We start from the raw sequence: 72,089 nt of genomic DNA on the forward strand, positions 1-72,089 counted from the left end.
CTCTTTTGGGACGTAAACATAGAGCCCCTGTTAGACAGATTACAACAATGTAGAGATGTGCTAGACGTGATAGCCTACGCTGACGACCTCCTCCTGCTGGTAGGTGGCCGTAGCCGAGAAGACTTAGAGCCAAAAGTGGAAAGGTCAATGCAAGTTCTCCAGGAATGGTGCCGAGAGGCAAAAATGAAAATTGCACCCCACAAATCAACATATCTTCTACTAAAAGGCAGTCTGATAAGAAATCCAACTGTCAGGATTGCGGGAGCCCCAGTTCTTCGGCGACGCGAAGCTAGGTATCTTGGAGTAGTAATAGACGAAAAATGGAATTACGCAACGCACATAGAAACGATTGCACAGCGCGCGATAGAAATCCTTAATAACTTAACAAACATAGGACATAAAAGATTTCACTTACCCCCCCACCTTATAAAATTATATCACAATAGTATCTGACTTCCTTAGTAGGGTATGCCAGCGGGGTCTGGGCACACAGGCTCACGAGGGTGGCGCCTGCCATGGCCGTGAGGAGGGTGCAGCGAAGTATGTTACTAAGGTCTGCTGGGGCATATAGAACTACTCCTGGGGGGGCGTTGCTAGTTATTATGGGATTATGTCCCCTTGATATAAAAATTAGGGAGCAGGCAGCGTGGTATTGGGTAACAAAGGGGAAAATTGAAAAGACTAGGGAAATCATGGGTGTGCAAGTAGGGGACAAATATGCAATCAAGAGAAGGGGGGAGGAACTATGGCAAAGTCAGTGGGAAGGGGAAGGAACAGGGAGACGAGTTTTTGAGTTACTTCCAGATGTCGCAGAAAGGTTAAAAATGGGACACTTTCAGCCAAGTAGGGGTCTGCTGCACTTCCTGACAGGACATGGGCCATATCCGGCATACCTTTGCCGATTTGGTAAACAGGCGACACCAGCGTGTGACTGTGGTGCTCCGGAAGGAACACCCGAACACGTCATCTACAACTGCACGTTGTATGATGGCGTGGCAAGTGAACTTAGAGCGCAACTCCCTAGCCAAGATACATATACCTTGCTGCGGCGTGCCGACACATTCAAAGTCCTCAACAGTCTGGCAAATGAGATCTCGATGAAAGTCATGAGGGACTTTATTAGGGCAAGAAATTAATCAAGTACCAAACCGAACTTGACCAAGCTGCACCTGCACTACCGCCAGGCGCGGATCTGGCCAGCCATTCCGTGGCTGGAATCCGCCGCGTCTTTGGACAAGGACGGCAGGTGCATTACCCGGACCTGGAAATATCGCACAACTCTCTTTGATTAGAAAGTAGCTTTAGCAAGAACTAGAAATACTAACATACAAACAAGGTAGGGACTGCAGTGAAGTAAAAGTCGTAGCCAGCCCAGTGCCAGGGGCACGCCCACTGGGGTTAGCTCGGTGGGCAGGCTAAATAACAGTAGGTTTGTATGCATAACTTCTGGCACATACTGTAACACTGCAGATCACACTAGTTAGTCATGTAGGGTAGTCTAACAAGTAGCTTATTAATCATGCCCGTAGTTAGTGCCGTAAAAGTAATACACTGCCAAGTAGTAGTATGTATTAAGGACCCACTAATTACACTCCTGGAAATTGAAATAAGAACACCGTGAATTCAATGTCCCAGGAAGGGGAAACTTTATTGACACATTCCTGGGGTCAGATACATCACATGATCACACTGACAGAACCACAGGCACATAGACACAGGCAACACAGCATGCACAATGTCGGCACTAGTGCAGTGTGTATCCACCTTTCGCAGCAATGCAGGCTGCTATTCTCCCATGGAGACGATCGTAGAGATGCTGGATGTAGTCCTGTGGAACGCCTTGCCATGCCATTTCCACCTGGCGCCTCAGTTGCACCAGCGTTCGTGCTGGACGTGCAGACCGCGTGAGACGACGCTTCATTCAGTCCCAAACATGCTCAATGGGGGACAGATCCGGAGATCTTGCTGGCCAGGGTAGTTGACTTACACCTTCTAGAGCACGTTGGGTGGCACGGGATACATGCGGACGTGCATTGTCCTGTTGGAACAGCAAGTTCCCTTGCCGGTCTAGGAATGGTAGAACGATGGGTTCGATGACGGTTTGGATGTACCGTGCACTTTTCAGTGTCCCCTCGACGATCACCAGAGGTGTACGGCCAGTGTAGGAGATCGCTCCCCACACCATGATGCCGGGTGTTGGCCCTGTGTGCCTCGGTCGTATACAGTCCTGATTGTGGCGCTCACCTGCACGGCGCCAAACACGTATACGACCATCATTAGTACCAAGGCAGAAGCGACTCTCATCGCTGAAGACGACACGTCTCCATTTGTCCCTCCATTCACGCCTGTCGCGACACCACTGGAGGCGTGCTGCACGATGTTGGGGCGTGAGCGGAAGACGGCCTAACGGTGTGCGGGACCGTAGCCCAGCTTCCTGGAGACGGTTGCGAATGGTCCTCGCCGATACCCCAGGAGCAACACTGTCCCTAATTTGCTGGGAAGTGGCGCTGCGGTCCCCTACGGCACTGCGTAGGATCTTACGGTCTTGGCGTGCATTCGTGCGTCGCTGCGGTCCGGTCCCAGGTCGACGGGCACGTGCACCTTCCGCCGACCACTGGCGACAACATCAATGTACTGTGGAGACCTCACGTCCCACGTGTTGAGCAATTCGGCGGTACGTCCACCTGGCCTCCCGCATGCCCACTATACGCCCTGTCTCAAAGTCCGTCAACTGCACATACGGTTCACGTCCACGCTGTCGCGGCATGCTACCAGTGTTAAAGACTGCGATGGAGCTCCGTATGCCACGGCAAACTGGCTGACACAGACGGCGGCGGTGCACAAATGCTGCGCAGCTAGCGCCATTCGACGGCCAACACCGCGGTTCCTGGTGTGTCCGCTGTGCCGTGCGTGTGATCATTGCTTGTACAGCCCTCTCGCAGTGTCCGGAGCAAGTATGGTGGGTCTGACACACCGGTGTCAATGTGTTCTTTTTTCCATTTCCAGGAGTGTATTTGAGGTAGTGGGTTAATAGTATGGGAATAGTTTTTTTTTGTATTTGACTTTTGTATCTTTTTTATTTATATATATTAAGATGTTGTATAATTAAAATTAATGTTGTGTCGTATTATTAATAAAGGTTATTTTTTTTTTTTTTTAAAAAAAGTTCTAGGGGACTGATGACCACAGATGTTAAGTCCCGTAGTGCTCAGAGCCATTTGAACCATTTTTTTACACGATGACATTGGGTTGCGCCATTCGCTGCGAGGAATGAGTTGCACCCAAGTGGTTACATATATGACTGTGAATACGGCGACACCAGTATACACTTCAGTTCCCTCGTTTTGTGGGCCCCTGATTCGTATCTGAAATGAAAGTTTTGGCAGCTGCACGTTGCAGGAGCTGTGATGGTGTTAAAGCTTGTTGCGTGGAATCGCTGCATAAGAAAAAAATAAGAAACGTGTTTCGATTCATGACTGGATGAAGAAAAGACGTCAGCTCGGTTGCTCAGCATCACTGCTAAAATAATTTATAACGCAAGATCCAAGAAGTTATTTTAATTATCTGAGCATGTCACCAGGACTTTGCTTTTCTTCAAAATAGGGTCAATTATTCGATAAGGAATAAAGGACAGTAATGCATGAAGCACTGGCGCCAGAACTGAAATTTCATATCATGTTGCCTGCATTACAATCGAGAACACTCGTCATCCTGTAAGATACGGTTTTAGTTGGTAATGATGCTTTTTCATCAACACCACTAATTATTAACATTAACAGTAATAATTATTAACATTAGCAGCAATAATTATTCGAAGCAGGCCGCATTAAGAAGAGAATGGTTTATTAACTACTCTCTTGAAGACAGATCAGTACAGTGGCAATATTTCGAACTTCTAACATAAGTGAGTGGGGAGCACTGCAGCGACGTTTTAAATAGATGAATTTTGAATAAAGAATGCAGCTTCTTGAGTTTGTACAGCCTTCCCTCCTGTCAACAATACAGGGTGTTTATAAATGAATATCGGGGTTTTAACGCTTTATAATATTTGTTACATTAAACTTAAAGTTACGAATGATACGTCAAATGAAAGAGCAACTCAAACAGTTTTCCCAAGAACCTTATAAATGTTCAATGTGAGCACCATTTGTCACACGGCACACATCACGTCTTTCGGCATATACCAAGTCTATAACCGAGTTCTTCCCAAACGTTGATAAGTGTGTTTTCAGCGAGTGTAGCAACAGCTGCTTCAATCCGGTTTCTTAATTCAGGGAGGTCTGCTGGTAGCGGAGGAACGTACACACGATCCTTGATGAAGCCCCAAAGGAAAAAATCGCATGGCGTTAGGTCGGGTGAACGCGGAAGCCCTGTCATTGGGACCCTTGCGGTCTAGCCAGCGCTTGGGTTATAGACTTGATGTCTGCCGTGTGACAAATGGTGCTCACATTGAACATTTATAAGATTCTTAGTAAAACTGTTTGAAATGCTCTTTCATTTGACATATCATTTATACCTGTAAGTTTAATGTAATAAACATTATAAAGCGTTAAAACCCAAATATTCATTTACAAACACCCTGTATTCCTTAACAAAGAGTTGGCCAACTCGAACGATGGAATTTTAGTCTTGTAGACTTGCCACACTTGCTTGTATTATTCTTAATTCAGTTGAATATGTGTTCCTAATTCAATAAATTTTTCCATGAAGATCAGATATTGTCAAACCAACTATGTTATGACGGCACATGATGGTCTCAGTGGCAGTAGTATGTTGCTTATTTTTGTAATCAGTATCACTGACAAACAAACACCTATGCAAAGCATATATATCCAAAAAGCGAATATTATTCTCCGTTCCCAGCTACAGATTTCAGTTTGTCTACACTCTACGAACACACATAACCTCAAAACTCATGCAACTAGTGCCGCCAAAGTTGGTGTACGCTGAAAGTGTTTAGTTTCACCAGCGAGCCGTGCAAACGCGCGGCGCGCATGCTCAGTGGCCGGTAGCATATTTGCCTGGAACCTACTGTCGTCGTGTAAACTAGGCTTACGGACGGATCACCATGCACAGCGTCAAACACAGTCTATTTCCGTTAGGCAATGCACAAAGGTTTGGGATTTAATAGAACACTGAGGTGCAGTACGACTATCAGAAACTTGCCTTTTATCTTCTTTTTGAACAAATAGTCAAGCTGAATATTTTCGTACCACAGAGATTCCCTGATTAATTATTAATTAAATATATTTTCTCTTGTGTGACGGCTTCAATTCAATAAGCACAGAATACGATGTGTGCCACTTTCAGTAACTGAATACTTGTGCAAATGCATCGCCGTTATTTTATTTGCCTGGGTTATTTTCTTTAGACAACATCACAAATCCAGTTTCAGTACCTACATGATATTAAGAAGCCAATATTCTTAAGAAATTGCAGTTTAATACATTTATTTCCCATTCTCTTCATTATTTCTAGGTAGCTCTTACTAAGTTTCAAATCTTCGTGGCTCTAAGACAGACTTGGAGCACTGTGGGGCAAATTCCTATTTCTATGTGTTTCTGAGTTTCATTGTCAGTTTCGGGTGGAGGTTTCTTCGGTGCAGCTTTGACGAAAAACGGTCAGAATGCTAACAGCAGGAGGTGATGTTAAGAACACTTTTTACAACAGGGGATTATACGCTAAAAGTAGCTTACATCATGAGTTCATTGCAGAAAAATGGGTTTCTAACATCAACACACACTGAGAGGGATCCAGGACTTGGTTCATTAAAATTTTAGGACCTGTACCATTAACTTTGCTAAAGAAGGGTGGAGCACCTACTTTTCCCCATTTGTGTCTATTACCAAAATGTTCAGTGCTCTATATTGATACAAATGGACACTAAGCCCGCACTGAGCTTCAATATCTGATAAAATGTTATCAACCCTACATTATGAGTCTCTGTCATCTTATATGTCCACGAAACTAACATGTCAAATCCAATATCTACCATAGTAAAACAGTGAAACTATAACTTCTACTCTCCTTGCGTTGTCGTAAACGCCTTTATATTTGGGAAAACCCTCGCAAGTCTAAAATAGTGAGTAGATTGGTAAAATGTAAATGCCGTGTGGATAGCGCCTCCCGTCGGGTAGACCGTTCGCCCGGTGCACGTCTTTCAAACTACAGTCACGTCGGCGACTTGCATGTCGATGTGGATGACATGATGAGAATAAGGACAACACAACACCCAGTCCCTGAGCGGAGATCTCCGACCCAGCCGGAAATCGAACCTGGGCCGCTGGTATGGTATTCCGTCGCGCTGACCACTCAGCTACCAGGGGCGGACAGTAGATTTGTAAGATAAAGATGTTCGGTCAGTGCTGTAGAAAATATTTGGAAAGAAGTAAGCACATAAATTGTGTCCAAGAATGAAGGAAATATCGTTGTGAATAATTAATTGCCACATGAAAAACGCCTGTAAATGTATCTTGGTTCTTCGGCCAATGGTTGTTTGATTGCTTTTCAGATGTTTCGCGAGCACGAGGGTCTACATTCTCAATAATTCACATTCCACTACTGGTGGATGGGAATGACTGACATGAAATCGCACTCTCAGTGCGTCAGAAAAACAAACAACCTCCAGTGGACGAACCCGTAACAAACGCCGATAGGTAGCCCACAAATAGGCTAGAGTTACGCTACTAGTCGATCGTACTACTGGGGGAAATCAATGGACACAATAAATACCGTACAATGTCTACGAGTAACCATTCAGAGGAAATAAATATGGAATGCCCACACAAATAAATCGCAGAAAAAGCAGATGACAGGCTGAGCTTAAAAGAGGAAGTAACCTAGAGTAGAATGACGAGTTAAAACATACAGTAGGAAAAGCTGATGACAGGCAGAGGCTCTCTGGAAGAACTTCCAGGAAATGTAATTCATCGACAAATGAAGTGGCTTACAAGACACTGATTCTTCCGATTACGGAGTACTGGTGATCAGTCTGAGGTCTTATCAGATAGAATCAATGTAAGAGACCATCAAAAAGTTTACATATGGTGGGCATACAGGCCAGAATCGGTAAGCCAATGAGGCAAAGCTGCTTTGAGCAGTGAGGCACTCATCTCACCAACCCACCAGCTTGAAGATACTCATTGGGTAAAACAGTTTCTCCTGTCGCGTGAAGATGACCGTAAATGACCGTAACTACCTACTGCACATCCTCGTCCGACAGGAATCGTCGACCCTGCAAGGCGTTCCTTAAGGAATAGAAGGGGTCATCACCTGAGTTGGCGTAACTTCTGCTTTACGACATTGGAGACATCAGGAATAGCACTACCATGAAGCAGCGTCACCCGTTGCCTCGCACCATTCCACAACGGTGACTGTCGACAGACATCCTGCCCATAAATATTCTCGTTATCTGTTAGATGTCCTCCGGCGTCTGCCCTTCGACAGCCAAAAGGAGATCATCAACACTTTGGTCCTCTTTGGATACATTTGGCAACAACGTTGCCATGGTTCACGTTTCTGATTTTCCGTAGGCACATCGGAAAGTCACGAATGCTAAACCAATCACTTGCTCACATTTCGGTGCTTACATGTCAGCCTCGGAGTCACGCTACGTCGTATATAAGCTGCAGTAATTCCCCCAAACGGTAAGTTTTTGATCTCCATTTACAGAAGAAACAGAAAAAATCCAATCAAGGGCGACGCGTTTCTTTACAGGATCGTTTAAAAACCGCGACAGAACGTTAGTGAGATGCTCAAGAAACTCCTGTGATAGACGCTACAAGACAGGCATTCTGCGTCACTGGCAGGCTTGCTGCCGAAATTGGGAGAGCGTATGTTTCAAGAAAAGTAGAGCAAAGAAAGTTAGAGAAATTAAATGTCGTAGAGAACTTAACCGACAGCCATTCTTCCCACAAAATATTCGCGGACGGAACAGGTTCAAAAATGGTTCAAATGGCTCTGAGCACTGTGGGACTTAACATCTAAGGTCATCAGTCCCCTATAACTTAGAAATACTTAAACCTAACTAACCTAAGGACATCAGACACATCCATGACCGAGACAGGATTCGAACCTGCGACCGTAGCGGTCATGCGCTTCGAGACTGAAGCGCCTAGAACAGCTGGGCCACCGCGGACAGCAACGGAACAGGGAAGGCGAGAAATGATAATGATAACGTAAGTAACCTTCGCCAGATATCGCCCTTTCGGAGTACAGCCGTGGCCGTGGAAGAAGGAACTCCTAGTCGGGTGGTTCGGTCTATCACATACTTTTATATCGACTGACGGTAATGCAGAGATCCTGATCATTGGTAATAGTGACATATTAGGGCAACATCAGATTTAGTGTACAGTAATTTTACGCTTTCATATTCACAGTTTTAAAAATCTAGTGTAGTTGTAACATAGGTACATGGTCGCAGGTTTGCAGTCTGCATTTTCTGAAAATTTGTTTTTCCTGAAATTATGTTCATTTATGATGCTTCCACAGTTTTCTACTTTACAGCGTTACGTTGAAGAAGCAGTAACACTAGAAGCGTATGTGTTTCAGGGAAAAAAATGGCTCTGAGTACTATTCGACTTAACTTGTGAGGTCATTAGTCGCCTGACCTCAGATGTTAAGTCCCATAGTGCTCAGAGCCACTTGTTAGTTAGTCATCAGACGCCTAGAACTTAGAACTAATTAAACCTAACTAACCTAAAGACATCACACACATCCATGCCCGAGGCAAGATTGGAACCTGCGACCGTAGCGGCCGCTCGGTTCCAGACTGTAGCACCTAGAACCGCACGGCCACTTCGGCCGACTGTTTCAGGGAACAACAGAGATTTATAACAGAAGCCTTGATATGCCAAGGGGAAATTGTGTTCGTACAAGTAGCTCACAGATAGGCAAGTAGCATCGTATCATTTTTACAGGGATTCATCCACCAAGCTGCTATCGGAAAGGATTACGTATTAAGCTTGATACTCTGCAGCTGTAAATCATAGTTGAGCTTCTTACGGACGAAGAAACGTTTAAGTCTCTTTCTGTAGGTCAAATAAAAATGTTATCAGTTGCGTCGAATGACGTACTTATTTATAATGATTTAGCAAATATAATATCTTTTGTTCTCTGTGCGTAAAAACCTGTTAATCTTATTAATACCAAAATACACCTGGCATTAAATACCCATTAGCTGCACCGACGAATAATGTTTGTCCTATCACGTGAATTGCAATCACGTCAATAGATATTTTTTGTGGACGTACTATAAAAACGGGCGCCGTGTCAGAGGAAGTTGCCTTGTAGTGGACAGTCGAGGCGCAGCCATGTTGTCCGTACTTTGCCTGCTGGCAGCCGCGCTGGCCACAGTCAGCGCCCAATGGGACCCCAACGTGGCGAATGGCCGCAGCGCCATGGTCCACCTGTTTGAGTGGAAGTGGGCGGACATCGCAGCCGAGTGTGAGCGATTCCTGGCACCCAAGGGCTATGCTGGCGTACAGGTGAGACTGAATTCTTGCTAGATTCTGGATGCAAATATGTACCATCGGCAACTGTTACACACTTTTACAAGTAGCAAATCAACATCTACCCTACGAGCACACAGACAAGTATTTATTTACTACCTGAGTGCCGGTCGGAATGGCCGTGCGGTTCTAGGCGCTACAGTCTGGAACCGAGTGACCGCTCCGGTCGCACGTTCGAATCCTGCCTCGAGCATGGATGTGTGTGGTGTCCTTAGGTTAGTTAGGTTTAATTAGTTCCAAGTTCTAGGCGGTTGATGGCCTCAGAAGTTAAGTCCCATAGTGCTTAAAGCCATTTGACCCATACTACCTGAGGATTACAGGAGAATATGGGCTTGGGACAAGGAACGAGATACAAGAAGCAGTAACTGAGCTCTGTAACATTTACTCTGGTCCAGAATCACACGAGGAGGGGGTATACTCCGAAAAGCCGGGTGATACGGGAAGATTTCAGTTAGATTACATCATTGTCTAACAGAGATTCCGAAATCAGATACGGGACTCAGGAGTATGCAGGAGCAGATACAGACTCAGATCACAATGTAGCACTGATGAAGAGTACGTTGAAGTTCAAAAAATTAGCCAGGAAGAATCAATAGGTAAAAAAGTGGGACACGGAAGAACTAAGGAATGACGAATTACGCCTGCAGTTCTCTAAAGCTATAGATAAAGCAATAAGGAATAGTTCAGCAGGCAGTACAGTTGAAAACGTATGCAAATCTCTAAAAAGGGCAATCACAGAAGTAGGTAAGAAAAACATAGGAGCAAATAAAGTAACCTTGAAGGAATCATGGTTAGACAAAAAAGGAAGCACAAAAATGTTCAGGGAAGTTCAGGAACATGGAAATGCAAGTCGCTGGGGGACGAAATAAGTAGGAATGCAGGGAAACTAAGACGAAATGGCTGCATGATAAATGTGAAGAAATCGAAAAATAAATGACTGTCGGAAGGACTCACTTCGGTGAAATAAAAAGCAAAAGTGGTAACATTAAGAGTGCAGCGGGAATTCCACTGTTAAATACAGAGGAGAGAGTGAATAGGTGGAAAGAGTATACTTAAGGTCTCTATGAGGAAGGAGAGTTGTCTGACGTGTTAGACGAAGACTCAGGAATCGATTTAGAAGTGTAGGGGAGCCAGTATTAAAATCAGAATTTAAGAGACCTTTGGACGACTTAAGATCAAATAAGGCCGAAAGGGTAGATAACATTCCATCAAAATTTCGAAAATCATTTGGGGAGGTGGCAACAAAACTACTATTCACATTGGTGTGTAGATTGTATGAGTCTGGCGACATACCATCTGACTTTCGGAAAAATCCGAAGACTGCAGGAGCTGACAAGTGTGAGAATTATCACACAATCAGCTTAATAGCTCGTGCAACCAAGCTGCTGATAAGGATAATATACGAGAGAATGGAAAAGAAAATTGAGGTGTGTTACATGACGTTCAGTTTGGCTGTATTGACGTTGAAGTTGACAATGGGAGCAAGACTATAGAAAAATAAAGAAACGTTCATAGGATTTGTCGACCTGCAAAATGCGTTCGACAATGTAATATGGTGCAACATGTTCGAAATTCTGAGAAAAATAGAGGTAAGCTATAGGGAGAAAAGGGTAATATATAATATGTACACGAGTCAAGAGGAAATAATAAGAGAAGAACGAAGTGCTCGGATTAAAAAGGGTGTAAGACAGGGATCTAGTCTTCCGTCCTTACTGTTCAATGTGAACATCGAAGAAGCAATGATGGAAATAAAAGAAAGGTTTAGAAGTGGAATTGAAATTAAAGGTGGAAGGATATGGGTGGTAGGATTCTCCTGATGACTTAGCTGTCCCGAGTGATAGTAAAGTTGAATTATGTGATCTGTTGAATGGAATGATCAGGCTTATGAGTACCGAATGCGGATAACAATAAATGGAAGAAGGACTAAAGTAATTAGAAGTAGCAGAAATGAGAACAACAAGAATCTTAACATCAGGACTGATGTTCACGAAGTAGAGGCAGTTAAGAAATTCTGCTACCTTGGCAGTAAAATAACATGATGGGCAGAGCTAGGAGGACATCAAAATCAGACTAGAGGTGGCAAAGTCTACTAGTATCAGATATAGACTTTAATTTTAGGAAGAAATTTCTGAGAAAGTACGTTTGAAGCACAGTATTGTATGGCAGTGAAACATGGACTATGGGAAATGCGCAATAAAAGAGAATCGAAGCGTTTGGGATGCGGTAATACAAACGAATATTGAAAATTAGGTCGACTGATAAGGTAAGAAATTAGAAGGTTCTGCGCAGAATTGAGGAGTAAAGTAATATGAGTAAAACACTGACAAGGACAAGAGACAGGATGATACGACATCTGCTAAGACATCAGAGAATGATTTCCATGACACTAGAGAGAGTTGTAGAGGTAAAAAACTGTAGAGGAAGACAGAGGTTAGAACATATCCTGCAAATAATTGAAGACGTAATTTGTGAGTGCTACTCTGAGATGAAGAGATTGGCACAGGTGGGGGCTATTTTACTTCCGGAAGGTTTTATCCATCAGGATGCCATTAGTACCTGACTATAGTAGAGTTGTACGTCCTTTGTTTTCAGCCCTTCATAGTACCAGCTTAGCAAGGCTAATGTTGCAAAGCTAGATCAGTAAATCATCCAGACAGTTTCCCCTGAAACTACTGAAAAAGCTGCTGCCTGTCTTCAGCGACAATACGATAATCTGGACTCTCCTCATAAACAGCTCCGTTCTAGGTTCAGTCACGGCACTACAATCTCTATCGGTAAGGCACGCAACCAAGCTCACTTCGGCAAGGTCCATGGTTCATAAGGGGCTTGTAATAAATGGTATTGTATGGCTCTACCTCCAATGCCACGTGCCTTTGGATTTTGCCTGTCACGAAGACATACGTTAATGGCTATTGGTGTTAAACTTACGGTATAACTGAGTCAAAGTAAACATCCCTGTCCGAATTTTAAATCACCTCTCACGTCAGCATGTATTTTATACAGATATGAAAACCTTTCTTTCCTGCAGCGGGCAGCCGTGCTTGCCTCCGCGTCTTGTACTTGATAATTTTTTATCTGCCTCCAGGCAAATATATCCCAACATATCCGGAGAATGATGGTCTCTGACAAAATCTGTTTAAAATGCGGCCGATACCTCCTCAATGATAAGTGTATTCGACTGAGAAAAGTATATTTCAGATATAACAGTAGATTTTTAGGATTGGTTCTTTTTGGATATATGAAATTCTTTATTTGAAATCAGTGAAGAGTATAACTTGCTGTAAAATTTTAGTCATCTCGATATCACAGATAATGGGAGAAGCTTCGTGATCGCTGTTTCTCGCGGCAGTGATAGCAGAGGGAAGCCAGTTACCAAACGAATTAACGTAGAATTACTGTACCTCCGGCGCCCGCAGTAAATGCAATAATCTGGAAGAATTTGTGAAGGTCGAACGCAACACTTAAATCTCTAGTGCATGATATCCTAGAACACACAATTCATTATTAAGCTACTTTTATATATTTATAAACTGCATATTTGTATACTTATTTATAGCCGGCCGCTTTGGTCGTACGCTTCTAGGAGCTTCAGTCTGGAACCACATGGCTGCTACGGTCGCAGGTTCGAATCCTGATTCGGGCATGGATGTGTGTGGTGTCATTAGGTTAGTTAGGTTTAAGTAGTTCTACGTCGAGGGGACTGATGACTTTAGATGTCAAGGTCCATTTGAACCATGTTTATACGCATTTATATACTATATATTTACATTATATATTTATACTATATATTTATTTACTACTAGGGCGTTCTCATCCTCTGTTACATTTAACTAGATATCCTAATGAGTCAGTATTACAATTTATACAGTAGAGTCTGTTGTGGTTGTAGTCTTCAGTCCAGAGACTGGTTTGATGCAGCTCTCCATGCTACTTTATCCTGCGCAAGCTTCTCCATCTCCGAGTAACTACTGCTACCTACTTACATTTGAATCTGTTTAGAGTATTCATTCCTTGCTCTCCCTCTACGATTCTTACCCTCCGCGATTCCCTACAATACTAAATTGATGACGATCGAAGCAGACAAACTGAATTAAAATGTGTACTGCGGCCGGGCCTCGCACCCGCGTCATCTTGCACGCTACACAGAAATTCTACCCATAACACCACCGCAGTACAATGGTCGACATTGCTGCACGAACTACATAAGCTGAGTGCCCTCCCCAAAACAAACTTCAATTCATTTTTCCCTTACATATTGTCACTAATGCCATGGCTCTCCGATTTGGCAAGCACCCCAGCATTGGACGTTATGGGAAGTCCTTTTACCATTTGTGATCTTATAATTAAATGTTTCCCTGAGACATTTAAGTCTCTTTTTATTATCTACGATAATGATCGAAGCAGACGAAGTGAATTAAAATGTGTACTACGGCCGGGACTCGAACCCGGGTCTTCTTGCTTTCTAGGCAGAAACACTAACCAGAGCGATGCGTTGGTGTAAAGTTTAGCAATTTTGCCTAACAAGCAAGAAGACCCGGTTTCGAGTCCCGGCCGCCGTACAAATTTTAATTATTTTCGTCTGCTCCGATCATTACCGTAGATAATAAAAAGAGACTTAAATGTCTCTGGGAAACTTTTAATTATAAGAAATAAACTGACGATCCCTTACTGCCTCAGAAGGTGTCTTACCAACCGATTCCTTCCTCTAGGAAAGTTGTGTCATAAATTCCTCTTCTCCCCAATTCTGTTCATAACTCTTCATTAGTTACGTGATCTACCCATCTACTCTCCAGCATTCTTCTATAATGTAATACTAGAGCAGCAATATTTCATTGCAATAATAGTGTACGAGTGCTATTTGGAAAATAAGGGACGATCGGTGGCGAAATGGAAACCGCACAGAAAATCAAAACAGTTTTATTTACAACATTTAGCTACACCTTCCTGCTACTTCTCTACATAGGCGCTGCTCCGACTTAGACATCTGTCGAAGCGTTGTACCATCTTCCGAGCACCCTCGTCATAGTAGGCAGCCTCCTGTGTTTCCGACAGTATTTTGCACTGGACTGCAGCTAGTTGTTTTTGTGGCATAATGTTGTCTTCATAGCCCGCACATCGTTTGGCCAGAGATAAAAATCATATTGAGCCATTTTGGGGCTGTATGGTGAGTGATCAAACACTTCCCATGGAAAACCCAGTAGCGGCCTTTTAGACGCCCACGTAGTGTGCGACCGAAAGCTATCAAGAAGGAACTGCGTGACAGTTAAACGTTATGAGGCGTTACATGAAATCAGATGAAATCCCCCGGCAGTCGCCCATAATTTGCGGGAGACCCTATTTTCTAGCCATCTTTACGCGCTCATTGTGCGCTCCGAACTCAGAAGCGCGACATGACGCTATCTACTGTCATACTAGGGACACTGCCCAATACATATGTTCAAAGCTTCATCAGTTTTTCAGAGTGGTTTTTATTTTGCGACCAACTGTTCCTTACTTTTCGAATAGTCCTCGTACACAGTAATGGACATCGTATAGGAATTTAAAAAAATGGCTCTGAGCACTATGGGACTTTAACATCTTAGGTCATCAGTCCCCTAGACCTTAGAACTACTTAAACCTAACTAACCACACAACACCCAGCCATCACGAGGCAGAGAAAATCTCTGACCCCGCCGGGAATTTAAAAATGTCGCCCTTGTGGTATAGTAAGCGAATTAGTATGTCAGTGACGCTTAAGATTTAGAACAGATATTGATTTGTGAAAGGTTGTTGGAGTAACTTTGACAGTTTAAAAATCATTCAGTGTTTATATATAAGCTAACAACTAATTTTTCATAACGTTCAGATATCCCCGCCAAACGAGTACATGTCAATCACCACCAACAATAGACCGTGGTGGGAACGATACCAGCCTGTCTCCTACAGGATTGTCAGCCGATCTGGTTCGGAGTCCGAGTTCAAAGACATGGTGAACCGCTGCAACAACGTCGGAGTCCGGTAAGTCAGTCAAAAAGCTTTTACTCTCACGATAGGTTTTGATATAAAACGGACATGAAGGATTATGCAAAGGGACAAATTCGATTATTAAGGTCATTAACATAATCAGTTCAGGAGCTTATCTTATGTCCATAACTTAGTTTAAAACACTTAAAATAAAAAAAAATTGAGGGAGAGTAGGAAACCTTGATTCAAGCATGACATTTTATATGCGCAAATAACAATCATGAGAGCCACGTATAGGCAATAGGTCGTCAAATCAGTTACATGTGTCTGAGGGAATACGCAGAAACTATTCTCTATTGTAGTAGAGATTGACGTAGCACGTTTCATGACGGAAATGTTCAGAAGGTTTCTCAGTCTTTCACTTGCACAGTTAGAGGTTCACATCCTTAAGGAAAATACGATTGTATGGTGTGTTTGACCGGGAGTCCCCTTTTGGATAGGACGGCTGGGGTGGCCGCGCGGTTCTAGGCGCTACAGTCTGGAACCGCGCGACCGCTACGGTCGCAGGTTCGAATCCTGCCTCGGGCATGGATGTGTGTGATGTCCGTAGGTTCGTTAGGTTTAAGTAGTTCTAAGTCCTAGGGGACTGATGACCTCAAAAGTTAAGTCCCATAGTGCTCAGAGCCATTTGAACCAACCCCTTTTGGGTTGTTCAGCCTCCTGGTGCAAGTGTTTTATTCCACGTCACTTCGTCGATTTGTATAACGATGATGATGAGGGAAACATAACAGAGGTAGCTGTATAGTTTCACTTTCGAGCAGTAAATTTGGCAATGGGAGATAGACTTCTCGCAGCCGATTTTTATTAGTATGTCGACAGTAGCGTGTGCTCGAGTCCGTCTGTGGAAGCTGCATAGACAAGTACAATATTATGTTGACCAACTAATACCTATACGCAGATCAGAGTTCAGAAGTAAATTATATAACATGGAAAAGTTTAGGAAATACTCGCAATTCTTCCGGGCAATTTTTAAATGATATCATTATGACTTTGGTTGTTAAAACATTATTAATTGCGACTGCAGTTTCCACGTGTGGTCATTTTCAAGCATTGTGATAATCATCGCTCGTCAAATATAATTCGCGTATTTATGAAATTGACAAATGCTGAAAGTGAAAATTTTAAAGCTGCTTACATGGGATGTTGTAATCCACTCAATAATACAACGCTGCAACATGGTGTGTAAGAGCAGTTGCTTGAGCTGTTGTGAATTTATCTGCTGTTCCACATATACGTTATAGAGCTGGTGAAATAATTATGTAAACACTGAAATTTAAACTTCAAGTAGTAAGTGTGGTAACTGGATCAAAAAAGTGATAAAGATGTAAACACACAAAGAATATGAACTACGGAGTCCAAAGATTCTAAAATATGGCGTCGATGTCATGTGACTTACGAAATGTGTGTGCAGAAAAGAGGAAAGTGACGAGAACATGTCCTAGATAAAAGTGCTAGCTACAAACGTTACTGTGAATATAGATTAAAACTATGTAAAGAGATGAAATGACTATCAGGTCAAAATACAACAGTATCCAAAAATACAAATACAGAATACGGTCAAACCTCAGATATAGATGAAAGCAGCGGTCCACAAACAAGCGCAAGAAATATGTAAATGTAGGAAAGGTATGAAGTAGTAGTAAGCGTAGCATGGTCTAGAATATTTACAAGGATTAAGACTGAATTATAAGACGTTCACGAAGCAGTCCATATGTTTGTCATTTTTAAGGGTCAGTCTTTTCATTCAAAATGAATTCTGGCTGGTCTCCACAGTCACTACAATTCGACTTCTTTGTGATTAATCATGCTTTCTAACTTTTCGTATTTTATGGAGAATTACTAAAGAGTTTTAATGGTTATCTAACTTCTGTTTAGTTGCTCGAATATGTCTCTCGATCGATGGTGTCACTGGTTTTACTGTGTTCTCTAAAACATGTGTTCATACTACTACCAGTTAGTCCTATACAAAAATATATAGTCCTATATGAAAATTATTGCACTCTGTTTTTATAAATTCCAGATTGAGTGTAAGGTTTGTTTTTGTTGTGGTCTTCAGTCCACAGACTGGTTTGATGCAACTCGCCATGGTACTCTATCCTGTGCAAGCTTCTTCATCTCCAAGTACCTGCTGCAACCGACATCCCTCTGAATCTGCTCAGTGTATTCATCTCTTGTCTCCTGCTACGATTTTTACTCTCCGCGCTGCCTTCCAATACTAAACAGGTGATCCTTTGTTGCCTCGGAACTAGTCCTACCAACCGATCCCTAGTCAAGTTAAGCCACTTATTTATCTTCTCCCCAATTCTATTCAGTACCTCCTCATTAGTTACGTGATCTACCCATCTAATCTTCAGCATTCTTCTGTAACATCACATTTCTAAAGCTTCTATTCTCTTCTTGTCTAAACTATTTACCATCGATGTTTCACTTCCATACATGGCTACACTCCATACAAATACTTTCAGAAAAACTCTCCTGACATTTAAATCTATACTCGATGTTAACAAACTTTTCTTATTCAGAAACGCTTTCCTTGCAACTGCCAGTCAATATTTTATATCCTCTCTACTTCGACCATCATCACTTACTTTGCTCCCCAAATAGCAAAACTCATTTACTACACTAAGTTTCTCATTTACTAATCTAATTCCCTCAGCATCACTTGATTTAACTCGACTACACTCCATTATCCATTATCCTCGTTTTGATTTTTTTGTGTTCATCTTATATCCTCCTTTCAAGACACTGTCCATTCCGTTCAATGGCTCTTCCAGGTCCTTGGCTGCCTCTGACAGAATTACAATGTCATCGTAAACATCAAGGTTTTTATTTCTTCAAAGATTTTAATTCCTACTCCCAATTTTTATTTATTTTCCTTTACTGCATGTGCAGTATATACATTGAATAACATCGGGACTCGCATTTGGGAGGACGACGGTTCAATCCCGCGTCCGGCCATCCTGATATAGGTTTTCCGTGATTTCCCTAAATCTCTTTAGCCAAATGCCGGGATGGTTCCTTTGAGAGGGCACGGCCGATTTCCTTCCCTATCCTTCCCTAACACAATGAGACCGATGACCACACTGTTTGGTCTCCTCCCCCACATCAATCCAATCCAATAATATCGGGGATAGACTACAACCCTGTCTCAGTCCCTTCCCAACCACTGCTTCCCTTTATGCCCCTCGCCTCTTATAACTGGTTTTGGTTTATTGTGTTGGATACTGTGACGTATGGTCAGACCTGACCTGTTTCCAGTACGGAAGCAATTAATTATTTCGGTTTTACGAAATTATTTACCTATTCTTTCAGATATAGACCCACTACATGGTGGGGATAAATATTTAGTTTTAGTTTCTTCTTCAAAAAGGAATGACTGCATTTAAAGTTTTGACGAAGGCTCTGGACCCAGTTGTCATCAATCTTCATGACAATGTTTTCAATGGCAGTGACTTTCCCCAATGTTAAGTAAGACTTAAAAATTCAGAAAAAAACTTAAAATGAGCATCCTTACCGTATACGTAACCTCACGCACGACTAGAGTGGGGAGCAAGCAGACAGTAGAATCTGTCGTGCTGGCTGAATTACACCAGAGATCAATACGTAATTATTAATGGTAGTTGAATGCTGTGCGCTATGTGATACAAACAAGCAAATGCAATTGGAATCGGGCCCGTTGCAGGATCTACGTGGACGCGGTGATCAACCACATGAGCGCCTCGTGGAACGGCCTCAGCGGCGTGGGCGGCAGCAAGCCCAGCGGTTACAGCTACCCCGACGTGCCGTACGGCACCAACGACTTCCACCAGCCGCCCTGCACCGTCAACAACTACAACGACGCCAACAACGTAAGCGAACTGAAGAAGTTGTATATCGAGTGTGCCAGACGGCTGTAGCTGCTGTTATGTCCGAGAGATGACGCAGATAATGCTGGAATAGGCTTTTTCGAAAGATTCCACTTGATCAGTGTTAGATTTAAAGATAAACATTCCACTTGATCAGTGTTAGATTTAAAGATGATGACGCCAGCAGATATGAAACGTGTCTAACATCTCCCCTTTTTGAGCAGGCAGAAGAGCATGTCATTCTCTTATTTGTCTGCCATTTAAAATTGGTTTGATTGTTTTCTGGTACTGCTAGTTGAAGTTTTAGAGCATGGAAATGTTCGTCCTGAGTTGCGTTGGAACTCTGTGGTTATAGCATTTCTCTTTCATGTAAAGTTTTATCTTGACATTTTGACGGACAGTCTTCATTTATGTTATAACCAATAATCCATTTGATATCACTTTCAGTTTACGAAGAATAACAAATAAGACTGGCACTGATGCCTGCAACGTCAACTTTTACGCGACTAGATGTGAAACACAGCTGTTCAGCAGTTTCGACATTAACAATCGGCCCCCAACAGAACCAAAAACAATCCAAACGCTAAGCTATCGGCAGTGCCGCTGACTGCTGGCTTGTCTTTCTTCTTTTCAAGTTGCACGACTTGTTTTCAGTGGAGCGATTATGTCTTCAAAAAAGAAATACAAGTCGTGACCTCCCCTTTTTTCGGCGCCTCTGGTTAAATCTTGTCCTGGATTATATTTCCCCGTTGTCTGATAGGAATCCTCATAGCCTTTGCGTATATTTCATGACAATATGCTTGTCCCTTTATTATTTTGTGCGTGTAGTTTCAGACACGATGGAAATGAGTTCGTTCGAATCGAAAGAGCAATTCGGACAATCTTATAAACAGCATTTCGCCTTTTAGCTTAGTACTTCAAAAACGACGCAGAAGACATATCTCAAGGTGTTCAGTGGGAAGCTATATCATGCGCATGTCCCTATTTAGATCGTGCAATCTATGGAAAGAGATGACAAGGGTTAGTCTATATTCCATTTTTTTTCTTTTCAGGTACGAAACTGTGAGTTGTCTGGACTTCACGACCTTAATGATGGGTCCGATTACGTACGGGGCAAGATCGTGGAATATATGAACAAGCTAATCGGCTATGGAGTTGCAGGATTCAGGTAATATAATATAGAGACTATCGCTTGTTTTAATTATTCATCATTTTTTATACTTTCGATTAATACGCTGGTTATTTGATTTGTTGTTTGCTGTTGCCGATAAAATATACTCTGTGCCCAACGGAAATGGAGACTACAGTTACATGTAAAGAAATTTGAATAATAATATTATAATTACTCCTTGTCCGGAACGATACAACTACACATAACGATGGTAGGCAAGGGAAACCTCATAACTATATTTTGTTAAATTTTATGGGAGAAGCAAAAATATTTCCTTAAAAATAAATGATGTGATACGGATAATGTTGCTACATCTACATCTACATCTACATCTACATGACTACTCTGCAATTCACATTCCACTCCCTAACAGCGCGCTGGAAAAACGAACACCTAAACCTTTCTGTTCGAGCTCTGATTTCTCTTATTTTATTTTAATAATCATTCCTACCTATGTAGGCTCAACAAAATATTTTCGCATTCGGAAGAGAAAGTTGGTGACTGAAATTTCGTAAAAAGATCTCGCCGCGACGAAAAATGTCTTTGCTGTAATGACTTCCATCCCAATTCGCTATCATATCTGCCACACTCTCTCCCCTATTACGTGATAATACAAAACTAGCTGCCCTTTTTTGCACCCCTTTGTGTAACTAGATAGTAGAAGCCTGGCTACTGACGGATTAGAGAAATCCATGCAGTTTCAAATCTCTCTTTGATATTGGAGGTACTGATTGCTGGAATTACTTGGTCTTCAAAGACGGGTGAAGTTACACGATTTTCATTGCCCACAGATTCTAGCCCACAGGAAGAGCGTGGATGACTTGAATATAGAAATAACTGGGTTGCAGAGGGATCCAGTTTTCAACGGTGTCCTGCCCTTCCTTGTCACAGGTGAACCTCTGACCTATCCGAGATTTCTTTAAGGGGCCGAAGATATTTGAGTCACATAGGGAGACATCGGGGCTGTAAGAAGGATTTTCGTGGACATCTCATCGAAATTTTTGAAGATACCGGGGATCTTCTTAGCTACATATGATCTAGTGTTGTTCTGGAGAAGCAGGAGCCCATTTGATAGCTGGTCCCTTCGCTTGTTCTTGACGCCCCGTTTGAGCGTCAGCTTACGTGTTACACCCCGCAGTAGCTAGTCGATGAGTGGGGTCCTTCATCGTCTAAAAAGAAATTGAGCAATACTTCACTGCCTTTCGGGACAGAGTGGCTTTTTTTTAATTTTATTTTTGGACGAAAGGAACTAGGATGCGCCACTTCATGCTTATCCATTTGGAGGCAACAACGAAGTGGTGACAGCACGTTTCATCACATGCCAGAACCTGGGCAATGAAATCCGTTTCTTGCTACATGTGTCCCAACGGATGGATCAGGAACACAGGCGCTCTTGCCATCTTTTGATTCTATGAAAGATTTTTGGACAACCACAAATTTCTCCATTAATGGAGCTTCTCATGGATTATGTGATGCGCAGTTTCTTTGCTTATCGACAGCTCAACAGTAATATCACTTGCGGTGATTCAACGATTCGTCCGTATGAATTCCTCCATAGCGAGAAAGCGGTACTGCTGCTGACAATGTGAACCAGCGTAGGGTGTTGCGTGTACTTGATGTTTACAAGTTGCGTCCCAACGCTGACCCCTGGAATATTGTGCACAGCGCGAGACACTGCTCTTCGTTCACCTCTTTTATTCTGAAATCAATCTATGAGGTGTACTCTCCTTCGGTCTTAAGAAACTGGATAGCCTCTCTCTGTGCTGTTGAGGAGGGATCTGTCATGCAAAGAACTGCACAGAAATTTCTCCAGAAATGAGGAAATTTCTGTAAAGTATTTAATTCCTCTTGAACTGGGAGTCACACAGCTCCATCACTCGACAATCACCATCAAACTAGAATTACATACAACGCCGTTTCAGCGAATGTCTCCTTGTCTCGAGCATACCTTATATTCGTTCATTTATTCTAGGATTGACGCTGCCAAACACATGTGGCCAAACAATCTAGCCAAAATCTATGGCGCACTAAGCAACCTCAACAGTAATTATTTTGGTAGCGGCAAGCGACCATTCATCTACCAAGAAGTCATCGACCCAGGTAATCATTATTCCATGAAGAAACGAAAGATTTTGGGACGCATCTACTTCTACTCTTTCGTAGTCTGACTCCGCTGAATATTAAATTGTTCTTCGTTTTACAGGTACTGAAGCCGTGAAGAAAGGCGAGTATGTCGGCATGGGAAGAGTCTGTGAGTTCAAGTATGGAACAGAGCTGGCGAACTGCTTCAACAGAAAGAACCAGATGAAGTGGCTGTATAACTTCGGTAAAAATTTCAAGAAATATTCGCTTTTACTTAGCAATAGTTAGTCAAACGAAGTATTTCTCTGACGTTCAAATAACATTATGGAATTAGACTGGATGACAGTTGTTTCGTAATGCACACTATTAAAAAAAAGGAATAAGTACTGAGACCAGTAGCATGTTGAAGAACACGTTAAATGTCATGTCACGTGGTCGTATAGGCTTCCTAAGTTACCTAATTCGTTTGAATGATATAATGATATTTGCATCGCAATTAAATGCAGACTGCAAAACAAGGAATAAGAATTGATTTCAGTATCGTTTTGAAGAACACATCAAATGAGACGTGGTAGTGTAGACTACCTACATACAGAATCCTTCTTTTTCATTCCTCTGGTTTTTTGTCTGTAGTTGTATAACGTATTGATGTCCTGTTACAGGTGAAAGTTGGGGCCTGGTCAACGGTAACAATGCACTTGTTTTCATCGATAACCACGACAACCAGAGAGGCCATGGTGGTGGTGGAAACGTCATCACTTTTCAAAACCCAAAACTGTACAAGGCATGTGAAAAGACTTTTAATTGTAATGAAACCTCCGTCCTTGGGGTAAACGACGGTCAAAAATTCTTACATAATATTTTCAGTTATATTTGCGTACCTAATATGCTTAGGAAAATGAAAAAAATTGCCATATGGTGATTTTGAGCTGCCATATTAAATACTTCTAAAGTTACTATCGCTAATACGAGTGTTGGAACTTAAATAGTGACAACTATTTATTCATAAACGATACATAAGAGTTACATGTTTGCACTCGTTACTGTCCTTCAAAGTAGTCACCAGAGTTGCGTAGAACCCGTTGCCAGCGACGTGGAAGGCGTAGTATACGGTTAGCAGACCCTGTCCTGTTGATGGTGCGAAGGGAGCAGTCTAAAGTTATGGTGATTTACGAGTACGACTGTGATGGTGTTATCCTAACGCGTTATGTTCCTTCACGGCAGTCAATGCACAGTATTATTGTCCGTTTTTGGAGCATCACCTAAGATCAGTTTTGCGAGACAAAAGACGACACTTCCTGCGCAACCCAGCCATCATTTTTCACGACAATGCGCGGGCGCATACAGCGCATGCTGTGGCTACTCTGTTCGGTCGATGGGACTGGGAAGAACTGTACCATCCGCCATACTACGCGGATTTAAGTCCTTGTGACTTGGATTTGATTCCGAAGATGAAGGAACCACTTCATGGTATTCGCTTCAGAACTGTTCCAGAGATTCTACAGGCAGTAGACCGACCCATTTAAACCATCTACAGAACAGGTAGTGTTAACGTGAGATTTTAATTGCCCCCTCGTCTCCATTTCAATGAGATTTAGTCAGACACTGCCGGACCCCTGCCCCCCCATCTTGAGCTCATGTAATGAATTCTGACGTTATTCTATTATTAATCTCCTTACAAAATATGACGTTTCTTTATATGTGGGATACAAATTAAATATCTTACTATGTTACACAAAGGAAATAGATAATTCAATGAATGGACACATAATTCTAAAAGCATTTCCCTAAACATTTGAAACATTTTCTGACAACAGTATTCTTGACTTCAAGGTTTCTTTTATCTCCTATGCCTCTCTTTGTACTCAGTACTGTAAGACGCAACTTTTATTTTGATGATGCAGTTATCAGCATTAAGTTTATGCCAATAAAACTTAAATAATTTGCAGATGGCGAACGCCTTCATGTTGGCGTGGCCGTTTGGCTTCCCACGAGTGATGTCCAGCTACGAGTTCGGCAGCTCGGACGATGGTCCACCACAGGACGGCAACCAACACATCATCTCTCCCACCATCAACTCTGACGACTCATGCGCTAGGCCCTGGGTGTGTGAGCACCGCTGGAGGCAGATCTACAACATGGTCGGATTCAGGAACAATGCAGGAAGTAAGTACTCAGTCTCCTTTAGACACCCTAAGTTGCGATGAAAATATGTCATATCTTGTAATACAAAACAACTCTCCTAACCAATAAATTGTGTGCGCTCTGTGATTAAGGTTTACAGTGTACGCAACAGCAGAAAAAGCTCGTCAGATACTTAAAAATTAATCGCACAAGGTCATGGAAAATAAAAATAAATTCCAGAAATGAAATTTAACAATGAAACCCATTCGGCGAATGCAATTTCTATTTACACGAGTTCTTGATGAAAGATAAGCAATAGTATACAAAAACAAATAGCATAGACATTATCGGGTGTTTGAGCTATAAATAACTGAACACAAAATTAATTTACAGTCGAGTACTACACTTATATAAATTATATCAGACGACGAGTCTAACACGAAAGCAACACCAGTTGAAAACGTAGAAATTTTTGTGGTACAGATGATTTATCTAAGCGACACAACATATCAAAGCAGCAACATTACACTCTGTGTAGCTTTTGACACATTAGGTTAAACATAAATTAATAAAATTATGCTTATCGAAGGGATGAAGCATCTAGATCATAGAAAATTTCAATGAGCAACACAGCTTACCTCGCTTGAAGCAATCATAAGCTACAGCTATTAGCAAAAATATACTCTGTAAAACAGATAACACTTGGATGTATGCAAAACAATATTAATAAAAGAAATACAGTCATTCTGAAACGAGCTACGTCGAATTAATACATTATTATTATATGCGCCTTAAACAGAAAAGACAACTCTAACATTAGGAATATAAGTAACAACCCACCTCCGTAGTGGTCAGTGGTGATGGCTGCCATGCGAAGATCCGATTCTCGGCACCGCCAAGAGCTTTTATTTGATGGGAGGACTGGTTCGGACTGCACTAAACCTCGTGATACCAGCTGGGGAGCTACTTGATAGAGTTGTAGCAGTAGCAGCTCCACGGTCTGGAAAATCTGCAAAATGGCCGGGAGAGCGGTGTGCTCACCACATAACCCTCCGTACCGCAACAGTATGACGCCGCAAGGCAGAGGATGATATGGCAGCCGGTAGAAATTCCTAGGGCCCTCACAACATTGTGAGGAGCTCGTTAAAACTGCGTAAAGTACTTAAATTTCCTTCGCTTCAGCACCCCATACAGAGCAGTATATAAAGTTCTTAGCACTTTACGTTTCTAATACTTTAATTTAATTTCGTTGCCCGTAATTCAAAAGTAAGCATTTAGACGAAGTTTTGGACTCATTCTTACACAATTACATATTTTCGTTCTACTTTATGCCATCAGCTACCGCGATGAGCAACTGGTGGGACAACGGCAACTATCAGATTGCTTTCTCCAGAGGGAACACCGGTTTCATTGCCATTAACAACGAGGCCAATTCCGACCTGAAACAAACGCTTCAGGTAGGTATCGCATTTTTTATTAGCTACCATCACCGGTTTTGACATGTAAAAGTCTGATAATCCCTGGTTGCTTACAGACTGGTCTACCTGCTGGTTCATACTGTGACGTCATCTCTGGCAACAAGAGTGGAAGCAGCTGCACGGGCAAGACCATCACCGTCAACGGTGACGGAACGGCCTACATCGAAATCCCTTACAACCAGGACGATGGTGTTGTGGCTATCCACACAGGCGTAAGTAACCGTGGAAAATAGTCTCAAGAACAACCGTTATCTGTTGCGTTTTAACTGTTCAACCATGATGTAATCTTATGTAATCTGTATCTCAGTCCACAACTTACTGAAACACCCTTCAATTGTCACTGAACTACAACACAGCTATCAGGTTAATTTGTAATTTATTTTACAGGCCAAGCTGTAATCACACAGGATGACTGGAAGCCCTGTAATCTCACAGGATGACTAGAAGCCGTTATAGAGACCACAGGAACGAACTGACAAAGCAGATTATTCAATACCAACTTCACTGAACAATGCTAAATTTCATTTTATTTTTAAATTTAAAAGTGTAACCAACTGAAACTCAGTATCCTAATTTGATGAATAAAATTTTTGCACTCCCCAAAGGTTTATACCTAAATTAACCCCTCTGTAGCATGTTTAATACCTTCCGTATGAACAGGTATGTATAAAAAAACACAGCATAAAATGCACAGTTAACTCTGACTTTGGACACCCCCCATTGCCTTCTCTTACTACAACACAGTGTTCATTGGGTTATAATACAATAATAGGCTAAAGAGATAAACCCTAAATCGCTACCTTCACTCTAGACATATGCCAAGAAACTACTGCTACAGTTACTTTCTAGAGCATTATTGGATGCCAGTGTTGGAGATACAGCAAACTTTCATTTAAGCTGCTAACGGCGGCTTTCAGACTTAAAATTTCTAGTGACTTAGAAATTAGGTACATAATATTGTAGTACTTGATAACCCAATTAATTTTAACCAAATATTTATATCAGCCCTGTTTAATGGAATTAATGGGTGTTGCCAATATAAATACAGCGCAAAATACCAGACCTCATTACACAGGCCTTCAAAATACAGAGCCAAGCAACAAAACTAACATGTGCGAAAATACATACAAAGACTATTTACTACGGACAACGTTACATTTACGTCGTTGCGACTGGGAGTTTTACTCTTCTCTCCATTAAATCATATTATTGAACTATATTATAATGCAGTTACAGAAACCATAAGTATTTTCAACTATTCTGGCAGGAAATCTGGGCTGTAAAAGTACCGGAGTTAGTACTTACCAGATTGTGCATTAATTAACAATATTAATTTACGCCGGCAAGGGAGGGGGGGGGGCGGCGAGCGGTTCTAGGCGCTACAGTCTGGAACCGCGTGACCGCTACGGTCGCAGGTTGGAATACTGACTTGTGCATGGATGTGTGTGACGTCTTTAGGTTAGTTAGGTTTAATTAGTTCTAAGTTATAGGGGACTGATGACCTCAGAAGTTAAGCCCCATAGTGCTCAGAGCCATTTGAAGTATTAATTTACGATTCCAAGCGTGCAAAGCACTGAAACGAAAAGAAGTTTAAGGTCCTGTTAACATAGAGGTATTTTGAGGTGGAGCACTAACATATCAGAAAAATTATGTAAATCAGAGTCGACATTCTGAAAGAATTCTCCCCCACCGTCCCACGCGTGGAGTACAGTAGAGCAACGATAGTCCGAAACAAATGGAGATAGAGGGCATGGGGACTGAGGCTATTTCGATAACTGATTCTCCAAGTAACTGATTATTTACGTAAACATATCTTGCTAGTGTTCACAGGAGTTTGAAAGAAACAAATTCTAAAATGAACGCATACACGATGTAAACGTACCACAGCGATATAAGAGAAGTCAACGCGAACACTTTAATATAGTACTCTTGTAGTCTGTAACGCCGGTAAACATCCTCAAATTGGCCTGCAAAGCGACTGCGCGTCGTCCGAGATTTCGCAATACTCCCTCGTCCTCCTAAGCCACAGTCTTAGACGTGCATTTACAAATTTTTTACTCCCAAATTTGTGAATTTTAACAGTGCGAAATTAGCTATCAAATCATTTTGTTTTTTGGACTTCTAATAAAGAGACTACTGTGTTTGTAAGGGTTAAGATTAGACAGAATTGGAAGTGCAATTAGTTTTAGCATAATGTGTAGAAAAGTTTTTTCCTTTCATTTATCTCCCAACCAAGGACAGCCGGTAGGGTAGGAGAACGAGAGGATATTAAAAATCTCCGCGGCGCGCGAGTGCTGTAAGGTAAGCGACTTTTGTAGGTCAGCTTGATAGATCACAAGTGTGTTACATCAAAGTGTTCGTGTCGTCTTCCCCTACACTATTTTGGTACTTTATAAACAGGTGTCGTTAACACCCCGTGTATTTTTAACCTCTCGTAACACGAGGAACTAAGTGCGTAGCTTAGTATCAAAAGCTGAAAATGGTCATTAAACTTGACATAGAATTTAGACAAAGAACTGCAACATTTGTTTTTGGGGAAATCTTCGAAGCGTTCCTTTCCACAAAGTCTCGCAAATGTTTTAAAGACAGCAATCGGAGAGCGTCGCGTCCGCATTATTGTTCTTACCACTTCACAATTGTCGGAGGGTAAGGCAAAACTACGTCACTGGATGATCCTTTTCAGCACCATCTTTGTTGCTATGCTGCCCTCGTCCGCTATGACACTGACAATGATTCTTGATAGACAGGGTCATCAACATCACTTTCGAACAGGCCTTGAACATTTTCCTGATAGCATTTTTCAAATCCTGGCGATTCTTCGGCCATCCCAGCTAAAACTCTACCAGTTTCTATTCAAGTTTCCCACTTAACTGTCAAGTATACTCACAAATTTTATGAAGACACCACTTTTGTTTTTAATGACCGATATTTTGCCTTTCCAACTCTGTTTCCCGAGCTAAGGCTGATTAACTACTGAGCTTTCTTTAATAGCACTATGAAGTTTATCGTTAACACTAAAAATAATGAGTTTACGATTGGTCGCCATTGCAGACATCACAACTACAGTAAGAACTGTCACAGCATTAGAATTTTCCAACTGGAATTCATTCGATTAACCGATGTTAAGACTGGCGGGCATTCGAATAATCGATGTTTTACTGTAATTTAGGAAAGCTATCGTAAACGCAGAAAAAATGAAAGGAGCGGAATTTTAACTTTCTGCTTCTTATTTGATAAAGGTGGAGAGCAGACTTACATAGGTCAGGGTAAGTGAAAGCCAGAGTTTTAATGCCCTGAGTGTGTTCGCAGGATATGCAGCTGTATACAGGGAAGATAAGGTTTCAAGATGTAGAAAACTTGAAGACCATTAAGGCCTAGTTCAAAGATAATGGCCAAACCCACATGAGTAATAAAATAGATGTATTACGCGTAAAGAGACGATAAGAACCAATATCGTTTAATTACAATTCCAGACATCAGTTTCTGGATCAGTGACAATCACAGCTCTAGAGTGTACAGCAATATGTCACAGGAGCGATTCAGAGTGGAGCGACCACAAACCAGAACAACAGAATCTGAAGAAAGAGTAGTACAACCTCCCCAACCCCCCCCCCTACCCAAATCCCCATACCACCCCTCCATCCTACACCCCCCCCCCCCTTGCCCACCAACTTAAGTCACTAGCAAAATTCATACTCGACATAAAGCTTTAACCCTTAAGCAGTGGCATATATTAAAATGCTCTAACACTCCGTCGGGTCAGTGTAACTCGAAAATAAAACACTAAGAAGAACACAATACTCGATCCTTCCATGAGACAATTATTTAAAATGTGCTTTTTGAATCCCTGTTAGAAGGATAATAACAATTTCATTTATGTTTTTATCATCTTTTATTTACAAATAATTGATTTTTGAATATTAAGTTTCAGTATCCTTTTAACAAAGAGGCATTACATTTTGCACGTTAGGGCCTAGACAGTATAAAACATTCATTCTTTGTTGCCTCCTTGCAGGACGTGCAGATAGCAGTAGTGTGCTATCCACACACATGCTTGGAACAAATCACACATACTGTGGTATTCTTGCTGTCATTCGTACATATGACACCTTCTTGTCTTGTTAGGCAGCGTTACCTTGTTCCTCCCATCCTTAAGTGTCGGCAACACTTCCTTTCTCTGCTAAATAAAGCTTCTTTTTATTGTAGATTTCGAATTGTTCATCCTTCGGACAATACAGTCTATTAGTAAGCTCTTAGTCATAGTCTGCAGAAATTCATATCTTGTAACTTTAATACCACAGCAAAATTTGTAAAGGATATAGGTCCAAAGAGCAGACAGTTCACCAACAGAAAAAGGCTCTTAATGGCCATTTGCTCATTCTTCTGGCAAAGCTGTCATTACTAGGTAGCTGATCACAGGTGACTACTCCATATTTTGTATGGTTGTTACAACTTCAGGCTTTTTCGGAGAACCTGTCTCTTCAAAGATCTTTCCATTATTTCCCCATTGCGAAGATGAGTAAAACAGATCGCGATCTGATTGGGACATATGGCACCACTGCTACATCTTGTGTAGAACCGAACGCACTTGGAGCTGCAGTTCTTTGTTTATTGGGCGAAAATTTCGGGATAATACCTGGTTTGTCGCATCGTAATAGTTCTAGTAGTGTCAAAATTTCTTTCTAATAGAATTCTTGCAAGGGAACGCTCGTGTACCATTTGGCAGGAGCTATATTTATATCTGTATGTTCTAGAGGAATAACAAAATGTAGTATTTCTGTACGCTTGTTTGGTTTGTTGAAAGAACTAATTGGCTGTGTGCCTACATATATTTAGAAGTTCATGAGAGAAAATATTCTCAAGTTAATCGAAGCAGCTTATGCCGTATTTTCGTTTTATTTATTATTTTTTGGTACGTACTGTCGCAAGGAACATTGGCCACGATATGGAATTAGCTGCTCGTCTATTGTCATATGTTCTCAAGGAGTTACAGCTTCGAATTGCAACGGTGTGATTAGTTCATGAACAGCAGCTAAGTTTTCAGCCTTTTTCTCATCTCTAGTGCTTTTATCACCGAACCGAATACAGTGAGGGCATAAACAGGAATTTTCTGTGTGCCACAGTAACTGCAAATACATCAGGCCAACGTATATCTCACATGTGTCTGAAATGGAGATTGGAAGTTTTTCAAATGGCTCTGGGCACTAGTGGTCTTAACATCTGAGGTCATCAGTCCCCTAGAACATAAAACTACTTAAACATAAGTAACCTAAGGACATCACATACATCCATGCCGAGGCAGGAGTCGAACCTGCGACCAGACTAAAGCGCCTTGAGCTTCTCGGCAACAACGGCTGGCGGAAGATTTTTCAGTTCCTGCTTATAGAAGTGGACATTGTAAGGCATTCACTTCCACACGGTCTGTATCCTGTGCGCTACGTGAACACTCAAACTGTCCACTAGTGTACATAATAATGTCATAGATCAATTTATCATCAATATAAAAAGAAAAGAGTCTTTGCTGACACGGCCAGCGCTAAAACACCTGGCTGAAGAGTATGTTACGGCCTTTGGGTGTTCCCCTACGACTAGCTGGTTTTATATGCCATTTAATCTGGCCATCATTGCTCATGCAGTGATCTCTACTAACACCTGAATCTGCTCACTTATTTCAGTGCCATCCTCTCTATGTTCTGAGCTTTCCTCAGAGACTGTTCGTCATCAGTTCGTAGTTGCTCTGGCATAAATTCCGCATCTGTGAGAAAATTGGAGATCTTTGAGAAATATATCAGAAACTTTCTATATATTCAATGAACACTTCCTCAAACACGTGAGCTGTCAAAAAAGTGATAATGACAAATTTACTAGGCAGTTGATGAACACGAAATGTAACGACGGTAGACACTAACCGATCGCGTCAGGTCGCTGACCAGATAAACAAAGTGAGTTCATGGAGTGCACAGCTAGGCGTTACCACTCAGCTACAAGTATACAAAATGTCACTAGATTGTTACAGACTATGGCAGACCTTTATTTCCATGTGCTTGGCAGACTTTTATCCCCGTTCGCTAGGCGTAAATGCCGCTAGGTGGTAACTCGTCGGATATGCCAATTCATTCGATATATTGTAGAATGAAATCGGTCCTCACTATATGTTATAGTTATACTGACAGAAAACCGTATCTTGTGGGTTTCTGAATTAGTTATAGTATATTAAGTTTTGGATTTTATTACACAGTAACCCTTTTGTATTCCTAAAGCAGAGTGCACCAGTTTATTTGGTTTTATTCACCTGTAGTCAGTTGACCATATTGGTAGACATTAAAGCGTTATCACTTGAATCTAATCATTTCCATAAACGGCAGTTTGTGTCTGTAGTTGGTTGAGTTATGTGTGGGTGCCTGTAGGGACAGGAAGTAGTGAATCGGCTTTCGTGTGCAGTGTCAAGATGAACTCTATTCAATCGATTATAAGAGCTAACAAAAAACTAAATTACCAGGATAATTTAGCTGCAAAGGAACTAGGGTTCCCAGGCCAGAGAATGTGAGAAAATCTCATAAGCGTAACAACAAGGGAACATTTAGCAAAGGAATGTAGAATAAGCACAAGTGGTTGTGTTGGTGCAACGTAAGACAGGTACTATATTCTTTCCCATGTCTGATTTTCAGCCTAGAAGGTAATTAGTGGACTAATATAGGTGTTAGGGATCTTGTACATTTGGCTTACAAAAAAGCACGAAAACTGCTACATGCACAAAAATGCGAACATTGAACTGTCAGTGGTAAAGTGAACACATACACTCAGCTTGACAATGACTACAGAGAGACTGTGAAGAAACATAACGAGCGAGTCAACAGTAATAGATCTATCCTCTCCACGTTATTAGACTGCACAAAATTTTGTGGGTCGTTTTGAGTTAGCATTACGCGGTCACGATGAAAGTTAAGATTCAGTAAACACAGGAGTGTTTAGCATACTTGTAAATTTAGTAAATGCTATTAACGACTTATTGAAGGAACACTTACAACGGAAACTTCTTATCACATGCCCCTCCGACTTTGTGGTACGAGGGTCCAGCGGACAGCAAATCAAAAATTGAACACAGATCAAGCATGAAAAAAGGAAGAAGGTGTACTGAACTATGAAAAAAAAACAAAATAGAAACAGTCAACGATCCAAGCCCAAATCGTGCCACGTAGGGCAGTTCCAAATAGTAATGGCGTCGCGGTTAAGTAGCCACGAAGTCTGACTGCCACGTGGGCATATCTCGGTACAACCTCACTTCTTTTTTTAGTGTACTCAAATTTGCGTCTGTACGTGGTGTGACGGCCGTTTGAACAGCTGCATGTAAAAGGGATCTATAATGACAGTTGATTCTACAAAACTATTCTATTAGAAGCCGAAAGAAATCGGCTTTTGAATGGAAACCGCAAATTTTTCTTCTTTGAGAAACAAGTCAACCTAATCCCCTCCTTGTCCGATTTAGGTGTTGGAGTGAATATGAATGTGAGCACTCCCAAGGAAATGATGAAAACGTAATAGTTTTTCACAGAAGCAGCTAAAAATGCCGGCAGCATTTTCAAAGTAACACAGTTTCTCTGTGTTCTGTCAAAACATATATTTGTAAGGTTCTTGTTTTAAAGTTGCGTTTTATTTTGGTAGTTCTGCCTTTTGAATTTCTTTGTTCAATCATGGTTCACACCCCTTTATTTGTTTTCTATTATAAGTCCATGTGGTATCACGCCTGCTCTCACTATTCATCATGTTTACTTGCGACGGTAACGAATTCGTACCACACAACTCACATTCTGTAGCCAATGTATAGTATAAATGCCAAGAGAAAAAACATTTCAATGACCAGAAAGAATGTTTATAATGTTGGGAGGAAAAAAGTAAATCGCACGAGGAAGTTTCCGCTTGACAGTCCATCATGACCACTTAACCACGACTGTTCACTTTCTCTAAGTATTACACTTCTAAGGCTTGGACCGTTTATTGTTTCTATTTCCTTTTTTTCGCAGTTCAGTACACTGTCTTTCTGTTGTTGTGCTTGATGTGTTCAGTTTTTGACGAGATATCCATTGGACCATTTTATCAGTAAATCTGGCGGTGGTTACGATGAGGAGTTTCCCTTGTTAAAAACTACAACTGTGTTTAAACGTACATTAAAAACAGTCCAAAATGAACTGCTAGAATGTATGCTGAGTGTATACAAAGAAATAATAACCCAAGAAAGTAGTGCGCATTATTTGGCTATAATGGCGGACGAAACGACAGATGTGTCTAATGCGCAACAATCAGTGATTGTGTATCGATACGAACTTCATGCCTCTGTTGTGGAGAGATTTCCGGGCTTCTTTAACCGTGACGTACAGGATGCTGAGATGTTATGTAAGGTGATAAATTTTGAATTGCAAAAAGATGCAGATGGAACGACGAAAAAAGTGACCGCACAATGCTGTGATGGTGCTGCTGTTATGGGGGGAGGCATTAACTGTGTTGAGACAGAGATTAAGCAGGTATATCTTAGGGCTTATGATGTTCACTGCTGTGCTCATCAGTTTAATCTGGTCCTCCAAAAGGCAGCGTCTATTAACAAATCTGCTAGAATTTTTTTTCTAATCCCTAACCTTTCCAGCTTTTTGATCATGGCCGTCACACGGAACAAGTGTGCTAGACGGAATTGTGCAAACTAGACTTCCACAAACAGAAACAGTCAACACAGTTAAAGAGAAAGAGGAAAGTATGATCGAGTGTTTAGAAGAAACTACCGTCTCGGATTGTGCAGATGACAAAACCAGATGAGAAAGTGAGGCCTCGTCTCCAATTTGAAAGACCGTTAGTTCTTATTTTGGCTAGAGATTTTTCATATGGTCATGCCACAAGCAGAAATACTCTTCAGCAAACTATGTACACTGAAGAAATTTCATCATCTTGTGAACAACAAAGTCAGAAGAAAAGAAAAATCAGAAAAGAGATTAGCAGAAGCGGAGGAAGTTCGTGACAACATAATAAGTCATATGAATGAAGGGTTTTCATTCACACATCACCTTGTGGCATCAAAATTGTTAGATTTGAGCTCATTTACTCTATTTTAGTCAAATTTTCCTGAGAAAGAACTTGACATTACTGTTGACACCTAACCATGGTTGTCGAAGGCGCAACCGAGAACATAGCTAAGTATACTACGCAGAAAAGACTTTCAACGCGCAACTGGCGTTCTTGTAATGCTGCAACTTCTACTAGGCAACAGCTTAGATCTAGACACATTTCCGCAGTAATGTGAACTTATGAGGATAACAACTCCTCTAGAGGAACGTTGTTGCTTAACAATGAAAAGAATAAAAACGTTTATTCGAAACACCGTAATGATTGCAATTGAGAAAAGTTTGTGAGTGGTACTGAAGACTTGATTCCTAAAGTGATCAATACATTGGCGTGATTGAAATACAGACGCATATATTTCTTTTATAAACACGCAATATCAGTCATGCAGCGTAACGTGTAGTAATGTTAACTTTTGTGTGGACAATAACGAAGGATAGGGAATTCCATAAGTATGTCGCTTCCCTGTTCCAGAAAATGAGACTTGGTGAGTGATAAAATTTAAGTAATGACGTGGCTGACGGGAAGGAGAGTAGTGAGAGCTTATACATTCTTTAGTTCTTGCCGTAACCACTACTTAATTATGTCCAGAGCAACAAAATTTCAGAAAAGCAAGTTTTTCCATAGTCAGGTAAGTTATGGATATTATTATTATTAATTTTTATTATTATTATTGACAGTGGCTGCAGTTGTACGAATTTTTTCTTAATCGTAACTGTTATACAGCAGATGCTATTTGACACATTCAGGTTGATCTGATGCTAAAAACTTTTGAACACCCAAAATGTATCCTCACGAGCCGCCACTGGAATGATGAAAGTAGGACAGGCGGTGGCGAAGGGCCGCTTTCCAAAGTGAGGGTAATGTTACATAAAAAGGCTAACATAATAATTTAAGTTTGTTAGAATTACATAGGCATACCTTAGTATTCATAGAGTAGAAATAGTATGCTTTTCACCTCATTAGTGTGTATTGCGGTAGTAAAATATTTTATACAAGAAACCATTGAGATCCCATCTTGAAATTTTGCATGCATGTAGTCAGTTAGACTGGACAACACATACAATTTTTATAAAAAAATCCGAGGGTAAATATTTTGGAAATTTCAAAAAAAACTTTTTGAAACAGTTTAAAATTTTCAAATTTAGGTAGCGTAGTCATGTTACATATCAAATTGGAGGGAATTTATAGAGGAAAACAATGATGCAAGTTTGAGCTCTCTAGGTTGTATAGTTTTTGAGCTACAGCATTTTAAAACAATCATCTAGTGATCAAAAACGGAGTTTTTTTTTAACCAAACGTCAGAAAAATTTGAAATTTCAAATTTAAACTAGTGTTAATGGGTACATTACCTGAAGAAAATTCATCCAAATGTGGGATATCAAGATTCAGACTGTTAGTTGATTTGAGATGGAATGACCCAGAGACATTTACCTTTATTTTTCATCATCTCAAAGTTGAGTCACGGACGAAAATACCCTCGGGTCAGATGTACCCGGCACGAGCAATTTTGGGTCAGTGTGTTTGGTCACAAACTTGTTTATTCAGTGAGAGAGAGTCGAAAAGTGTTAAAATGGTGTGTTGTCTTTGCCTCAGAATTCTGAGTGCTCGCCTAATTATACGAATCAACAAACGCTTAACCTTCGAATATCGGACACGATCTTTGTTTAGGCACCCCATGCACTCACCACGAGATGGTTTGGTGACTATTGATAAAGGTTTAGGTCACCATTAAGAAATTTCAACTATTCTGCATGAATGTGGCAGACACAGGACAAACATTGTATTTCCTTCCGCACCTGTTCGCCAACTTACTTAATCTAACATATGCTTTAGGCCTGTGTGAAGTAAAAGACAATCAAAAAGGTAAAACTCTTTATAAGACGGTATATAACTGAAAAGGGCAATCAACGTGAACCTTCTGTTGCTTGCACTCTACGCAATTGTTAAAAGCGAGTAAATTAATTCAATTACGATACACGCAGAGTGAACAAGTCGAAGTACATTTTTCTGTTTAGACACTGTTAGAAAACAATGGATGTGGCACATACTGCAAAACTGTCGTCACGAATGAAACCCATTTCGTTTTTAGCTGTTCCGAATATGTCCTAGAGAAAATGCTGATCCTCATACATAGCGAAAAACATTAATCCTACTCACTGACAGGAGTCAGTTGATATTCCCGTAAGAGTTATGAAATTAATGTTATCTTCCTGCGACAAATACACCAAATCTCATTGAATTTCGTCCGAAGGAAGCAAAATCAACGCAGATGTTTATAATATATTGTGGGGAAAGAGTTACGTAGATAATAGGCTATTGCCAGTTACGTATTTGTCTGTCAACAAAGGTGCAGACTTTTCATGTCACAATAATGATTGGCAGAGATTCGACGTTGGGCGATAAAATTCCCCCTGCTCATATTACATATTTATAAGTAATGTTGAATGGATAACACATCAGTGGAAAAAAAAGCCGAACATAAAATGTAATAACATGTGTTCTATAACATGTTTCGTGAAACTGGTCATATAAATCTCGAAAGTATTATACGCAGCTTACTGATCCAGTTTTAAGTACATGGATCGGAACTCTTACAAATACATTCATATTAATCTACTACCTCATTAGCACTGTAATCCAGTTTCTTGAAAATGAAAAAAGAAAGTGCTTCGATAAGGTTATATTCAAATGCAAAATTCCTATCGAACACTTCACACTATGTATTAAGTATAGAAAATATTCTGTAACAAACTCATAACTGACTACAGTAAACTGTTTCATTGGACAAAGTCTGATTGTTATTTTTTATACAAGATCAGCAAGTTTCTAGGCTTAATATACAGGAAGTAAACATACCTTCCACTCTACGCAGGTAAATGTGAAAACACAGTATTAATTTCAATGCAACATAATATGTAACGTAGGATAGAACGATCTACCAAACCTGCAGCCACGGAGAGTTACATGTGTGCCAACGATATAACAGTCTGCAGCACAGTACGACAATAATTACAATCTCTGGAGTGATCGATACATGAACCGACTGTTTCAACTAACTGTTATATGTTTTTCGTGTTAACATCAGACATCAAGAAGTGGGTTACCAACATTTCTTAAAACCGACCTTTTCAAGGCAGAAAAATTGTAATTTATAACAAATATGATAGCAATTCAGTTGGGAAAAAACGCAGTAGATTCAGTTCCACGCTATCACTTTGGCAAAGAACATAACAAAAAAATGGCTCTGAGCACTATGGGACTTAACATCTATGGTCATCAGCCCCCTAGAACTTGGAACTACTTAAACCTAACTAACCTAAGGACAGCACACAACACCCAGCCATCACGAGGCAGAGAAAATCCCTGATCCCGCCGGGAATCGAACCCGGGCGTGGGAAGCGAGAACGCTACCGCACGACTACGAGATGCGGGCAAAGAACATAATACTTACCGTTTTGTGCACATAGTATCATATAGCGTTAAGCAAAGAAAATAGTTGCGATTTTAAACCACTGTCATCTTTTATCACGCTGCTATACCAAAAAGCTACTTGACCGCCGAATTCATAACTCCGCCTGAAATGTAAAACAGGAATCACTAAACCATTAATACAAACATAGAAAGTTCGAGACTATAATGATTGCTCTGTTCTGCAAGCTACAGCTGATAGTTCTACAGTCAACTTGACAATGTGAAGAGAGAATGATGAGTTTTGGAAATAATCCTAGATATTAATGAAAAAAAATTTATATACAGTAAAGACTAGAATGTAATTTCTTGCTGCGTCTGACCAGAAAAACATCTTTCTCTATTCTAGAGAAGTGTGTATAGCACGGAGGGACAGCCCTGATTTTAAATAATTGGTTTGGTCAAGTGCTGGTATTGAAAAGCTTCGACGTCACGTGGCCTACATTTTTGTTGTCAACTGTTGACCTGCAAGTCATGGTTTTTTTTTTTACATAAATCCAAATTATTCATTTTCCCATTGTTAAATGTTCATGAAATATTGCATAAAAATACGTAACAGCTTTCGATGTTTGCTCAGTTAATCAATAAAATAGCCTAGCAAAAATTACAAACAACAAATAGAGTTAATAGTACAAAAAAAACTACTTGCACTCTTCCCGTGTAGCCGCTTTTACGTGACCAGTATGTACTTTGGTGACATTACTAAAGTCAGTACGATATAATCGCCTGTTTTACCTTTACACAGCGCTCACAAACAGTTAGTGGCTTTTCTGTGCTCCGGTACAATCTTAAAGCGCAAGAAGCGCGTGAAGATTTTATTATACTCACAGAGCGCGAAAATTTTCATTGACGAGTCACTCGAAATGTTAGTACATTTCATAATACACGTCAAACGAAAATTTTTTGGTAAGCGTAATTTATTTACTAAAATGTTATAAACAGGTGGAACTGGTTAATTATCTCGATAAATGACGATAACTAACACGTATAATGAATCGATATTCAGGTCGTCATGAAGATGCATTGTGAAAACGTGAGGTGGAAACAGTGCAGTGGAGATATTTTAGAACTGTCGTCATAAAAATTAAGTATTAAGTCAGAAACTATTCACTTTCTTTCATTTACAAACAACAACCTTACAGGCTCATAATATATTATAGATATAGATTATTTACAAAATCATACTATGGTATATTGCATACATATCATTTTAACTTACATCGTTTATTTAAGCAGACGAGATGAATGAGACTGGTCTTGAAGATTCAAGAGTTTACCAGATTGATTGTCAAGGGCGCTAGAGCTCTGAAACTTGATCCATTTTGCAGCATTTTTTCTGCTATGAAGGTATGCAGTGGAAGTCCATTTATTAAAATAAAAAGTAGATTTAAAAGTGTCCGAATTCGTAAATGATTCCTCTGGTCAGTCAGTTTTTGAGTCATGGCACTTAAATCTGCGTTCACATTCAGCCAAAGAAATAGGTACATTTTCGATTGCTTTCACATATTCTTTGACACATATAGGATAACGTTGAGGATATTCCTTACAGGATCGAAAATCTGTAACTAGGGATGCAACTGTGCTTTCAGTTTAGAACCCCTATTACATGCACGATGATTTTATATGTCACCATAAAACACACGTTAACATTCCTCTACGCGTCATAAGTCTGAAGTATGACTGCTTCCTATTAGAAACCCTAGTCTTCGAAGAAAAAATTTCTTCAGAAATGTTTGAAATTGTTTGTATTTCTCGCAGGATGGTTCTCTAATCATGAGTCCTTTGAATGTGCTTCCACGGTATTTCTCGCAGGATGGCTCTCTAATCATGAGTCCTTTGAATGTGCTTCCACGAACTTTAGTAGTAATTCGCGGTGAGTCATTTGTTTTCAGCGTTTGAAGAGTTTTTATAGCCACGAAAAATTTCTTGTTTTGCTTTAAGGACTGACGAATTTCTATTTTACATGAAGAACGACAGTACTTGCAGCACTTTATATCTTCAGTGACACTTAAATTTAGATCTCTTACTAGTTGATCGGGAACCATCATGACTCAGTTTTTTAAAAAAAAAAGGTGGACCAGAGAGACTTTCAAGAAGAGCTCGAACAGCATTAACAGGCGAAATGTGAAAAAATTACATAATTTTAATAACTTAGAGGGTAATTCATGTGGAACACACTATCAGTGGCAGATTTTAAAAAAATTTCGCCCCTAGGTAAATGGTGTTATATGCACCTCCCTCCACACCCCAAAAAACATGTTTTAAATAATAACTATTACCCGATCCCTTCACAACTGTCATTCTGGGTGGGAGTGCTGTGAGCTGTTTCCGTACACACCAATTCGTTGTTCTGAAGGATGTGTCTGTGGTCTCAGACGCGCTCAATCAGAATGTAATACGGTTCGTGAACTGTACCTGGTGTACTGCCGCTTATAAAACAAACTTAAAACTGAATTGTGTTAACACATTCTTCTGGCGAAGGCAAAGGAAACGAACACAATGAAAATAACGTTTCTTCTATGGCCTAAAACTTCAGCAGAGCTTGTAGGAGACAATGGATTTTCGTTATACATTCACTTTTAATATGTTCCTTTACACGAAACCACTGAAAATTAAAATTAAAAAAATATGTTACGATCTAAAAATTGAAGCGAACGTGTCAATACATTATAAATTAATAAGTGCTTTCACAGAAGTGCGTTCAAAATTAGAATTAAACTGTCGTTTTACGACCTAATAATATGAATGTGTAGCAGATAAAAAAAACATTTTTATTAATACGTTAATCTGTAGGGAAAGCGTAAGAAATGAAAATGAAATACAAATTTCGGTGCACGAATTAATAACTAAATATAGACGAAAAGACTCAGAACTGGATTTGCTATTACATAAGTTTGAAGACTAGTGTTGAAAAATCAAATTTGTTTTATAATCTAATAGTTAACGCGTAAAGCATTAGAGTCTGTGTAGCTAGATGCTGCATACTAAGTATACACAATACCTTTAATCCATGTAAGGGCTGAACAGTTTTGTACTGCAGCTACTGCTCTCACCATAGCTCTTTCTAACGATAATAACAAAGCTTTTACGCATTTATCGACAGAACTGAACTACGTTATTTATTAACACATTTCATCTTAGCGTACTCTCCGATAACGTATATTTCCGCGGTAACTATACATTTCAGCAAGAATACACATCACTTGTAATATACTACAGTATCAGTATGACTTCACCGTACAGCTCCGAGTGGCCTGGGTCATTTGGGTATTGTTTGTTTAGTATTGTCGTACGCCATCGGTCACGTCTGCACGTAAACGAGGTCTTGTTCCACGTCCTGCCATCGGCAATTGTAAAATAAACAGGTAATACCTAGTTTGTAAAACCAATGAATGTGCTGTATGTTACAATAAAAATCACATTATAATCTTAAATTTTTAAGACCAGTCAGCAAAGTTTTGACGGCAGAAAACTCGTTGATCATATCTTCATAGTTCAGATGATTATCAGTTAGGAGGTTGGCTTCGATGCGAAGAATGGAGAAGGCGTTCAATCTCTCCTCAGACAACGTAGGACGCAGGTACAATTTCAGTGTTTTAAGAGCCGAAAACGAGCGTTCTGTTGAACAACTCGTAAATGGCATACATCGAAACTTTCTACGAGCAACGTCAACATTCGGAAACAAGATAAAGATGAATCTTAAAATTCGAGTCATATCAAACTTGAATACAACGATTTAAATAAATAAATAAACTGTACAAATCCTGGGAATCTCTCTTTTCGTAAGAATTTACTTATTTTGACTGGTATATCACTAATCTCAGAAGATTTCAGAAGTTCCGCGAAATGTACACATTCGCTAGGGAAGGAAGATACTAAATCTGTCATATGACGCTCGGAGTTTTGCACGTTCAGAAAAATCGTCAGGTGAACTGTTATCTTAAGGTTGCTGAAAATTGAAGGGGTCCAGCAGTGTTCTATAGCTTTGCTTCCGCCCCACTAATTCGGCGTACAAGTTGTCGAGTAGTGGGAGAAATGTTTCGACTCTAAATTGTTCCATTCCAGTCAGAAAAACTTCGTCAATGTTCGCTTCTTCGTCATCGTCGATCTTTTATAGGTGCATTCATAGTCTATATCAGTCACAATCTCGATGAATTTATTTGCATAATAGTCGAACATGCCACGAATAGATGCAATAAATTCTGCAAGTGATTCATATAATTCACGCACTATTTAAGTTTAATGTTTATACATTGCTGTTTCAGATTCACACTATCAAATCTGTGGACCGTCTCCTTCCAAACTGTCATCATGAATACTGTTTGTAGTCTGTTAAGTTGATTCACTAAAGCTGAAGCCTCATTTCGCACAAGTGGTTTTTCAAATGTATTGTTGGGAATATACGTGAGGGGATTGATTAAGCCCTCCCTGTTTTCCTACGCACTTACACACTCTTCCTCTCTTGCTGACCAACGTGTTTTTGATAAACGTTTTACCGTTTTTCTTCCTGGTTTCATGAAAGAAAGAAGTTTATCCCAACGCTGTGTAGAAGCAGAGAAAAAATTGTAAAGGTTTTGCACTACACTGAAAAACGAACATGTTTCCCGAAAACAGCTTGCAGCACTAGTGCCGACTAAATTCAAAGAATGTGCTGCACAAGGCACATAATGTGCTTTCGGTTTCGTTCTTTAATACGTGCCTGCAAACCAGTGTACGTTCCTGACAAATTGCTTGCGTTGTCATATGACTGGCCTCTACAGTCAGTAATATCAGTGGAATTTGTATACAGAACTTTTAGTGCAGCCACAGCTAAGTTTTCGGACTTGTGTCCTGGGTTTGGTAAAAACTGAAGAAAACGTTTAACTGTTTCATCATTCTTGTTCACATATCTTAATATGAAAGACAATTGAACAGTGTCTGAAATGTCTACAGTAGGATCTACTATTGTAGAGAAATATTTGGCCTTTTTTTTATTTCAATTAAGTTAATCCTTTTCATTCGTTCAGAAAGAAGCTCTATTAATTCATTACAGATTGTTGAAGAAAGGTAACTTGTACGTCCCTGCCTTGGATTCCTATATCGTTCATTGTGCTCTGCGATTAAAGGATCAAACTCGGTTACAAGTTCAAGAGACATCATAAATTGACCATTATGTAATGAACGGATTCTTTCAACCTGCCCACTTAGGGGAAGTCCATGGCTTGTTAGCTTCTTCACTACTGCAAACTCCATTTTAGACACACTGCGCCGGTACGTTTTTTCAGTCTCAGCGTGACTCGAAATGGAATTTTTGTGTTTAAGTGAATTCTCATGATGAGATGAAACATCAGAAATATTTTTCCAAAATGCAATACCATTAATAGCAGTCGCGGCCTTACCTCCGAACAATTTTCTTGGTTGCACAAAAAACAGTACCTGTGTTACAGGAGTATACTAGAATATCACGCAAAGTTGATTCACCATTTTAAAGTTTATGGTAAAATACATTCTTGTTCAAATAACTCCTTTTATCCCGTTTCTGATCTTCTTGAATTAGAAAAATCACCATTACAATTTTGATTAATGCCATGTTGTAAGAGAATGTCGATTGTTGATTCATTGACACACCACTCTGCAGGATTATCACTCACGAGGTTGTTTCTTTTTGTGATGTCTGACTCGACACTTAATTTTTTGTGAAACTCGAAGTCAGGAACAAATTGCTTTTCCTCATTTTTAACTTAATGTTCCGTCTGTATTTACTTCGTTTACAACAGCTGCAGTGCCAGAAATGTCATCCGTACTATTTGAACTCGAAGTCGAACCAGCGAGATTTCTTGAGAGAAATTTATCTACTGTGCCAAGCGTTTTTTGAACATTGGTTTCTCGTTCTCGCCGTTCCTTCGATAATTTCCGAAATGCCATCCCACTTAATTTTGCACGTTTGCATTTTTCACTGCTATTCAAGTTAAAGGCACTTACAAAATTGTCAACCAACAGCCAAAACAAAAGAAAAGTAATTGTAAAAGGAAAGACTTCATCCGGTTCAAATCGTACTACACCGTGCATGAGCACAAAGCTTTTCACTTTAAACAGGGCACACCAGAACGAAGATTTTTCCTTTAAGCACGAAGTGATGAACTGATCAATTCGGATTATTCTAAGGAACTGTGATATGAAAGAAAGACAATGCAGAATAATTTAATTTCATTGTCGCATGTTTCTCTGTTGTCGGTGAACAGTAGAAGCACAACTGCCGGCTGGAATTCGTCTCGTAAACAAAATGAGGCAGTCCCTTTTATTCCTTCTGTCTCCCGCGTCGCAGAAATTTTAGATGGAACGCAAATATGTTCTGAATATTCTAGACACCGTCTTCCTAATTTAAAAGGCAAATAATTTTTGCAGTTTAGTTGCAGTGAGGTGTGGTGGTTCGACTCTTATCCCCCTTATTCTTACAACATTTTAACGGTTTCTGTGAGCAGAGAAGTTTAAATAGTCTTGTTGGTTGCTTATGTGGCGTGTTGTCATTTGTGTGAAGACTGCTGTTATGTCTACACGCAAATGCACCTTTTTTCCAACATAAAATAAAAGTAACCTTTCCTCGAAGAAGAAAAGCTTAGTTCAGATTTTTTTTATAAAATTTGCAATGTAACGTACTATTCGAATGCACAGAGTGGCATCCTTGATATCGTGCAAGCTACAGCACAATAAAAGAGACAAACGAAATTTGGTTTCCTCTCCTTTTTTCGCCAAAACAAATAACTAAATAAATGAAATATCTAACTGTTGTGAAGTGTGTTTCACAAGTTATTTGATATTCTGCTTATGTTCTTTTCGTATAAACGAGTGTTAAAAATGTAAAACATTCCCAATATCGCCGTGTTTTGTTAAACGGGTGTCATTAAATCAAAGCACAGATATTAAAGACCACAGTGCTTTCACATTATTTACAGTAATGGAGAGCTGATGTGATACTTCCCCGTAATTTCTACAAGAAATTTAAGTAGAGTCGGGTTTTACATACTGGGCCCACATGCTACAGTATTTAAGAAACTGCGATTAGTTTACCACAGCTTTTCAGGGGTCCTGGTATTTTCATGGGGAAAACATGGTGGGACTAAGCAGAAGCCGACAACATGATCGGAATAATAACGTTTCAAACATTGTATTGTAGACTGCCGTCCTGACAGCTTTCTTCAAAGTATTTTGAACAATGATGAAGATGATACCAGACAGAAACCCAATGTTAAATTTCTATTCAGTCATCAAATAAAATGAGTATATTTCCAAGCTTGTATTGTCGATTTTCGTTCTTAAGGCTCATTTAAACTAGCAAGTTGTTTAAAAAAATTAATTTCTTTTTATCGTTTGTAAGCGCAGTTATTTTGGAACGTAATAGGTCAAAATGAGTATAGAGCAAAAAGTGCCGCCCCCCTTAAGGTGCTGTCCCTAGGCCCGTGCCCAATGGGCCTATATGTAAACCCGCCACTGCACACTATAATAGACTCGGGTTTTTGGGTCTTTGAAAAAACGCAGAATGCACCGAATCTAAAGAAGTCTGTGTATTGTACTTATCTGCCACTTCCTTCATAACATCACTGAAAGCTAATTCCATGTTGTAGTTCATACAGTGCCCGATAGTTAGGTCCTTATGTGAATAATAATGGAGGATAACAGCTACGCCTTTGATAGTGCAAGCATTGTTGAGGCACCTTCAGTTGCTATACCTGTAAGATGGTGTTTTATTACATCGTATTAAATTTTATAATTTTCAAGCGTCGCCGCCAGTATACAATAGTTAATTCAACAATGCTGAAAAAAATTAAAAGCAACTCGCTCAAAGGACATCCGTACATTCGTACATGCAGTCTGTGGCTGTTCACTGATGGTGCTGTGGCGTACAGGAAGGTGTCGAACATGAGTGACTGTAGGTTTATACAAGATGATCTAGACAAAATTTCTAGTTGATATATGTAGAAATATGTAAGTTAATGGGGATGAGTAGGAAAGGCAAACACGCAATGTTCGCTTACAGCAGTAGTAGTATCATGCATGAGGCAGTCACGTAATTTAACAATCTAAGAGTAACATTGCAAAACGATATGAAATGGAACGAGCATGTGAGGATTACGGTCGGGAAGGCAAATGGTTGACTTCGGTTTATTGAGAGAATTTTAGGAAAGTGTAGTTCATCTGTAAAGAAGACAGCGTATAGGACGCTAGTGAGACCTATTCTTGAATACGGCTTGGGAGTGTTTGGGACCCACACCAGGTCTGATTGAAGGAAGACAGCGAAGGAATTCAGAGGCGGACTGCTAGATTTGTTGCCAGGAGGTTCTGTCAGCATGCAAGTGTTACGGATACATCTCGGGAGCTCAAGTGGGAATTCCTCGAGAGAAGAAGATATTCCAGAATGACATTTTCACTCTGCAGTGGGTTGTGCACTGATATGAAACTTCCTGGCAGAGTAAAACTGTGTGCCGGGTAGCTCAGATGATAGAGCACTTGCCCATGATAGGCAAAGGTCCCGAGTTCAGGTCTCGGTCCGGCACACAGTTTTTATCTGCCAGGAGTTTCATATCAGCATACACTCCGCTGCAGAGTGAAAATCTCATTCTGGAAACATCCCCCAAGCTGTGGCTAACCCATATCTCCGCAATATTCTTTCTTCCAGGTGCTTTATGGGTCGCAGAAGGGCTTCTGTGAAGTTTGGAAAGTAGGAGACGAGGTACTGGCAGAATTGAAGCTGTGAGGACGGGTCGTGAGTCGTGCTTAGGTAGTTCAGATAGTAGAGCACTTGCCTGCGAAAGCCAAAGGTCCCGAGTTCGAGTCTCAGTCCGGCACACAGTTTTAATCTGTCAGGAGGTTTCAAAAAGATTTTCATTTCGAAGAACACTACGGAGAAAGTTTAGAGAATTGGCATTCGAAGCTGACTGAAGAACGATCCTGCTTCCGCCAACACACATTTAGCGTAGCGATCACAAAGATAAGGTACGAGAAATTATTGCTCATGCGGAGATACACAGAAAGTCGTTTCTCCCTCGCTCGGTTTGCGAGTGGAAGAGGAAAGGAAGGGAATAGTTTTATTACAGGGTATCTCCGCTAAGCACTACACGGTGTCTTGCGGAGTGTGTATGTAGATTACTATTAAACACGTTCTACTGGAAATCGTTGTACTTTTATCCATCTTGATACTAAAGCCTGTACCCTACTTTATAACGAAGTATGCAATAATCTTTCGCAAATCTTTCTCTATAGGTAGTATGATATTTCGGCACGATGGTTAGAAGAAGCCTATTACCGACTGATAAACATTTAACTTCTGTAGTGTAGTTACTGCTAGATGTAATTTAAATGGTAATTTATTTTTATTACATTTGCAGACCTCAACAAAAAAGCAGTTGTAGTTGTATTTTACGGACTATAAGGCCCCCTTTTTTCTTCGAAAACTGCCTGCAAAATTCAGGTGTGTCTTACACTCGAAATTACTAAAAAAATTTCCAGTCTTTGATTTACAATTCCCGCCACTCTAACAATGGCCATATACGGCCTGCATTCAACCCCTCGGGAAATGTATATCTACCTAGCAACATTGAATTCAACTGGTAGCAGCAATGCACACATGCGACGAACATGAGTTGCGGGGATTCACAGGCTTGCTAACACTCTCTCCCTCCCACGCCGCCATCACAAACCCAGAACATTTGTCTAACCAATGATGCGTCATTGTAGTCAACGGTGCCAGTTAAGTAGAACTGAAAGTTATTTGTGTTATCGGCAACAGTGCAATTTTTTTGTTAGTAACTAGTTTCGTAATGGACAAAATAAATGTATTCATACGACGCAGGCTATAAACTGAAAGTAACAGCACATGCAGAATAAAATGGGAACAGAGTAGCTGAGCGGCATTTCGGCCCTCCACAGTAGACAAAGACCATTCGCGATTGGCGGGCTAGTGAAGAAGAAGTAAATGAAGAAGACAATGTGCCAATAGAGGACTGATAGCAACATGGCCAAAACTAAAATATGACGTGTTGAAATGGATCCGAAGACGCAGTTAAAATGACATTGGAATTAATACCAAGATGATCAAATACACGCTCGTTACCAAGCGTTATACTGGAACTTACCGGACTTTGGATTGTTGGTGCTACAGGTTGATGAAGCGCCGTTGACTTAGCATGCGAACCAAAACCAAAATAGCTCAGAAAATGTCCATCGCTTTTTTATTCAGCGTCGGAAGAAAACCAGCGTGGAACTAAGCCAAATAGCGAATTTGACGAAACTCCTCTGACATTTAATGTGCCGAATAACAGAACTGTTGCCATGAATGTTGCTAAAACAGTAACTATAAATAAAGTGGACACGAAAAAATGTACGAATATTTTGTCATTTCATGTTGCGCTGAGCTAAATCCAATATTAATTTTCAAGCGCAAAACGGTGCCCAAACCGTTTGAAATACCGCCAGGTGTTGTTCACGTACATGACAAGGGTTGAATGGCCTAGACAGGTATGAAATTATAGATAAACGGAGTGTGAATGGGAAGGAAATGTGCTTTATTGAAGAAGATTTCTCTTTTTGTTCTTGATCAGTTTAGTAGTCATTTGAAAATTCTGTGGAAAAGTGATTGCGACTGGGAAATACAAAGCTTGCTATTATTCCAGATTGCCTCACTTCACAACTGCACGCTTATGATGTCTCGAAATAAACCATTTAAAGCATATACCGGAGAAGAACGGAACAAATGGATGATGGACGAAACCCAAGGGAGCTTTAGAACGACCTACAATTATTCATGTGTGTCAGTGGATAAAACAGTCTTGTTCTAGAGTGAGAGAAGACACTGTTAAATCTTTCAAGAAGTGTGGCATAAATAACGCCATCGATGACAGTGAAGACCACCTTACATATGAAGGGTACAACGATGATGACGGAGAAGGAGAAGAAGAGAAAGAGTTCAGATGAAGATTTTCAGGGATTTTAAAGAATGGTAAGGTTTTATAATGTAAGAATTTGATTTGATCTAGCCTTGCAGTATAATAATAAAAATGATAAAAACATCATTTTTTAAAAATTTGCTTAAAAATTCAGGTGCTTCCTATAGACCGTAAAATACAGTGTATGTGGCGACCAAAACATTTCTATTGGAGGGCGATGCTGCAACGTATATGCACTGTAGCGCGGCTCTAATATGGGCGTAGAGGCACCAATATGTAGGCAACGTATTTGTGTCGCATTAGTTTCTTTCCGACGAGCATGTGGTCAGTTTAGGAACGTGAACTATAACGATGGTATTAGCAAATGAGCCCAAACAAGACCAACTTGCTGTTACGTTTCTCTATGCTGTCAATGGATTAACACTGGTACATATCCTTCAGAGACTGAAGAAAGTGTATGAGGCAGCAGGTCTTTCGTAAACCACCTTTGTGGAACGGTGCGCCAAGCCCCTTGCTGGTCGCGATTCGACTCAAGACGACGGTCGATCTGAGAGACCTGGTTACGGCAACACATGTGGTGAACCCTCGAGTACCCTTCCTCAGTCCTGATCTCTCCCCATGCGATTATCGCGCCTTCGCTCCCTTCAAGGGTCGACGATTCCTGTCAGACGACGGTGTGTAGCAGAGAGTTACGATTTTCTTCAGGCAGCAGGACACGTCTTTCGAAAGCAAACTTTCCTTTGCTGCGTATGATTTTGCGCATTTCATGTGTAATCTGCACTTCGCATCATCACCGACTTTATCATTCAGTTTTTTCGCATTATCAGCTTTATCGGGACGAACGAAGACCCATGCTTTTTACATTAAGTCTACGAACTTCTGAACACACTATGCTTATAACCAAGTCTCAACATTCATGGTGGTGTCTGTTTGTTCTATATCGTGTCTCCCTACCACTTTCGCGCAACGACGCTCTGAGCGTGTTTTTTAGGGAATTGACTAGTTTGAAACTGGGACCTGTTACTAGTAAGGAGACTCAAGACCACACATGACATATAGAATTCAGAAGTGTTCAGTGAGACTAGCGATGATATAACCAAATACTTAATGATTTCAACGTCAGCTCCAATGCACTCCCTGTAAAAGAATCTTAATACTAACTAAATTTAGTGGAAGGGGTTCAAGGCTTTCCTATTTTTAGTTAGCTGGTAAAATAACGTCGAAAAAGCAGTTAAGTTTACCATTGGAAATTTTATTCTACTCACAAAACATTGTTTATAAATTGCACTATTGATAAAAGGAAATGTTTCAATACAGGATGGTAAAAACCAACTGCGTTCAACAAAAATGTGAACGAATATTCCCTGAGTGGGTTTCCAAGTTCTACAACGGATCGAAGGATGTTCTATGCCATATCACATCTATAATCTAGGTTTAAATCAAGTTTCACAAGAGAGAAAACTATCAAAATGGTCTACAGTGACCCTCAATTATCTTTAATTACTTATGTAACTTGTCGTAAATTACAGTGGCTGATGTGGCTTCTCAATAATTATATAACAGAGAAATCATCGCGTTTCAGATTTTTACTTCAAGTGGCAAATGTGAACACCATGAGCTTTAATTTACGATCGTCACTAGTATTACGCAAAAAAAGGGGGTGTAACAGATGAGACTTCTGGAGTTCTGAGTGAAGCCTTATGCGCTCAAAAATACGGCATCGCGTGCGTTCATTACCTTGTCGGTGTTTAGGCAGCATCAGGGCGGCAGCGGACAACACAGCTCCGCTCACCTCGCCATCTCGGAAGCAACTTTCTCCTCACTTCTCCTTACTACCATTTACCGATGTTGGTTTAAAAAAAAAAAAAAAAAAAACTACCTGGCTGTGTTTTCATCTGACCAATCAGGGTCTCAATGTTAACCTTAAGCTCCGCCTACAGAAATTCTGTCTATCCAATGAGAAACGTTATACTTTTCGTGAGGGGGCAATGTTTTTAAAGTTTGCAACGTAACAGAGACGCGAAAAAGTCTCACGCTAAAACTTGCAGCTGGTGTGGTCCTTTTAGCGTTATCGTAAGATCTATACTGTTCTTCTGGAGGGCTCTATCTTTTAACATGGGCTGGGGGGTGGTGCTAACGTAACAGAGACGCGAAAAAGTCTCACGCTAAAACTTGCGGGTGGTGTGGCACTTTTTGTGTTATTGTAAGATCTATATTGTTTTTGTGGAGGGCTCTAGCTTTTAACATGGGCTGGGGGGTGATCCTTGACGTAGCAAAGACGCGAAAAAGTCTCATGCTACAACTTGCGGGTGGTGTGGCCCTAGTGGTTAGCTGGCGACGTGGGTGTCCAGTCCGTCCCTTATCGTAGGTTCTTCTAGCTTAACAAGGTTCTGCTCTCGGCTTCTGTTCTCGTTTCTCCGCTTGGAACTACGTCTGTCTCTCGGTGGGAAGGTATGATATGCATTTAGGCATTCTTGTGTTAGTCTGTGGTATTCCATTTGCTCACTCGTTACTCGTATTACTTTCGTTAATTTAATGTCACGATTTATTAGGAGCTATGTGATATGCTACTGGATTTGCTTATCATGTCAGGGTTTTCATGGAAGGTGTTGGATTTGTCTGACACCTTACATATTCACCACCCTTCTAACTTAATTTTTGCACTGAATTTAGGCAATGATTGAGTCGTTGTCTAAGTCAGTCAAAAATTTTCTAATTTATCTAAATTTTGTTGCGTACTGTTGAGCCACATTATTCTGTTCTATGCTAGTTTGTATTACTAATTTATATTTTTATATTCTCGCACATTATAATTAAAAATGACAAGAGAAGGATATTTTTATGCTATCATTACTTTTTTTTTATTTTCTTTCTTTATTTAAGTGTGAAGTTTGTTTTTTAAGAAGCTTGTTATCGAATGTGAGGAGTCTTTCACACCGATTTTCTTAGAAATATTGTTTTTATAAATGTAGTAATTAAGTATCTATTCCTAACACATTTCCTAAATATCATGTGCAAATAAAATGTTTTAGTTTCTAGACACTCATTTCAAATTGTTACACTAACAAATAAGAATTATTTCCCAGAATTGCTTTGACAAAGAAATATACATACACAAGTATTGAGATATTATCCTAAAAAGTGGTACAAATATTTAAAAAATTGCTTTGACAAAGAAATATACATACACACATATTGAGGTATTATCCTAATAAATGGTACAAATGTTAAAGAAAAGGAAAATATCCAACAAGATAATTTTTTATTCTTTGTTTTTATAAGGAGAAAATATGTAAAATATAGTTATTCTTTTATTTTTATGAGGAGAAATAAGTGGTATATAGTTTCTTTATATACTGTCCATTTAAGAACTAATGACTTATTTTTATCGATAGTCTATTTCTTACCTAAGTCCATAGTAAATGACTGTTATTTTTTAGTTTATAAGCTGTCTGGTGTGCTTAACTTATTTAGTTTTTCACACGTTTCTTTTGCACAATTCCTACATCACATAATTTGGTTATACACATTCACACAATCCTATGAATGTTTAAGCATGAGGCTGGCGAATGTTTTTGTATGAAGGTGATGGACTTGAGCTAGATGGGTGTGGGCAAGTATTTGATGTACAGCTTCAGTCGTCGTTCCTTGTTGACTTTGCAAGTGTGTGTTGCTGTTGTGGAGGTCCCATAATGGAATGGAGCTGTGAGTGCAGAATCTCTTGGTTTACTGGGTTTGTATGCGTGAAAGTAATCGTTATGTGTCGCTGAAAGCGGTCGTTTTTTGTAGTAATACTACTAGTTTGCAATAGGACAGGGATTTGGGTAGGTATGTCGTCTATTCTTCATCCATCTTCTTTCTTGGTCTCAATCTTGCGAATCTTCAACTTCTGTTCTTTCTGCTTTTTCTCTGCTTCTTAGTTGCTTCTTGGTTCTTCTCTGGGCAGGATATGGAAATATTTATTGATAACTAGTCGCTTTGAAGTTCTCCTCCTAGTAACAGTTTGATAAATTTTTTGGGCGTGTCATTTTTACTTTGTGGAAGTTTTCTTCAGTTTCGTGCATCAGCGTAATGTTTAATAGCCGTAGTGTGACTTTTACACATATTTTTTGCCAGTGGTGGCTTGCCCAAGTGGTCTTACCGTCGGGGCGTTTTTTGCTCGCTCCGATGAGTGGGGGCGTTCACGGTTTACGAGCGGTGAAAGTCCAGTGTTCGCTGGAACCTCCCTGCGCTGGTCCCTTCAGCGAAAGATTTACAAGGGCCTTTTGCTGGTCTCCCTTCTCTAGATGCTTCTGTCTTGTAAAAATCGTGTCTTGCTAATTACGTCCTGTTCTTTCTTGATACTTCTCGCACTGCAACTTGTGGGTCGTTGCATCTCTTCCTTGCTGGAGTTTTTACAATGGTTCTTACAATAAGTTTTACTTAACCTACTTGTTTTACGCCTTCTTAAAAAGCTTTACAAATTTCGGCGCCCTCTCCATGTTACAATTCTAAGATATTTGGAGTCTTAACATCTACTCAATAATCCTCAAAATGTTTTATTTTTATTTTTGTGTAGTGTCGTGGTGTATAGCATTTTAGTATTTCATGCTGTTAGACTATCTACTCTTTACCCATTCACATTAATCTATGGTACTATTGGTGTTATTATTGAAACTACTTTCTTTTTCCCACCTTCCTCTCTCTTCATTCTTCTTTCTCCTGAGATCTTATCTGCAACATAATCATGAAATATTGTGCTGATTATTTACCAGTAATAAAATTAATCTTAAAACTTGTACTGAAAGTGTTTAATACTGCCAGCCTTAAGTAAAATTACCTCTGCTTTATCTCGTAAAATACCGTCTAAATCTCTTTTACTGTGTTCCGAAATACCTTGAACTTCTTGCAATTTTTCGTCAATTTCTTTATGAACTTCTAACATGAGTTGAGGCGATTCCCCTTTTTGTGCATACCATTCTAATTCTTCATCCTCTTTATCTCGCGTCATTCTTAATAGTTCGTTTATAACTGGTATTTCTTCAAGTTTTAGCTTTTGCTCAAAGAGAAATGTGACATTCCCGAAAGTTACGCTACCTTTCCCCATATCTATTATCGCTCGTCTCTCATTTAAAAAATCTTCACCTATAACCAAATCTACAGTCAGTTTAGGTATAATCACGAAGTTGGCTTTGATCTTTTGACCTTGGCAGGAAAGAGTTAACCTTGTTTGTCTCGTAACCTCCGCAGCATTGTTTCTAATAGGACCTCTTACATTAATATTACGTGTTTTCAGAACTGGCAATTCCTCATTGGCATTACACTGCATGAATGAAGTTTCTGAGATCGCAGTCAGTTCACTTCCGCTATAAGTTACAATATTGACTGGGATATGCTCTACCATGGCCTTCACAATTGGTTGAATTTGAAAGGGTTGGTTCCGTTCTTCTTCTTCTTGCATCAACGAATCCTCCACTGAATCATACATGAGTCTTTTTAGGAATTTCCCTTGTGAATTCGAACTTTCTGTAGGATAAGCTTCGACTGCTACTTCTCTCTCTTTTATTTCCTCCTCTCTATTTCTTCCTTCATTTACGCGTTCTTCTACATTCTCTACTTTTTCCTCATCCTCGTCTATCTTCTCCTTCTTCGTCGCTACTTCCACATAATCGCATCTAAATGCACTAATTATCGCTTCTTAACTTCCTTCACTACATAAATTGGGTTGTGTGCCCACTCGTAACTTATTTTCAACTTGCGCCGATTGCGCATTATCCTCATTGAATTCGCTTTCCCTGGTTTCCATCTCAAATAGCTCTGCAATACTCATTACTTCGTCCTTTCCTCCTACATTCGTTGTGCATGCCTCTGGTAATTCAGCTTCCTCGTCAGTATTCTGATAATCAATTTCGTCTCAACACAATATGGTTATTTTCTTGTCTTCGTTTTCATCTAGTCCCTGCGTATTTGTTTCTTTCTTCTTCTCTTCTTGTGATAAGGTTTTCACTTCTCAGCTCAAGATGCTGCAATTGTCCTGGGTGGGTGCGTCCTTCTCTTTGGCATGGGCACTTAGCTATCAATTCGAACGTTTATCGAGGTTTCGTGGTCGTACCTCCTCCTGTTCTATCTGTATTCGTTTCTCTTGTTCAGCTTGTTGATAGTAGTTTCTCTGTTGATAATTTGTCGGTCTATTGGTTCTCCAGTACCCGTTCCGGTAGTCGGTATTCCCTCTGTAATAGTTGTTGCTGTTCCTGGGTGAATTATAGTTATTGCCATATTCTCTTCTAAATCCATATCCGGTTTTTTGTTGAAATCTATTGTCGTTTCTTGGTGCGAAGTTATCACGTGGTTCGTAATTATTGTTTCTTCGTACTGTGTCTTGTGGATTCCACTGCTTTTTGCTTTCGTTTTCACGTGCGCTTCGTCTTTTTCTTGCGTCATCTTCCGAAAATATGAACTCTAGTTCCCTTAGAATACCTTTAAATGCTTCGACGTCATTGCCTCCGCGACCTACTAATGATTGCTGATATTTCAATGGTAACTTCATTGCGCATAATTGAATCAACTCTCCGTCACTGTATGGTACATCTAAGCATTGATTTTTGTTTGCCATTAATTCGAAAAATTTCACGGGACTCTTCTCTCCTGAATTTTCAAAATATGGGTTCTGTAATAATTCGTACTTCACTCTGTTCTGTGGTTCGCTGGACCAGTATCGTGAGAGAAACTTCTCTCTGAAATCTTCGTATGATCGGCATGTCGCTGCAACATTCTGCATGGTTTCTGCGACTGTTCCTGACATGTGTGCACATATAAACTCTAATTTGTGTGCTAGCGTCCAGTGTTCTGGCAATCCTACTCGGAATTGATCAATAAAAGTTCGTGGATGTAATGAGTTTCCTTCTCGAAAATGTTGAAATTTTCTGACTGTGAGGAAATGATCGTTGTCGTACTTCGTCATAGTTCCATATGAAATTCGCGATTCTTCGCCACTTTTGTTTCTGATCATTTCTCCCGTCGTTCTTTCCGGTTGTGGTAGATCCATTGGATATTGTCCACTGTAACTTTTGCCTACCCTTGCGTAGTATCGTTGGAGTGGTACGCAATAATTTTCTTCCATCGGTTGTGAACGTGTAGCTGAATGCATTGCAGTGTACTCTTCGCGACCTGGCTTTCCATTGTCACGTATTCGTTGGGTATCTTGTCTGGCTAACCTTGCTGCTTCATTGCACGATCCAAACTGCCATACATTTGTGGTTCCGCATGTGTTTGTGATAACGTTTGTTCATCAAGAATTTCGAAACGTGTTTGTTGCTGTGCCGGCTGTCTGATTTCACGTATGTTACTTTCCGCCTGTGATTGGAATCGAAAATGCGTAATATCTTTGTTAATTGCTTGTTTTTCCGGTGCTGTTACGGATGTGGCTGCAGATTCTGTGCTTGTTAGATCCTGTTCACTACGCTCTACAAGGGTTTGCAATAACTCAGTTCGCAATTTCTGAAATTGTCGCTTCGTTTGCGCTTCTATTTTGACTATGCGGTTATCATATTTTTCCGGTGCTGCTTTTGTGATACGTTTGTGTAACACACTGTTTTCAACAATTTCATGCGCTGTACCTGCTGTTTGTCTAGTAATTTCATTTATCTGTTTCTCTGCTTTCTTGACTTCTCCGTGGGTGTTTACGTTATGTTTTGATCTCGTCCTGAATGTCATTACGCAACATTTGTACGTCCACTTGTATCTTGTCAATGTCTGTTCTCAACTGATTATGACCTGTTATTAAGTGCCCTATCACTTCTCGAGATTCTTTTGCCTCGTCTTCAATATGACTTAGGTGTAACTGAATGTTTTTGTTTTGTTCTTTAATTGCACGCATTTGTCTCGTGGTTTCTGCATTTTGTTTCGTCATTTCTGCATTCTGAATTTTAATTTGGTTCACAATTTCTTTATTTTGTCTCGTCATGGTTTCCGTCATTAATTGTAATAATTCTGCCAGATTAGTGGGTCCTATTGCGTTTTCTTCCGACTTCCTACGCTCTGTGTTTTCGCAACCGATTGCATTGAACTCTGCTGTGACGCGTTTCTGCTCGCATTCCTAGTACTCTGTGGTGAGGGAGCTCTGATTACTTGTACTATGGGCTCTACGTATTCAAGACGCAAGTTAGAATCCTCATCGACTGTCTCACTACTTTCCTACTCCTCTGTCGTACGCTGACCTAGGTTTTCTGTGCCTTGGCGTACATTATCCTCGTTATGGTCCGTTATCTGTCCTATATCTCGCGATACTGCATCGTCTGTTGTACTGTCCTCTATTCTCTGTGTATTTTCATGCTGGGTCTCCACCTCAATTCGGTCAAGGTCTCGATCTGCCATTGCTAATCTTTCCGAATCCCTTATTTTCTGTTTTTAAAGCAATTCACGCGCCCTACTTTGCGTCAACATGCGCTCATGCGATCTCACGCGTTTCATAACGTTCTTGTTCACACGACTTGACAAATTAATTCACTTACTTGTTGGGCCAGAACCAACTTGTCAACGACGTATCCGCCACCTGTGCGCTTGCATTGGAGAGAAAACCTAATTCTAACACTGTCAAAATTAATAACTTAATTATGCTATAGTCTCTGCTAGAATGTCTCTATTGACTACTTTCTTACTATCTATCGCTGAAGGTACTGTTTTCGAGTATGTATAAGTTTAGAAAAAAAAATTTACAACGAAAATTTGTCAGCAGGATATTTTTCTGACGTAGTTAGGCATGTGGTCGACCTGAAATCATGGTATTTTACCATCCAGGCAGGGTCGCCATTTTCTAAACATTCATGGTGGTGTCTGTCTGTTCTATATCGTGTCTCCCTACCACTTTCGCGCAACGACGCTCTGAGCGTGTTTTTTAGGGAATTGACTAGTTTGAAACTGGGACCTGTTACTAGTAAGGAGACGCCAGACCACACATGACATGTAGAATTCAGAAGTGTTCAGTGAGACTAGCGATGATATAACCAAATAGTTAATGATTTCAACGTCAGCTCCACTGCACTCCCTGTAAAAGAATCTTAGTACTAACTAAATCTAGTGGAAGGGGTTCAAGGCTTTCCTATTTTTAGTTAGCTGGTAAAATAACGTCGAAAAAGCAGTTAAGTTTACCATTGGAAATTTTATTCTACTCACAAAACATTGTTTATAAATTGCACTATTGATAAAAGGAAATGTTTCAATACAGGATGGTAAAAACCAACTGCGTTCAACAAAAATGTGAACGAATATTCCCTGAGTGGGTTTCCAAGTTCTACAACGGATCGAAGGATGTTCTATGCCATATCACATCTATAATCTAGGTTTAAATCAAGTTTCACAAGAGAGAAAACTATCAAAATGGTCTACAGTGACCCTCAATTATCTTTAATTACTTATGTAACTTGTCGTAAATTTCAGTGGCTGATGTGGCTTCTCAATAATTATATAACAGAGAAATCATCGCGTTTCAGATTTTTACTTCAAGTGGCAAATGTGAACACCATGAGCTTTAATTTACGATCGACACTAGTATTACACAAGAAAGGGGGTGTTTTCATGGAAGGTGTAGGATTTGCCTGACACCTTACACAAGTTTTTCTTATTTACCCACAGCCCGCAGCCTAGTCTGGCCAGTTTTGAAAACATGAAAAAGCAACACAATTTCAAGGCTAATACTAGTCCTAGAGACTAACCCGTGGTCTAGGGGTAGCGTCTTTGATTCATAATCAAAACGTCTTCGGGGGCGGGTTCGATCCTCACCACTGCCTAAATGTTGATAAATAATCAGCAATGGCGGCCGAAGACTTCCGCCATAAGAAGTCAGCCCCATTCTGCCAACGGCCTTGTCAAAGAGGGCGGAGGAGCGGATAGAGGTTCAGGGCACACTCTTGTCCTAGGGATGGGAAATTGCCCCTAAAGGTGCAGGAATCAGCAATGACCAACGACATGAGGATGCAGAAGGTAATGGAAACCACTGCATTAAAGACACGTATCGTGTATCCACAGGACATGTGGCCTGTAGTTGAAGAAGTGTCATGATGTTCTCTCCATTGGCAAAAGATTCCGGAATAGTCCCCCATTCGGATCTCCGGGAGGGGACTGCCAAGGGGGAGGTTACCATGAGAAAATCATTGAATAATCAGCGAAAGGATAATGTTCTACGAGTCGGGGCGTGGAATGTCAGAAGCTTGAACGTGGTATGGAAACTAGAAAATCTCAAAAGGGAAATGCAAAGGCTCAATCTCGATATAGTAGGGGTCAGTGACGTGGAAGGAAGACAAGGATTTCTGGTCAGATAAGTATCGGGTAATATCAACAGCAGCAGAAAATGGTATAACAGGTGTAGGATTCGTTATGAATAGGAAGGTAGGGCAGAGGGTGTGTTACTGTGAACAGTTCAGTGACCGGGTTGTTCTAATCAGAATCGACAGCAGACCAATACCGAGAACGATAGTTCAGGTATACATGCCGACGTCGCAAGCTGAAGATGAACAGATAGAGAAAGTGTATGAGGATATTGAAAGGGTAATGCAGTATGTAAAGGGGTATGAAAATGTAATAGTCATGGGCGACTGGAATGCAGTTGTAGGGGAAGGAGTAGAAGAAAAGGTTACAGGAGAATATGGGCTTGGGACAAGGAATGAAAGAGGAGAAAGACTAATTGAGTTCTGTAACAAGTTTCAGCTAGTAATAGCGAATACCCTGTTCAAGAATCACAAGAGGAGGAGGTATACTTGGAAAAGGCCGGGAGATACGGGAAGATTTCAATTAGATTACATCATGGTCAGACAGAGATTCCGAAATCAGATACTGGATTGTAAGGCGTACCCAGGAGCAGATATAGACTCAGATCACAATATAGTGGTGATGAAGAGTAGGCTAAAGTTCAAGACATTAGTCAGGAAGAATCAATAAGCAAAGAAGTGGGATACGGAAGTTCTAAGGAATGACGAGATACGTTTGAAGTTCTCTAACGCTACAGATACAGCAATAAGGAATAGCGCAGTAGGTAACACAGTTGAAGAGGAATGGACGTCTCTAAAAAACAGAAGTTGGGAAGGAAAACATAGGTACAAAGAAGGTAGCTGCGAAGAAACCATGGGTAACAGAAAAAATACTTCAGTTGATTGATGAAAGGAGGAAGTACAAACATGTTCCGGGAAAATCAGGAATACAGAAATACAAGTCGCTGAGGAATGAAATAAATAGGAAGTGCAGGGAAGCTAAGACGAAATGTCTGCAGGAAAAATGTGAAGACATCGAAAAAGATATGATTGTCGGAAGGACAGACTCAGCATACAGGAAAGTCAAAACAACCTTTGGTGACATTAAAAGCAACGGTGGTAACATTAAGAGTGCAACGGGAATTCCACTGTTAAATGCAGAGGAGAGAGCAGATAGGTGGAAAGAATACATTGAAAGCCTCTATGAGGGTGAAGATTTGTCTGATGTGATAGAAGAAGAAACAGGAGTCGATATAGAAGATCTAGGGGATCCAGTATTAGAATCGGAATTTAAAAGAGCTTTGGAGGACTTACGGTAAAATAAGGCAGAAGGGATAGATAACATTCCATCAGAATTTCTAAAATCATTGGGGGAAGTGGCAACCAAACGACTATTCACGTTGGTGTGTAGAATGTATGAGTCTGGCGACATACCATCCGACTTTCGGAAAAGCATCATCCACACAATTCGGAAGACGGCAAGAGCTGACATGTGCGAGAATTATCGCATAATCAGCTTAACAGCTCATGCATCGAAGCTGCTTACAAGAATAATATACAGAAGAATGGAAAAGAAAATTGAGAATGCGCTAGGTGACGATCAGTTTGGCTTTAGGAAAAGTAAAATAACCAATGATGGACGGAGCAAGGAGGACATTAAAAGCAGACTCGATATGGCAAAAAAGGCATTTCTGGCCAAGAGAAGTCTACTAATATCAAATACCGGCCTTAATTTGAGGAAGAAATTTCTGAGGATGTACGTCTGGAGTACAGCATTGTATGGTAGTGAAACATGGACTGTGGGAATACCGGAACAGAAGAGAATCGAAGCATTTGAGATGTGATGCTATAGACGAATGTTGAAAATTAGGTGGACTGATAAGGTAAGGAATGAGGAGGTTCTAGCAGAATCGGAGAGGGAAGGAATATGTGGAAAACATTGATAAGGAGAAGGGACAGGATGATAGGACGTCTGCTAAGACATGAGGGAATGACTTCCATGGTACTAGAGGGAGCTGTAGAGTGCAAAAACTGTAGAGGAAGACAGAGATTGGAATACGTCAAGCAAATAATTGAGGACGTAGGTTGCAAGTGCTACTCTGAGATGAAGAGGTTAGCACAGGAAAGGAATTCGTGGCGGGCCGCATCACACCAGTCAGTAGACTGATGACAAAAAAAAAAAAAAAAACTTGTCCTATTCCTACCTTGAGGCATCTCACAGTTTTTAGTTCTCGGAGGTCCATTATCACCATCATTACCGCTTTGTCTATTTAGATTCACTGTCAGTTTCAAATTTCTTAGCACCACTGTTAGTATATTGACTGTCAATGTTTGTACACGATTGTGTTAATGCACTGCTGCTAAAGAGTGACGAAATCTTGCTTTGTTTGAATGACACACTGAAATTCCGTTTTCATTACAGGCCTGCGTTTCACTAATAATGCTACTTGCCATGCAAGCTCTCAGATAACAAATGTCGGAACATAGAGTACAATAACTAAAGCAGCATGAGAAGACGATTCAGTTTGAAATGCTTTGAAGGTTTGAACACGCAATGCTTATCCTGAAATTAATGATTAAACATATTAATGTTAAAACAGTAAATGGAAATTAAATGTTAAAGCTCTACATATGCAGTGATCAGAAACAAACATCCCTGAGTATAATGGGACATTAAAAATCATAGGATAGTACTGGATAATCACAAGGGGGCAGGGTGGTTGTAGGAATTCCCGGTCATACCCTTGCAAATCGCACCTTTGGTCTATTTATGGACTGGGCTCGTTTTTTGTGCTTTCTGTAACCCACATGTATGCTGTTAGCTCTTCTTTAATTTGAATTTCAAGTGTTTGTGTCAAAACACACTTCCCTTACTGAGAGCAGAGTCGCGCGAAATGAATTCGTCTATGCATCCATATAGCAGCAGTCTCAGTGCTGTTACTCCGTTGGTTATAGAAGAAGAACAACAATACATTTCAAACTGAGAAGTGATTCATATATTAGTGCAGGTACGTATGGCAAATGAACATCGGCAGTTAACCGCAACGTACCATCTAACAATGGGCGTGACAGGCTGACGTTATTGAAAAGGAAAATTGAATCCTCTAACGAGCCTTGCATCATTATGATTTTTTGTGAATAAAGGAATCTAGATTCCTTGACATATTTATTATGACGTTTCAGTTATTGCTACTATCAGATCAAAACTTCAACCTCGCAAAACAAATCTCAGGGTCTGTTGTAAAAAAAACTACACCTTTGTGCAGCTGCCACTGAGCTTCATTTGACGAGATTTTGGTTTTGAGCACATGACACTCTTTTGAAGATTAGAGTTAGCGATAATGCTTTTGTATTATTGTCCCGCATCTCCGTATGATACCAGACCAGAGTTGCCGTATGTCCCGATTAATCGAGATGTTCTTACTTTCCACTGTTTGTCCCAGGATCCCAAAGGGGCTCATTCGGGACCCTTAATATCCAGATATTCTAGTAAAAGAGTCGAAGACTTATATTCTACTGGTTCGATATATTAATATGAATTAATATGTAACATCTAAGTAAAAGCCAGCGGCTTAGTCAGTCTAACACTCTCATTTGACTACAGTTGAAAACGCTATGTAAGAACTTCTTCTTGCTTGTTCATATTGTTCATTAATCTGTTTACCATTTTAGTGCCTGTATGTGTTATTATAGTGTGTGAATTTTGATTGTTTTGTGATGCCAAAACTGAAACATAAGTGCTATTTAGTGACGGATACACAGAAGTACGGTCTTTCATAAAAAGAGGTAATAGGGATGTGGAAGCGTTTTGCAAGCTTTGTTCCTGTTATTTTTAAGTTGAGCATGATGAGGAATCTGACTTAAGTCATCATACTCACCCGAAAGGCACAAAAGAAGCACTCAAAGAAAGGCATTCAGTTCAAAACACAGCTTTTTTCTTCTTGTAAAACCTTATACAAGAGCGGAAATGCTCATTCCTGTCGCTGAAATGACAGTAGGATGTAGAATTATAATGTATCATCAGCCATTTTAGTCACTTGACTGTACGATAATATTATGTTCAGCTATGTATTGTGATTCTGTGATTGCTACGAAGCAAAGTGTCCCTCGAACAAAGGCCACAGCAATAGTCAAAAACCTCTGTTGTTCAAACCCATTCCCCCCTCCTCAGTCGTTGCCGAAAATCGAAATTTCGGAAGAAGTTTGAAGGAGTGGGCTGTGCAGCAAACGTTTTACATAACACTGCAACTGTACCAGACATTTCAGTCACTGATATCAAGTTAATTGCGGTAACCTTATAACTACTTTCCCATTACCACAATCAGAATCTCAAAACTTGGTGATTTTCAAGCATCTCTGGACACCTACTACGGAGAAGTTTTGTCATAATCTAAAACAAGATGGCTGTCCTTAATACCAGCAGTCTAGAGAATCTTACCTCTGGGGAAGTTCTGAAATCTTTTTTCTTGTCGGAAGATCTTGGTAGACTTTTTCTCTGCTGCCTCAACCGAAACTTATTTTCGGCTCATTCACCATAAGTTGAGTTTGTTTGCTAAGCTGATAAGTAAACCTGAGAGTAGTGACATATCTGTGATTGAGGTGAGGGCCGTTATTGAGGATACAATAATTACTGTACAAAAGAAAAAAACTGCTGTTATTTGTGTGTGAAAACTAAAGAAATATTTGAGAAATACTGGAAAATGTTGCCTTGAAGTAAACACCGAAAAATTTCTCAGTAACGTAAAAGACTTTCACGAAACTACCATTAAGTATCTTCAAAAACTCTCATTAACTAACAGGTTTTGACATTTTTGAGTGGATGTCTTACTAAATTAGTAGAATGAGAAGACATAGAATGGAGAGTGGTTTATTTAAAAGCAAAACGAGTAGATGTTTGTGGGTCAGTTTCATCTGTAAAATGCATCAGAAGAAGTTTCTGGCTTCAATAGTTTCGGAAGAGAATTGTGAGTAAGTATTACTTACTACTATGCTCAGAACGACGCATAATTTAATATTTCCAGACAATTCAAGTACTTCCCAACTCTCAACCTATGACTGGATTACTCTAATTTTTGTCCCGAGTTTAATACTAACATTTGTGGCAACCCTACGCCAGACACTGAATCAGCGAATAATCTACACCTATGTTCCGCACTTCACAGTAGCGCCACCAGAATCATATCCCTGAAGCTAAACCATCTGTCAGCCGGAATGAAAACGTGGCCATCATCAGCCCCTGTCAGTTGCGGTGTTCTTATTTTCACTGCGTGCCTGGGGTTGCTTTATGTACAGGCTCTCTTTGGACTTGTACAGTGGGCATGGAACTGAAACAAATACTGTTATTCTGCCTTTGTAATCTTTAAAAAGTTGATATAGTGCTTTACGCTAGTGTGGTCCTCTGACTTAAGAAGTGAGTTCAACTCGATTTCTAAACTGAAGGAAACACTTCACGGCATTCGCTTCGGAACTGCTACAAATTAGTGGGGCAATAGACCGCGCCGCTCGCACTGTCATCACAACTGGCACTGATAAGAATATCCTACGACTTCCACATCGCTGGCAACGGTTTATACACAATGCTGGTGACTACTTTGAAGATCAGTAAAACTTTGAAACATGTTTCTATTTTGTACGAGCTGCAAATAAATAGTTACATCTATTAAAGTTCCAATCCTCGTGTTACCCTAATGAGCAAATGATTTCATGTTTTTCTCCACCAATGTCACAAGTTACAAAGTCCTTCGCAGACGAAATACACTTTGCAGGAATTTACAGTAAATCTTTTAAATTTGTCTAAATAAATAAAGAGGCCACTCGTCTGGAATTAATGCGACAATGGAAGCGAATCAACCAGTCATATTGTAGCTCTTGGGTGGCAGATTTCTAGATTGAAAGTGGATCGTTCAGTGCAAAATGTCTTTTTAGGGTCTTGAAAACACATCTGTGTAAGGGTTTTGGCACATGGATAGTGTGTGGTGGTAAAACAATATTTTGATCTCTTTTTCCTGCAGATTTTCGATGCTGACATGAGGAATGTTACAGATGCCCATGAAAAACAAGAAGTACTTTACTTGACACTCTGTTTTCTTGAAAAAGTTTGAACCATTTCAGAAATACTTCTTCATTTAACCATTCACTTTCAGTCATGCATGAAATGGACCCATTGGGCGAGTTAACTGTCAGCTTCGACCTGTGTCTTTGGCCCTTGATGATATCGAATAAGGTAAATATTCACCTGCTGCGTTGCAAAAAGTAATAGCCGTAAGGTTCTCATCTCTTTCAGCTCGTTGTTAAATACAGTATCTCTTTTGCTCCATTCTCTGCAATGACCTTCGGAGGTCTGTTGTTGAATTGCAACCCAGTTTCTTCCATGTTACACATGGTAGTTGGTTTGTCATTGCAGGGAGAAATTTGTAAGAAGCTCGCTTAAAAATTTGAAATGCTGTTTCACAGTCTCTTCGCTTTCTGCAGCTCGTCTTGCTTTCGGTAAACTCTCTGGTTTTCTCAAGGAAAGATGGTTTCTTTTGCAGATTGTAATACACCAGTCCTTTCCATGTACGCCTTTCCAAGGGTGTTTTACGTTTCTCTTGACAGCTACTTTGAAGGCTGGAATACGCACATATTTTTGTGTCAGTCTGGGTCTTCTGTTTACGAAATATACTATTTTGTTGGCCAGAGAAATTTCCAAATCTTTAGAAAACACATCTGGATGTCTAGCGGGGATGTCCAGCCACCAGCGCCTTCGACACGAGCTGCTATTTTCTGAGTGTCTCGGGTTCTTGCAGAGCTGCTTGCTTTTCACACCTTAGTTTATGACACACGGATGAGAAGTTATCGGCGTTTTTTTGAATTAATCTAGATAAAGAGAGGAATCATTTGTTTGTTGTATAGTGTCTGTGATATGATGTAAATCACATTTTCATGTAATAAACTAATTGCCCATGCAACTCAGAAAATACGGTTCATGTAAAATACGCATTATTAGACCTTTGTCTACCTTTGTGGACGCATGCAAGACACAAAATCAAGCAAAATTAAAGCATGTTTTTCCGTTGATTTGTAGCACCAGAACGCTTTAGTGACCAATTGTGGTCATTGTTCACTTTTTTCTGAAGTATTCGGTTACATCATGAGATGAGTCTGGTGGGCAACTGGCAGTTATCATATTTTACTTTATATCAAGCTCACATAATACTAGGTACAGAAAGCTGGATGACACCTGAATCTGATAGGAGTGAGATTTGTGGGGAAGATTTAAGTGGGAAACGCAGGTGGTGTATTCGTCGCAGTAGATTAGAAACTCAAATTCACCGAGATAGAAATTGACGTTGCATGTGAGATTCTTTGAGCAAGACTCGTTAAGAATGGTAGGGATAAAATGATAATTGGATCATTTTGTTGCCCAGCAGACTCATCTTGCTTACTTACTTGTACGTAAGTTCCCCAATCATACTGTAATCGACCGTGGAGACTGAAATGTTCCAGCAATTAACAGGAAAAATTACAGTTTTGTTAGTGGTTGGCGCGATAAGACATCCTGTGAAACTGTACTAAATGCCTTCTCAGAAAACTACATAGAAGAGATAGTTAGGAATTCCTCTTACGATGGAAATACATTAGATCTAAAGGCAACAAATCAATATGTCCTCTTTGAGCATGTCAACATCGAAATTGGTATTGACGACCATGACACATGGCAACAATGATTACCAAAATACAAAGGACAGATAAAGCAATCAGAAAAATATACTTATAGGTGACAGGTATTATTTTGATATCAGAATTGTGAGCGAGCAGCGATGTTGTAAGCGGTATCACAGAAGTTGAGCTAGTGTCTCTGAGCTGCGTGAGGGTGTAGTGGAGCAGAAAATGTTTAGCTGTGGTAGAGCGAGCAATAAAAGCTCAGCTGTGTTAGAGTGCGGTAGATAATGTTAAGCAGTGCTGGAGTGAGGAAGCACGAGTAGACTATGTTTAGCTGGATTAGAATCTGGAACCTGGCAATGTTAACCGGTGTTAGAATGAGGAAGCAGTGGCAATGTTATATTTGAAATTTAAAGTTTTAATTTATCAATGGATTTTTTTGTGAAGGAGGAAGTCTAAAGGAATGAAAGGTAAATGTTATTATGATGTTACCTTACATTTACTATTGCCTCGTCATAGGGTTAACTTGGTTATTGTGCTGAAAGTTGTTAGATTTGAGAAATAGGAAAGTGTATTGCTTGGATATTATGAAGTTCATTCAATTTAAAGTCTGCCTTGACCACTTTTTCACTGTGTATAAAAATTGTTTTTTGTCATTTATGTGCATATTTCATTTTCTTACCAACCACACTCTCACAATCACAAACAGTACCATGCAACCAAGTGTGTTCGAGAAACAGTTCGATTTGCAATTAACAGAGAACTCATTGCACTTCTCGAGTGTCTCTGTGTAGATACAGTAATTTACAGGTTTAGTGTGTTATCCAGATTTTCGCAGAATAGAAGTAAGGAGAAAATATTTTAATTTTTTTTATTTATTCAATCAAGGCCAATTTATATTATTCAGAGACAGTTTTTGTGATCAATTTTGAAAAACCAGTCACTCTGGGTTTCACGTCAAAGTTAATTTTTCGGGCTGTTCAAAATTCTTGCAGTCAGATTGATAACTTTTACAGTATGAAAAACTGCCCTTTTCTTTATGACAAATAATTATTTTTAAATGCAGATGTGCCTTCATTTTAAGCCAGTATGAAAGTTAAATATGATGATCTCGCTGACACATTATCAGAACTAAAATTAAATCATGACAATTACTCTGAAGTTACACAACCGGTACACTTCACAGACACTGAAGAATTTCAATCACTTGAAAACATTCGACAGGGATAGACACAGATAATCGTTCAATCAAACAGGAACTTAATAAACTTATTTCTGCTTGACTGACAATAAGAACGAAACAGTTTCTCGGGACTGCTTATATAATTTAGCCATGCATTGTACCGATCAGAACAGAAAATTCTTCGCAGCCTCAGCTTACTAAACCGGTCAAAGAAAGAGACTGTTTACAATCACGTTAACACTCTCGCACCTTTTTCAACCGACTGCATTATTTTGATAATTTCAGAACCGGTGGTTTCAATTTCAAGCAATTTTTATCTGTTAGAAAATTCAAAATATTTCGGAATGGTCCTAATTGTTCACGTCCCTTAGACTGAATTCAGCAATTTACTTTTTCTTTGCCGACAAAATGGCTTGTCTATCATTTACTAGAACATATTTGTAGCTTTTTGGAAGGGGATCCATCTACGAGAATACGACCTATTGCAGGCCAATGTTTTCCAGTTGAAGAATTCCAAAGCGCTTTTCTTGCAGCGTACTGGAGTGGGACGACACAGCGTGCCGTAAAAGACGAATTGATAAATTTGCCAAATTTCAACAACTCGAGTTTTGAAACTTAAGATAATACTTTGAATATATGGTACAACAAAACCAGCATTTACTTAAGTTGTTCAGCCTGTCAGGTTTGATCCACCTCTGTGTTTCAAAACTACCAGGAAATTTTAAATGTATGTTAAGAGCAAGTCAACAAACATCTAACATACATGCTTTTGCGTAAAGTTTTACAATTATTTGAAACTGATCAGTGGTTTTCTCAGCATAAGAATAATAATAACTTTTTTAAAAACAATCGCATTTTCACGACAAACTCAACGGTGGTTAATCTGGTACTTTTCTAGTCTCAATAAGAGTAGCTATCTTTGGAATGAAGGACGTAACAGAAATTTTGACAACAACCAGAATTTTAATGGTAATCAGCAAAGACATTTTCAGCAGAATCAAAGACTTCCTAATACCTACCAACAGCAGAATCACAATCTTCAACAATCTAGTCAGCAATATGTTAATTCAGGAGAACGCATAAAGCAATGTTTGCGTAACAGCTGTCACAGCAGCGATCATTCTGGCAAATGATTCTTGTAATAATTTTATGCACTGGAAAACTTTCGATAACTACAGACAACAGCCGTACCAGCTAAATTCTTATGACAATGCCCAGCATTTTCAACGCTACAATGGAAATAAGCATGTTGTTGTTGTTGTCTTCAGTCCTGAGACTGGTTTGATGCAGCTCTCCGTGCTACTCTATCCTGTGCAAGCTGCTTCATCTCCCAGTACCTACTGCAACCTACATCCTTCTGAATCTGCTTAGTGTACTCATCTCTCGGTCTCACTCTACGATTTTTACCCTCCACGCTGCCCTCCAATGCTAAATTTGTGATCCCTTGATGCCTCAAAACATATCCTATCAACCGATCCCTTCTTCTAGTCAAGTTGTGCCACAAACTTCTCTTCTCCCCAATCCTATTCAATACCTCCTCATTAGTTACGTGATCTACCCACCTTATCTTCAGCATTCTTCTGTAGCACCACATTTCGAAAGCTTCTATTCTCTTCTTGCCTAAACTAGTTATCATCCATGTTTCACTTCCATACATGGCTACACTCCAAACAAATACTTTCAGAAACGACTTCCTGATACATAAATCTATATTCGATGTTAACAAATTTCTCTTCTTCAGAAACGCTTTCCTTGCCATTGCCAGTCTACATTTTATATCCTCTCTACTTCGACCATCATCAGTTATTTTACTTCCTAAATAGCAAAACTCCTTTACTACTTTAAGTGTCTCATTTCCTAATCTAATTCCCTCAGCATCACCCGATTTAATTTGACTACATTCCATTATCCTCGTTTTGCTTTTGTTAATGTTCATCTTATATCCTCCTTTCAAGACACTGTCCATTCCGTTCAACTGCACTTCCAAGTCCTTTGCCGTCTCTGACAGAATTACAATGTCATCGGCGAACCTCAAAGTTTTTACTTCGTCTCCATGAATTTTAATACCTACTCCAAATTTTTCTTTTGTTTCCTTTACTGCTTGCTCAATATACAGATTGAATAACATCGGGGAGAGGCTACAACCCTGTCTCACTCCTCTCCCAACCACTGCTTCCCTTTCATGCCCCTCGACTCTTATGACTGCCATCTGGTTTCTGTACAAATTATAAATAGCCTTTCGCTCCCTGTATCTTACCCCTGCCACCTTTAGAATTTGAAAAAGAGTATTCCAGTCAACATTGTCAAAAGCTTTCTCTAAGTCTACAAATGCTAGAAACGTAGGTTTGCCTTTTCTTAATCTTTCTTCTAAGATAAGTCGTAAGGTCAGTATTGCCTCACGTGTTCCAACATTTCGACGGAATCCAAACTGATCCTCCCCGAGGTCTGCATCTACCAGTTTTTCCATTCGTCTGTAAAGAATTCGCGTTAGTATTTTGCAGCCGTGGCTTATTAAACTGATAGTTCGGTAATTTTCACATCTGTCAGCACCTGCTTTCTTTGGGATTGGAATTATTATATTCTTCTTGAAGTCTGAGGGTATTTCGCCTGTCTCATACATCTTGCTCACCAGCTGGTAGAGTTTTGTCAGGACTGGTTGTCCCAAGGCTGTCAGTAGTTCTAATGGAATGTTGTCTACTCCGGGGGCCTTGTTTCGACTCAGGTCTTTCAGTGCTCTGTCAAACTCTTCACGCAGTATCGTATCTCCCATTTCGTCTTCATCTACATCCTCTTCCATTTCCATAATATTGTCCTCAAGTACATCGCCCTTGTATAAACCTTCTATATACTCCTTCCACCTTTCTGCCTTCCCTTCTTTGCTTAGAACTGGGCTGCCATCTGAGCTCTTGATCTCATTTTTGAGACGTTTGTATTCCTTTTTGCCTGCTTCATTTACTGCATTTTTATATTTTCTCCTTTCATCAATTAAATTCAATATTTCTTCTGTTACCCAAGGATTTCTAGCAGCCCTTGTCTTTGTACCTACTTTATCCTCTGCTGCCTTCACTACCACATCCCTCAGAGCTACCCATTCTTCTTCTACTGTATTTCTTTCCCCTATTCCTGTCAATTGTTCCCTTATGCTCTCCCTGAAACTCTGTACAACCTCTGGTTCTTTCAGTTTATCCAGGTCCCATCTCCTTAATTTCCCACATTTTTGCAGTTTCTTCAGTTTTAATTTACAGGTCATAACCAATAGATTGTGGTCGGAGTCCACATCTGCCCCTGGAAATGTCTTACAACTTAAAACCTGGTTCCTAAATCTCTGTCTTACCATT

At 40.1% G+C, this 72,089-nt stretch overlaps 1 protein-coding gene across 1 annotated transcript; it reads left to right on the forward strand.

Annotated features, from left to right (window-relative positions):
* Positions 1-9,288: 9,288 nt before the first annotated feature.
* On the forward strand, positions 9,289-26,816 carry LOC126332697 (alpha-amylase 1-like). Its single transcript, XM_049996629.1, has 11 exons — positions 9,289-9,485; positions 15,355-15,506; positions 19,195-19,360; positions 20,410-20,525; positions 22,501-22,628; positions 22,732-22,854; positions 23,273-23,394; positions 24,560-24,776; positions 26,073-26,191; positions 26,269-26,424; positions 26,600-26,816. Exons 1-11 carry the CDS (start codon positions 9,312-9,314, stop codon positions 26,609-26,611), a joined length of 1,485 nt encoding a protein of 494 aa, XP_049852586.1. The 5' UTR covers positions 9,289-9,311; the 3' UTR covers positions 26,612-26,816.
* The last annotated feature ends 45,273 nt before the right edge of the window (positions 26,817-72,089 follow it).

Source organism: Schistocerca gregaria, chromosome 2 (assembly GCF_023897955.1).
Source record: "Schistocerca gregaria isolate iqSchGreg1 chromosome 2, iqSchGreg1.2, whole genome shotgun sequence".
Lineage (NCBI taxonomy): Eukaryota > Metazoa > Arthropoda > Insecta > Orthoptera > Acrididae > Schistocerca > Schistocerca gregaria.

Bases quoted from the DNA above. Each gene is read 5' to 3' on its own strand.
- LOC126332697 (XM_049996629.1), top strand. From the start codon at position 9,312: ATGTTGTCCGTACTTTGCCTGCTGGCAGCCGCGCTGGCCACAGTCAGC. The intron at 15,507-19,194 runs GTAAGTCAGTCA...GGCCCGTTGCAG, and splicing joins TGCAACAACGTCGGAGTCCG to GATCTACGTGGACGCGGTGA. The intron at 26,192-26,268 runs GTAGGTATCGCA...GGTTGCTTACAG, and splicing joins ACCTGAAACAAACGCTTCAG to ACTGGTCTACCTGCTGGTTC.